This window comes from Hemicordylus capensis, chromosome 3, assembly GCF_027244095.1.
Source record: "Hemicordylus capensis ecotype Gifberg chromosome 3, rHemCap1.1.pri, whole genome shotgun sequence".
Classification (NCBI taxonomy): Eukaryota; Metazoa; Chordata; class Lepidosauria; order Squamata; family Cordylidae; genus Hemicordylus; species Hemicordylus capensis.
The window spans coordinates 86,169,685-86,234,735 of NC_069659.1; the positions used below are offsets into that span (position 1 = coordinate 86,169,685).

The window sequence follows — 65,051 nt, forward strand, 5'->3', positions numbered from 1 at the left end:
TATTTGCATGCAGAAGGTCCCAGGTTCAATTCCTGGCATCTCTAGATAGGGCTGGGAAAGACTCCTGCCTCAAGCCTTGGAGAGCCACTGCCAGTCAGTGTAGACTATACTTAGCTAGGTGGAACAAAGCTCTGACTTGGTATAAAGCAACTTTCTATGCCCCTATGTAATCCTAGAATTTTCTGAATTATAACTGGATCTTATGGTTGCACAAATGCCATACAGATTTCATGACTGTATAGCATAATGGCTGGCTAACAGCGTGCAAAGTTCCTGTTCTGGCACCTCTGTCATAAACTCACTCCATGTATTAAGACCTAAAGACAAATACAAGGCTGCCATGAAAATGGCAGGTCTGTGCTGTTACCCCTCCTCTTTATTGTAATGTGCATTGTAACATGACATTATTAATAATGTTAGGCATTTCCCTTCCCACCCCCACCAACTGCCAGAGACAATATCCTATGATATCTTAATAGTTATCGGTTATTATCTTGCTTGTATTTGAAATATTGACCCCGCGGAGTTTTTGTAGTTGAATCCAATGAGTATATTTTCCAGGATGCTCATTGGAGGGCAGGAGAAGGAATAAAGGAAATGATTGGGAAAAGAAAGGGAGGGACTACTGAAAGAAATTAAGAAAGTTTGTGTTACTGTTGCCATATGTGTCCTCCTTATCAGAAAAAAATGCTACAAAAAGGGATTCCTCAACTTCCTATGTACTGTTGGGACATTGAGCAAAATTAAACTTTCTCTGGGTTGTGAAAGAATGTTTCTCAGTCGGAGGTATTAAAAAAAGCACATGGCTGGGAAAGATAAGTAGTTTAGAGTGGAGTGGCTTATAAATACATTAGATATGCAGTGAGCTCAGACCTACCATGATATGTGCAGCTGAACAAACAAAATGACTATTTTTGTTTGATCTGAAGCATTTGGAGCTTTTCGTCTATTGACGCACTTTCCTATTTTAGGAGTACCCATTATTTAATATCAATGTGAAGCAAGCATAGTTTCAAAGAAAGTTGAAAGCCATACATTGGTCAAATTCAGACGTATCATGAAACCAGAGTTAAACATGACAGACGTTGGAACTCCATAACGTCTGAATTCATGCAACCATGCTTTGAAGCCGAAAGTGACCTGCAGTTTGCCTTGCCAAATGCCAATTTGAACCTTTGCACAAAGGTTTGCTGCCAAGACCAGAGGTTTCCACCAAAGCATTACGTCCAATTCCAGATGCTGCCATAACCGCGGTTTCATGCCAATTTCCAGACTGCAATAATAGAGACAGTGGTGTAGCCCATCAGAGGAATGCAGCCACTCCATGGCTGTGGTGTTCCTCTCTGGCCGCCTCTCTGAACAGAAGCCCCACCCCTCCTGTCACCTATCTAGCTATGCATTTGCCCAGTAACAGGGACACCACCACATCCCATCCCAAGCTTGTCAGCCTGTCAAGCGGCACAAGTGACACAGGGGCATTCCCTGTTCCTACTCATTCTTTTGTTCCCCTCACCTGGAAAGCAAGAGGGAAAGGGGACAGGACTAAGCGCTTTGCTCCCCGAGAATGGAATGAAAATGATGTAGATGTTCACAAGCACAAACATGTTCACAAGGTGGCAACATAAGCAGGGTGACCCATCACAGCAGCTGGAGGGGAACAAATAGCTGGGGTGATGGAGCCTGAGGTAGGGTTTGAAAGGCAGCCCCACCCAGGGATTCTTTAACAGGCAAGTTCTGTTTATTTCACAGAAAGGTTGGGGAAGCAGGCTCCAGCCCCTCCCCCTTTGGGGTTTGCAGTCCCTGGGCTTACTCATGAGCAGGGCCAGGCACCAGGGTCAGCACTGCTCCAGCCAGAGGAACTATTTGACCTATGTGATTATGACAGATGCTGAACAAAAGCAGACTGCGCTCACTCAAAAGAGTGCCAGGCCATGGAGACACCCCCTCACCACTCATGGAAGGAACCATAAGAGGGGAAGGGGAGGAGAAAGAGAATTGCCAGGCAAAATAGCTAATAATGCACAATGATAACACAGCCCCTTCTCCCACAGACTGGTCTCCCATGAGAGTGACAGATCATTGGGGCTCTATATTGAACCAGGTTGCTGTATAGAAGAAAGCCGTGGGGGTGGGGGCAGGTACCATGCTGACTGCTGCAAAATAGCTGTCAAAGCTTGCCCCCTACCAACCCGTCTGCCCATGTGTACCCTTGCTTGTGCCCCCAAACAGTGACCCCACTCTCCCGGGGCCACCGGTCCTGGGCCTCCCTTCTCCTGCAATTTCCCACGCTGGCAGATCTGCATACAGTGCAATGCCGGACCAAACCCAGAAATTTGGAATGGGTTTATAGATCCTCCCCACAAAAGGTAGTCTTCCCATCCACACATGCAACCAGGCTCTGACACATGGAACATAAAAATCTCCTTTGGGTGCATGCAAGGCTTCACAGGGAAGGGAGGGGGCTTGAAGTGATTCTGTTCTATCTTTTACCATGGAGAGTTGGGGCCAGTTACTGGGTTAGCTCAGCTTGTGAGTGTGCAGTCCAACGGAAGACCTAGGGCTTACAGCCTCATGGCACTTGCATGAGAAGGATAGCCCACTTGCAGCAAGCTGCCAGTGGAGAAGTCTAGTTTAGTCTGCATGGACTGCTTTAATGGGGTGATCCCTCACAACAGTATCCTAGGTCATGGCAGGACAGACTCCGCCCCGCCCAAGATCGTGTGTGTGTGTGTTTGTGTCCCCTCCTAGGAAGTTTTCCCTTCCCTCTCCTGAGTAACAAGGAAATAGTCCCCCCCCCAATATCCCCCCCACCCTGAAACTCATGTGTGTGGAGGACTATTTAGGGCTCTTAGGAGGATAGCAGTGCCATCGATGTCTGAAGAAAACATCATGGCATGGCATGGCATGGCAAGGGATTTAAATGCCCTTTCTATGCCAAGGGAGGGCAGATGGCTCTGAAAATGCATGATCGCACTCAGCAGATCCCCTTCCAGATCGTGGCCAATCATGGCTGCTCACTGATGTGCTGATGATTGGCTCACAATCTGACCATGGAGCTTGCTAGGATGGGCCTCAGTGGCCAAGCAACAAGGAACAGCTCCCCTCCCCTGGAACCTGAGGTTGGCAGTCTGTGGAAGAATGTCTGTGGTGTGATTTAAAGTTTCAAATTGAAATCATGGGTTGGCCAACTCTGATTTTGCACTACGTCTGGATTTGACCATTAATAATAAGCTGTACCCCTTCTCTAGTGTAAGAAAAAGATTCAAGTGAATATTTATTTATTTTATTAATGAATATGCCACTCTATCTATTACCAGGGCAGTTCACCAAAAAATAGTAAAATGTAATCATAAAAATGCAAACAAAAAACCATCAGTAACACAAGGTGATGTATAGGCAAATGAGAACCTGATCTATGGTCAACCATAGTGGATGGGAAACATCATATTTCTGCTTCCATAAAGTACTCTATTTGTGTGTTGTGCATGTGCAACTATGTACTTATGTGAACGGCCAAGAGATGATTTCCTGCTCTAGCACTGTTCTGCATTTTCTCATTCTTTGTGAAGCTTTCATCTCAATCTTCATAAATGCATTTGGGAGCAAATCCTATTTATTATAGTGGAACTTGCATGAAAATGAATAGTATGTTAATTGCAGGAGCCAACCAGTGCAGTTAAATTCTTTATCCTGAATGCTCTTTGGCTTCGCCAATTTATATCTTACATTTGCTTACATTAATTTTTAAACATTAGAGCTTATGTGTTGTTATTCACTGACACATTTATATACCATAACCTTAATTTTTACAAAAATCCTTTCCTAGTAATAGGACTTGCATTTTATAAAGTAGGCCATTCTTTGGAATGATCTCACCTGTCAACTTATTAGATCTTTGGAGAAGGCCTTCCTCCATATCTCACCACTGGCAGAAGTGCTGCAGATAGGTAAGTCAGACAAGACCTCATCTTTTGTGCTGGCCAAACTCTAGAATTCCATACCCCAAGAGGCAAAGGACATTCCTTCTTTGATGTTGTCTTGCCTGATTTAAAACAGTGGCTCACATCCTGACTAAATTTATCAGAGGAAGTTCTACCGAAATGTAGTGGTCCTTTACTGTAACTCCTGAGTAATACTAGTGAGAAGTTTAGTCAGGTTAGCTAATAATTTTTCAGGCCTTTAGTCTGCTTACTTGTAACTGGCAGCCATCCAGGAACTGAGGGAGAAGCATTTCTTCCCGCCTTAAATAGCAGACACATGGTCACGTGGGTTGGGACTGAAATGCCATGAGGAGCTGTGTAGAATCCTACACCAAAGGATTCCACGCAGGCACAGAACCCATTTCTAATGGATGTCAACAGATCAGATATTCCAGATCTGATTATTTTTGCTTTGTCTCTTGATATTCATTGTTTTTATGCTCCTCTGATTTTATTGGATAATTCTTGCTATTGTTGTATAGCACAGTCTTAGGCATGTTTACTCAGTACTAAGCCACTAGAAGTTCAATGAGGCCTATTTCAGAGGAAACATGCATAGAACTGTGCCTTCAGTGTATTGCTTTTATCATAATCTGACTGTTTTTTATAAAAATATATATATATTAGCTGGCTTGGAGGTTCCATTGTTGGAACAGAAAGTGTGACACAGACACACACAAATGGCTACAAAATGTGATATTTAATACGACAACATTCAAACTGCATACCTGCCAACTGCCCTGATTTACCCGGGACAGGCATGAATTCCCACCATGTTTCTTGGGTCTTGACCATGCGATCAAAATTCCCGATTTCCACTGCCTCCCCACTCCCTTTGGAAAGTTGTCTGTATCTGAGATGCAGCTTTGAGGGAAGAGGCCGTCACAGAGATATGCCATCTCTCTGAGGGGAGCCTGGCCAGGTCTCTCTCTCAGAGCATGCAGATTTCCCTGCAGAAAGAAGGGTCATTTCTTTGGTGTGCATGCTTTTGCATATTCCTGATACTGTTCCATTATTGTTCACCTGTAACGCAATTAAAATGAGAAACATTAGCCTACCCCCATCTTACCTAGGGCATTGCAAAAGACACTATAAATATTTAAGTGTGCATTAAGACAACCTATTTTTGTAACCTACTATTTTTTTAACCGTTCTTACAAGCCTCTCCGAGTTGGTTTTTAACTCAGGAAAGCGCGGAGGGCAGAAGGGGGATTCCTCTGGTGCAATCACTCCAAACGGTCAGAAGCTATCAGTTTTCTCACCACGGGCAGGCTTACACATGGTGTAAATCTTGTTACAAGTACAAGATTTTTGTACTTGCCCAAAAGCAAAATAAAGAGAGTTTTCCCTGGGATTCTATCCCAAGCTCAGGAAGGTTCAAGCTCTGTCAATAAGAGGGTTGGCAGCGGCAGCATTTTAAACCTTCTGGGAATATAGAATAGTTTTAGGAGAAACCTAGCCAGGCAGCTCAAGCAGGGATGATTCCGCATTTCTTCCCCTCGCGTGAGCTTGTTCTGAGACAAAGGCTTTAATTTGCTACAGTATGTATAGAATGCTTGCTAGACCCGGCGTTGAAAGAGCTGGCAGGGTCAAAATTTCATAGCAACTGGTCAAGCAAATTCAGTTCAGGATGATGCAATGTACTGGGTTGATTTTGGAGGGAGTTTGATTTAATTGGTTATAGTTTTAAAATGGAGGGAACTTAAGTTGTGCTGACTGGGTTGTTTATAAAATGGTTAGAGAAAATTTATGTATACAGTATAAAGGGGTTGCTTTTAGCACTGGTTAGTCAGAGTCAAGAGAAATCAGAAGAAGAGTTTGCATTGGTGCTGGAGAAGAATGCAGTTCCGTTTGGAGATCAGAGTGTTCAGTGAAGAACAAAGCCAAGTAAAGGAATTGACTGAGAGAGGCTCAGGACTGTGGCTGATGCAAGAACTGAAATCACTTACAGAGTGGAGACTCTCTGATAGGGCTGAAAATCATAGAAGAACTAGGCTGCACTGAACCCCAAATCTGTCACTGTGACCAGGACCTGCGACTGCACCAAGGACAAGCCAAATTGCTGCAAAGGCTGAGGTAACTGAAAGAGACTGACTGAAGTTCAGATAGATTAGTTGGATGTGTTTTCCCCCAACCCTTTTATTTCTTCCTTTTATACTCTAGTGGTAACTGTTTTGTTTTCTAAAGGTTCTGCTGAACAAAGAAACCAAAAAGCTAAAGTTTTTAATTGACTAATATTTTTCCAAAGTAAAATTTCTTATTGCAGTTAAAGATTAGAAGCTTGTTTGATTGCTTCCACCCCATGCCTAAAAGCCTTTCCACTCTACTGAGGTTTTTTTGTTTTGTTTTGGTATTTTTAAAGGGCTGTTTTGGTAGGCACAGCCATTTAACAAAAGAAAAGTCTACTTGGTGGCAGTGGTAAACTACAGAAATAACAGGGCTGGAAAGATAAGTAATTCCTCCACACATAGTATCATAAAGGTGGGATCAGTAATAGGTCCTCCACAGCAGGTATTAAATTGTATGCTTCCATGTTTCAAAACACAACACTTTTCTTCTGTTTCTGTTCTACAGACAGTCCAGAAGCACTACAGCTGTAATATAGTTATTCTATTGCATAACACCTGCCGTTTATTTGACCCACATAGGTGAGTTACAAAGATCAATTACTTTCTGTCCAGATGATTGTCTGTCCTTAAATTTATTTATTTAATTAATGTAATAGCTTTTACACACAAGGCCTCACATAAGACAGCTTACAGCAAAAATGCATCATCAGTGTGAAATGTGGCTGAAAGCAGTAGGCCATTAGCCATAGCAATTCTTCCAAGCTAATCTCTTGAAAACAAAAAGGATCTATTAAAAAAAAACAGATTCTTCAGTCAGCAGTTTCTTTTTTGTGCTGTCTCATTTCCTTTACAGTTGGCATCTCCAGCAATGAAGACAAGCAAATAAGTTTGGGGAGGCATTTCCAAAAATACATATGTACTTATTTGGATGATAAGTATCCAGATTCTAAAAGATCACAGATATATTTACAAATGAATTTAACAATATGAGTGCTATCTAGCCATATAGATTTGGCACATGTTCCAGCAGCAATATTTAAATGGACTTGTCTGATATGCAGTGGAACAACCTTGCTACAGAAGAGAGAAAGAATCTATAGGAATGAGTCTGTTTTCTCCTTAATTACAGATGTTTTAAACAAATACCCAGTAAACTATCTTGGACATGTCAGATGCCATAATCACAATGGTATCAAGCCCAAATTAGAGTGGGGAAGAGAGCATGGTTACAACTGGCAGTGGTTATATTATGCCAGTGCTTCATCAGCTGCACTGGCTCCCAGTCCATATCTGGACCCAATTCAAACCCAATGCTGGTTTTAACCTTTAAAGTCCTAATTGGCTTGGGACAGGGTTACCTCAAAGAGTGCCTTGCCCCATATGTCCTGACTTGGACCTTAAGATCTTCTTCGGAGGCCCTGCTCCGAGTGCCCCTGACACCCATATCTACTTCTCCATGCTGACCTCATAAGAGAATGGCATATCTTCCCTAAATGCCTGCCTGGAGGCAGTAATGGGCTGGATGAGGGATAACAAACAAAAGTTGAATCACAATAAGACAGAGGTACTGACTGGGGGGGGAGGGGCAGGACCCAAGTGATGGTTTAGATCTGCCTGTTCTGGATGGGGTTACACTCGCCCTGAAAGATCAGGTATGTAGCTTAGGAGTACTCCTGGACTCAAAGCTCTCCCTGGTTTCTCAGGTTGAGGCGGTGGCCAGGAGCGCTTTTTATCAGCTTCGGCTGATACGTCAGCTACGGCCATTTCTAGAGGTGAATGACCTTAAAACAGTGGTACATATGCTGCTAACCTCCAGGCTTGACTACTGTAATGCACTCTATGTGGGGCTGCCGTTGTACAAAGTCCGGAAACTACAGTTGGTACAGAATGCAGCAGCCAGATTGGTCTCTGGGATAACACGAAGGGACCACTTAACAAATACCATGAAACAAATACCCAGTAAACTATCTTGGACATGTCAGATGCCATAATCACAATGGTATCAAGCCCAAATTAGAGTGGGGAAGAGAGCATGGTTACAACTGGCAGAGTCATTACTTGTAGCTTGTCATTACAAACTATGGAACAGTAAAAAAGCAGCAGCCAGGAAATGAAATATAAGCCCAATCCAGGTGATATCACAGGGGAAAATGCAGTATGATCTTTATGTATGTATTTGATGTTTTGTCTTTCTATGATAAATCATACTCAAGGCAACTTGAGTACACACACACAGACACACACACACCAAACAATTACAAATTTAAAACAATTGCAACAACAAAGCAAACAGCATCAAAAAAGCCCTTACCAGATAAACAAGTTAAGAAACATATTATCACAAGTCTATAACTAAAAAAAATGCCCACCAATAGCAGTTTAGGACTTCCACTGTCTCCCCAAGATCAAACAATATAAACAAGAGAAAGAATTGTGTATCACAAGCATATTGATGACCTCTCATCCCAAATCTCTAGATAACCTAACTCAGTGTTTCAATGTATGTTAAAAATCATGGGGGACAAACACCCTGTAAACCAAAGGGCAGAGCAGCAGCACCACCTTCTGGGACCCATCATCTAGGAAGGATTGGAACACTGCAAAACAGTATACCTGACACCCAACCCAGCAAGGTGGTCCAGCAAGATACCATGGTCGTTGGTACTGAAAGCTGTTGAGGGACCCAGAAGAACCAACAGGGTCACACTCTCCCTTCTGTCTCCTGGTGCAGGTGATCTATCAGGCAGCCATGATGTAATGTCAGTAAGCAGCTTGGATGGACAGTACAAGGAGGCTGAGAAGAGGAATGGGAGAACAAGACTAGGCTAGGGCCAAGTGCAAGCAGGTCAAGAGCTGAGGAATGATAGAACCATACTATCATTCAAGGAAAGGTCTAATCTGGCAGACTTTCTTAAGACTCCATTACTCTGTCTGAAGAACCATGGGCATGGCCAGTCAGGGAGCCCAGTTTAAGGGGAAGGTCTTGGACAACTTTGGTGATCTATCCATTTTTTATCTCAAGCATTTCTCTGTACTAAAAGAGAGGGCATTCTCTTTAAAAGTAATGGGTGAAGGATTCCCACTTCTACCCCTGTTTTATGTTAGGAATTTGTGTACAAGTATATTCAGTTTGAATCCACTGGAACTCAGGCCTAACTACATGCAGAAAACATTTCAGTTCTTATAATAAGCCATCATATAGCACATTTTTGTTACCCTTTTGACTTGGGTTGTTATGACACATTGTGGTTTCACTGATAAGACACACAGCATGAGTAAGAACTTCAGTCTAGAATGATACAGCAAAGTGGGTTTGATTTTGAAAACCTTGGACTTTCATAACATAGATAAAAATCAGTAGCTGAAAGTATATAGAAGTGAGTTTCACAATGACTGTGCTATTATGATAATACAAGAAATCCATACTTTTCTTCACTGAAAACATGATAGGAAATATTTTGTTATACCTAAGATATTTGCATATAAACTAGACCAGGCATCTACAGATCCACTTGTCAGCTTGCCAATGGCAAGTACCCCCAGCCCTCTAGGGAGCAGGATATCAAGCATCAACCAGTATTCTCCCTGGAGCTCTCATTTGTACTGCCATTTTTAGCCTACTTTCCTGTAGACCTCCTGGTGGCTGGGCTGGCCCTACCAGTGCCTCCTTATCCCGGCAGCCGGGCCTGCCGCTGCCTCATCCCGGTGGGCGGCCCAGACCCACCACCACCTCCTCATCCTGGCAGCCAGGCCGACCCACCACCACCTCCTCCATCACGGTGGCCGCTTTCTCCCTGTCCCCATTGCTCGTCCGGCAGCTGCTTGCAAATTCTTGCGAGAGCTGCCACGCATGGGATTAGTGATGGGTACGCTTAGGAGAAATAAATGGATAGATGTTAATCTCTGAAACATTTAAATGTTTGAGTCCATATCTGTTATTAAGAGTAAGAAATGGAATAGTCTCATCCAACAGCCTGCATTTCAGATGAACAGATTTGCTCTACTTTGCCCAATTTGCTCTACTTTGGGGCAAGTACGAAAACTAAAGTTTGTTCTACATCTCATTTTTTGACAAGTGAAGGAAAAGAGACCTCTGTAGTATAACCTGAAAATGAAGACTTGTCTTTTAACAGAGAGCATAATAATCATTGAGTAATAGTTCCAACATCTCTTACAGTTACAACTGAATTTCATGCCTGGGAAACACTGGGGTTCTGTCCACTAGCAGATTTGTGTTGTTGTTTTTAATAAAATGGAGTTTGGAATTACTCCCTTAATTCCTTTGAGTGACTCATTAAGGCCTTATATGCACGATTAGTACATGTGGGCCTTCACAGACATTTTTTTGAATGGCATTATGTTCCATCTGTATGTAACAGATTAGGAGTGGCCATGCTGCTGCTACCCCGCTTTAAAAAGAAGAAGCAGCAGCAAAAAAATTGGCTAGAAGAGAGTTTCAGTACAGGAGAGCAGAAGTGCACAGTTTCGAAAGAATGTGATAATTATATATAAACACTAAGCAAAAAGCTGCACAAATTTTGAGGAATCGCAATAAAGAGTTGCTACTGTTTTCTACTTAAAGAAAACACAGCGGAGCAGTATTGCTGCACTGGAAGTATGATGGGTACTAGTAAGGAATTTTTTTTTAAGGAAATAAAAATTACTTAAAGAAATGTAAACCTTCTAAAAACAATTGTGCAGAAGAGGGAATTTCATCTGATGTTGAACAGCAGCACTGCAATATGACAAGCAATATCTGATGAAATATCCTCTTCAATACAATTGCTAACAGTACAGGAACCCAGTCTGACTTTGCATCTGATTATCCTATTTTGAACTAGTCTGGAATATACTGTGATATTATAATATGCTATATGGAACACTGTGCAATGTGAGAGCAAAGAAGCGACTTTAAACTCCTCTGTGAATTATAGTGTGAACAGTACTGCATACCTGAACAGTAGCTAATTTTTATTATGTACAGTCACATTCTCCTCAGGCTTTTAGTCGATCATAGTAATTGCCATCTCCCAAATAAAATATTTTACATGAGGCTTATCTTTTTTTAAAAAAAATAAAAAGCCCTATTCATGCTGCACATATTAATGGATGGATGCTCATAGAAATAGCACTGAATGTGCGCAATTAAAAATAGCTGTTCTACAGGATCTTCTTTCTCAAAGGTGTTGGAACAAGCTCTCAGACGTGGTGCCTTGAAGTTCTGTTTACTGTTACCTCAGGAGGAAATAAAAGGCTTTTATTAAGCATTTTTGTGTAAACTGAGGCTATGAAATGACTTCATAGTTTTTATTATTTCATTTTGGGGAAGACTGGATTATGTTGCTTGGTGCAAACGGATTTCTCAAGTACCCCTGCAAGACGCAGGCAGGGATACTGGGTGCGGGGGAGTGGAGAAAGAAACCCAGCAAGAAGGGTAGAAGGAAGAATGCCTCCTTGCTGTTGCTTTTTTTTTACAGCCATTATAGAGGAGGGAGTATAAGTTCCAGACACAAAAATACCCATTTAGAGTTTTATTAATATAAATGTTTAAGTTACATAGTTGGTACAGTCCATACATTTTATGATTCATGTGTTATTTTGTCACAGCATGTCTCTGCATGTGTCTATGTCCTTGTGTCTTTTTATCTCTGAACAGGTCTAAAGACTCCCTTCACCCACTATCACCAGAGTATTCCTGCACACATACCTTTTTTAGAAAAAGTGCAGCCACAATATTCTCTCTCACCAAGGGTCATCCCCACAATGAGGATTTCCCCCTTCCCTATCTTGTGTTCTTGCCCTCTTTCCCCATCTCTCCCTATATCTTGCCCCTTCCTCCTTTCAGAATAGCATTTTTTTCAGAGTGTGGCATTTTATATTTCCCAGCAATAATTTGGTGTGCTGTTTTGTGTGGCACTGTTCCTGGCTTTGGCCATACTCAAGTTGTGTAACCTTAATTGTAAAAGGTGGCACTGGCAACCTCATTTACAATAGATTGGACATTTATTCTATCATAGCCTATAATACACAACCTTTCTCCAAACATATGGCACACATTACCATAAATATAAAATCTACTTGAAAACTGAGATGGTACTCAGAAGTTGCTGTTTTAAAAAGTTGAGAAACACTGCAAAAATTTGTTTTAAAAATTTAAAAATTGTGATTTGTTTTCAATTATGTTTGGAAGTCACCTTAAAGGTTGGAGAGAGGGAGTATAATACAAATATTTTAAACAAAGATGTATAGCAAGCAGTGCAGCAGAAGTAACAACTGAGGCCAGCAGAGTGGACATCTTCCATCCTCATTCCCCCAGAGTCTTTTATCAGTCACCATGCCTAATCTTAAGGATTTTAAATATATATATTAATTTGACAGCTACATCAATTGCAGAAAAGTAGAATATACATTAGATAAATAAAATATATAGAATTATTACCAGTGTACTGCTGCTGCTACTGAGAACTTTTATTTAAAAACAGGTTTAAAATATTCTTAATAATGATAATGTTACATGATTTCATGTGTTGGGTTTTTCTCTAAAGTAATGGTAAAGCAGTTGTAAAATGCCCAGAGGCAGGACTTCCTTTTTGAAGTCCCCCCCCCCCTCAAATGAACTCCTTATCTTTCATTTCCTCTTGCAATACAAGCCAAGAATAGGTAGGTAGCACAGAAGTTTAAACAGGTGGGGAGAGGTAGAAACTAGTGCACTTGATGGATGGGAGAAAGTTTTTCTAAGATGCATGAGTGCACGTTTGTGCAATGCATAAAAGCATTACACCTTTTGCTTATCAGTTATCAAATATTTTGCAGAAGCCCAGGGTGCAGCTGTTCTCTGTTAATGTTTGTGAGGATCAATATATGGGCACATTTGTAAGAATATACTAGCATCACTGGGATACACAGTGTAACTGTGTATAAGGCAGCATCTTTGTGTTCATTATAGAAGTGCTAGATACGCTGAAGGACCAGGTTCTCAGTCTGGGGGTGCTCATAGATCCAGCACTGATGCTAGAGGCTCAAGTGGCCTCTGTGGCTTGGGGAACCTTTTATCCACTTTGGATGATATGTCAGCGGCTACCTTACCTGAACAGAGATAGCTTGGCCGCAGTTACTCATGCTCTGGTAACCTCTTGCTTAGATTACTGCAATGCATTGTACGTGGGGCTGCCATTGAAAATGGTCTGGAAACTGCAGCTGGTACAAAATACAGCTTCAAGATTAACTGAGACTGAATGTTTTGGTTATATTATGCCAGTGCCTCATCAGCTGCACTGGCTCCCAGTCCATATCTGGACCCAATTCAAACCCAATGCTGGTTTTAACCTTTAAAGTCCTAATTGGCTTGGGACAGGGTTACCTCAAAGAGTGCCTTGCCCCATATGTCCTGACTTGGACCTTAAGATCTTCTTCGGAGGCCCTGCTCCGAGTGCCCCTGACACCCATATCTACTTCTCCATGCTGACCTCATAAGAGAATGGCATATCTTCCCTAAATGCCTGCCTGGAGGCAGTAATGGGCTGGATGAGGGATAACAAACAAAAGTTGAATCACAATAAGACAGAGGTACTGACTGGGGGGGCAGGACCCAAGTGATGGTTTAGATCTGCCTGTTCTGGATGGGGTTACACTCGCCCTGAAAGATCAGGTATGTAGCTTAGGAGTACTCCTGGACTCAAAGCTCTCCCTGGTTTCTCAGGTTGAGGCGGTGGCCAGGAGCGCTTTTTATCAGCTTCGGCTGATACATCAGCTACGGCCATTTCTAGAGGTGAATGACCTTAAAACAGTGGTACATATGCTGCTAACCTCCAGGCTTGACTACTGTAATGCACTCTACGTGGGGCTGCCGTTGTACATAGTCCGGAAACTACAGTTGGTACAGAATGCAGCAGCCAGATTGGTCTCTGGGATAACACGAAGGGACCACGTAACACCAGCTTTAAAAGAACTGCACTGGCTGCTGATATGTTTCCGGGTGAAATACAAAGTGCTGGTTATTACCTATAAAGCCGTTAACGGCTTGGGTCTAGGGTATTTAAGAGAGTGCCTCCTTTGTCATAAACCCAGCCACTTATTACAATCTTCTGAAGAGGCCAGGTTATGGTTGCCACTGGCTCGTTTGGTGGTGACCCAGGACTAGGCTTTCTCTGTGGCTGCACCAGGGCTTTGGAATATGCTCTCTGCTGAAATAAGAGCATCTATTTCTCTGTTTTCAGGAAGAACCTCAAGACTCTCCTGTTTTCATAGGCTTTTCATTAGAATTAATTTTAATAATTTTAAAAACGTATTTTATTCTATTTTTATTGTGTCATGTATTTTAATCTGAGACTTTTAAATATTTTAAATTTTGTACACCGCCTAGAGATGTACATATCAGGCACTATAAAAATAGTGAGAGGAGAGGAGAGGAGAGCTGGTCTTGTGGTAGCAAGCATGACTTGTCCCCATAGCTAAGCAGGGTCTGCCCTGGTTGCATCTGAATGGGAGACTTTATGTGTGAGCACTGCAAGATATTCCCCTCAGGGGATGAAGCCGCTCTGGGAAGAGCAGAAGGTTTCAAGTTCCCTCCCTGGCTTCTCCAAGATAGGGCTGAGAGAGATTCCTGCCTGCTCAATTTTTTTATCTTCAACTATTTTGCCTTTATATAATTCTGAATAATATTTTAAAAATTCCGCTCTTATTTCCTTTCCATCATAAGAGAGCCCATTTTTTGTAAGTATTTTGGATATATAATTTTTCTTCTTCTCATATCTAATTTTCCAAGCTAACAACTTGCCTGGTTTGTTTGCGAACTCGAATGTCCTTTGCTTAACATATTTCAAATTCCGTTCAAGTTCATTTGCTATTAACATAGAAAGTTGTTGTAGCATTTTGATTGCTTGAGTGACCGTCTTCTTATCTTTAGCCCATAATAGCTCTCTTTCCTTTTTGGAGATCTGCATCAATAATATCTCTTTTTTCAATCCTCTTTGCTTTTTAAAGTATGAATTTTGCTGTATGAAAAAACCTCTCATAACCGCTTTACTTGCATCCCAGACAATTTTATTGTCCATTCCTTGGTTTAAATTCAGTTCAAAATAGTCCTTTAACTTCTTTTTAGCTTTCTCCACAACGTCTGGTTTTTTCAGGAGGTATTCATTCAATCTCCAACGAAATGAAGTCATTCCTTTCTTCTTCCATTTAAAACAAATTGGGTTATGATCTGAAAAGGTCCTAGGTAAAATATTATTATTATTATTATTATTATTATTATTATTATTATTATTAATTCGATTTCTATACTGCCCTTCCAAAAATGGCTCAGGGCGGTTTACAAAGAGAAATAAAACAAATAAGATGGCTCCCTGTCCCCAAAGGGCTCACATTCTAAAAAGAAACATAAGACACATATCAGCAACAGTCTCTGGAAGTACTGTGCTGGGGGTGGATAGGGCCAGTTACTCTCTCCCTGCTAAATAAAGAGAATCAACATGGTAAAAGGAGCCTCTTTGACCAGTTAGCAGGGGTTAGGGTGTGGTTAAAATAATATAAAAATTGGTTGGAACCTAAAACTCCGTTATGGATACTTCCGATTGAAGCCTTATCATGTAAAGAAGTAAATATGCAAATGTGTTGGGGTACCTATAGGGATTTGTTACATTTTCAGGAAAAGGATTGTAAGTTAAAAAGTTTAACTGAAATACAAAATTTGGTCAGAGATTGGTTTCAGTATCATCAGTTAAATGAGATATATAAGAAAGACTTTAAAGTTGGATTTGAGGATTTTGAGAAGGAATTATGTCAAAATTTTGAGAAGGAATTATGTCAAAATGATGAAAAATTAGTTTCTAAAATGTATAAACTGTTGCTTCTGGAGGAGACAAGAGAGGAAGTGGTTAAAACGACCATGATAAAGTGGGCTCAAGATATGGGGCGTAATATAGAAATAGCAGCCTGCGAAAAGTTATGGAAAAATGATTTAAAATTCACTGCATGTTATGCTTTAAAAGAAAACTATTATAAAATGATGTATAGATGGTACTTGACACCAAAAAAATTGGCATTAATGTACAAAAATGTTTCAAACAAATGTTGGAAGTGTGGACATTCTGAAGGTACTTTTTTTCATATGTGGTGGACCTGTGGGAAGGCTAAGTCCTATTGGAATATAATATATAATGAGTTAAAGAAAATATTTAAAATGACATTTCCTAAGAAGCCAGAATCCTTCCTGCTCGGAATAACACAAGGAGTAATCTCTACAAATAACTTAACATTCTTCATGTATGCGTCCACGGCGGCCAGAATAATATATGCACAGAAATGGAAGAGTAATGAACTGCCTTCAAAAGAAGATTGGCTGATAAAAATTTTGGAATATGCAGAGATGGCAAAACTTACAACACTGATAAGAGACCAAAACTTAGAATGTTTTAAAGAAGATTGGAAACTATTTTTGTTGTATCTAAAAAATTATTTTCCTACTATGGATCTTACAGCAGGATTTGAAATAAAAAGAAAAATGCAGGTTGGGTAGATTAATTGTGTTTGTAAGGGTTTAAAGTTATGTTTGGAATTATTACTATAGCAAGGGTAAATTTTATAGCTGATGTTTCACGAAGAGAGGTGTGTGGGAAGTCCATTTTTGTTTATTATGTTTGTTATGAGTGATAATAATATTATTGTTAAAATCAATAAAAATTGAATTTGGGGAAAAAAGAGAAAAACCTTAAAGATGAGTAAACTTCAACAAATCACCAAAATTTAGCCCTCTGCCCAAATCCTTTGAAAAAATTCTGGTAACTTCCTTGCCCCCCTTGGGCACTACCACCAACCCCACACCACTCTAGGCCACCTCTTCCCCCCCCCCCGACGTGAAGCAATATACCTCCATTATACCTCATATTCAGAGACTTCCCAGTCTCCCCATCCCACCGCCACCATATCAAAGCCCAATGGCAAGCAGATCCCTATATATCTGGTGGCGGGGGGAGGGAGTAACCACAAAAAGGAAATCACATTCTACCGGGCAAAGGCTGTACTGGCTGGCCTGGGCAGAGGCTCTGCTGCAGAGAACTGTGGTGTCCCCTCTGCCTGCCTTATTCCTTGCTTGCTTGGGGCCTGCCGGCCTACTCGAGTTCAGGCTTCAGCAAGGCCTACACAGAGGCCTCTCTGGAAGCCCCGCCCACCTGCTGATCAGCTGAGAGGCAGGGAGAGAAGTAGTTCTAGCAGTTTGTCTGCTGCTTAGTTTGCCGGCCAGGAGGACAAGCAGGAGGGAGGGCGGAAACGGCAAGTGGCTGAGGGGCCTCGGGGCTGCGCAGGAGGCAATTGGGAATCATGTGAGGTGTCTCTGGGGGGCCCCTCCAGGCCCCCAGACAACTGTCTCCCCTTGCCAAATTGTAATTCTGCCCATGTTTGTGTTGTAATAGTTAAGCCATTCATCTTCTAAGCTACGTGTTTCTTTCCAGTCGTGGTACGCAGTTTTCCAAGTCACACCTGGGCACTGGCATGGATGGGGAGCAGGAAGGGTGTGCAGAGTTTCTGGGGGTGGGTGGGTAATTAAGGTAACTTGGAGCACCCTTGCATGAGCCCTGCAGGCTTCTAGACAATTTATTTTGGGTTCTGTGTGAGGCTTTAGCTGCACCAACATGATCCCCGGTTGGGAAGAATATAAGGAGGCTGTTGGAGTGCTGCTAGATGGGGAGCGAAGGCACACGGGCACACAGTTAAGCTTGCCATCGCCCCTGGAATTCCGGGCCATAGATTTCAGTTCCGAGCCCAGATTTAAGCTCTGTCCCCAAGTCATCTCTGTATGTACCCAGATTTTAGCCGCAGCCGCTCAAACTTCTCTGCTGCTGTGACATGCAAGGCTTTAGGGGTGGGCTGATGAGCAGCCTGCTGCGAGTCCCACTGCTGCGCACAGCATGTCAAAATGTGGTTTCTCTCACTCACTTGCCCAAACTTTAGAGGGAGCACAATGAGCGAGCTGCAAGGTACGGCTGCCAGAGGTGCACTTAAGTAATTTTGAACCTAAAGGTCTTTGGAAGGGGCCCCCTTGCAGGAGCGTTAAACATCACTCCCCTATTCTTGTCCCACATATTTCTTTCCCCACTTCCCCCGTCTCTCAACATTACCCTTGCAGGAAGTTAAGCATCATCCCCCTATTCTTATCCCACATATTTCTTTCCCCACTCCCCCCTCTGTCTCTCAAGCACCCGGCACAGGTCATAATCACACTCTGCCATCTGGCACAGTGTGGGTCAGAGGCAACCACACCACTCAGGGCAGATTAAAGAGGATTTGGGGGCCCTCAGGGGATATGGAGGCCCTGGACTTGGGCCTCAAAGTCCAGGGAGAAGAGTGCCACTGATGGCTGCACATGTTTGGGAGCCTCTCAGCAGCCTGCTTGCCCACAGCCCGAACAGGAGGGCACAGAATGAGGAGGAGGAAGTGCAGGAGGGAATGCTTAGAGGCAAGACAACTTAGTATAGCTTTAAAGGTTTTTTACATTGCATCCCTCCCTTTGATTGCTGTTGGGGGTGAAGGCACAAAATGCGGCACATTCAAGTTTGTAGAGCTGGGGCAGGGGAGACATTGTGTGTGTCCGAGTTCCCCGCAGCCTGAGCTTGGGGTGGTGCAGACAGAGGAAAACATGAGGAGCATCTCTTCAACTATCTATATCTATATCTACACCCACACCCCTTGGGAATTTCAGTTCAATAAGAGGGGGAACTCCACAAATGCTTAGAGGGGAATCTGAACTACTGTAATGCAGTCATATAACACAATGTCATTGCCACCGCCCCTCCCTTCCTCTGGCTTTGTAAATTCAGTAATTGAATAGACAAGGCATCTGCGAGTATACTAAACAAGCACACGAGGGCAGAGGAGCAGGGCCCAGTTGGGCTGGCGTTCTTCTAGCTTAGGCTTGCAGGGCAAGATTCGCATTATTTCTTGAAAGCAGCAGCAGCGGCTGCTGACTGCATGGCATGCTCTCTCCACTCCCTGCTGTGCTCTGAGCCTGAGGAAGTGGCTAAGTCTGGTCATCCCTCAAAGAACCAATTTTCCTTAAAGAGGCAATAAGCTTGTGAGGCAGCGGTGCTGCCCATAGTTACCTCCTCAAACCTTCCCCTCCCCACTGATGCCGCCGTTTCAAGGCACACCTCAGCAGGAGAGGTCGCTCAACCAAAAGGCTTTTGCCAGTCCTCAGAGAAGGAAATAGATTTTCCTGTCCATCCAAGAACCTGTAGTTCTGTGAGAGGGACTTAAGATTTTCTTTTTAAAAAACAACAGCACAAGCCCCATCTCATAACCTTCCTCGAATTACAATTCCCTGCAGTGTGTGTGTGTGTGTGTGTGAGTGAAGGAGGTTGGAGAGAAGCTGGCCAATGAAAATGGTGCAAAAGCGATGTAAGTTTGCAAATGTGGAGTGTAATGCCTCTACAAGTTGCAAAGGGAGCACAGACAAACCATCATCATTACCACATGAGCATTTGAGAAAATATAGCCATATTCATGCTTTAGGTTCACATACAATCTATGTATAGCGTATGCATGTAAAGCTCCAGATACATGTTCTTCAGCATAAGCTGGGGCATCTTCACCAATAAATAGTAGGGATGTGCACAGACTGGTCCGGAGCCCATTCTAAGGGCCTCTGGACCCGTCCAGACCTGGGGCCGGTTCGGCAATTCTACGCCTGGGGGTGGGAGATGGACCTTTAAGGGCGGAGGAGGGTGTACTTACCCCTCGCACCACTTTTCCCCCTCCAGTGCTCCCGTTTTTAAAAGCATTTGGGGCGGCAGGGTACCTCCCTGCTGCCCCTTCCCCTGTTCCTCTGCAAAAGGCTTCAAAAGCCTGACTGTGCGTGCACACGTCGCACACATCATGTCCATGCGTTGCGTGCTTGCGTACGTCACACGCGCACACGTCTGACATACGCACGGGCGTCTGACATACGCATGGACGTGACGCACACGCATGACATGAGCACGCAGAGTCAGGCTTTTGAAGCCTTTTGCCAAGGAACGAAGAGGCGGCAGGGAGGTACCCTGCCACCCCAAATGCTTTAAAAAATGGGAGCGCTGGAGGGGGAAAAGCGGTGGGAGGGGTAATCCCCCCTCCCCAGCGCTGGACCGCAGAGGTGTGGTTCCGTGCACACCACTAATAAATAGCATCTGCAGGTATTGGAAAATGGGGAGGGGGAGGGGGAGGTGGCAGTCTGCAGTGAGTGAGGGAATCTGTGACAGTGCTGCACATAGCTAAGGTTAAAAACTAAACTGATGTATTAGAAAAGTGTTGGGATATTTAAGGTATCTAGGTATTAAATGCTGCCGAAAATGGTCAGGTAAAAGATAACTCCCCAACTGTTGGTGGTGGCCAGAGAGGAGACACTTCATAGTGCATCAGTCAACTTTCACACCAAGAATTAATTGCAACATATTTTGCATAATATGCAAATTAGGCTGCCTGGATTGGGGAAGCTTGCAACCCTACACACAGCACATAGGCACACATGCAGGGCGATGGACGCTTATGGTGGTGGGGGGGGTGTATGCTGGCCAGAGAGGGATCTATGGGGGCAGAAGGGAGCCATGAGAGAAGGAATATGGGAAACCCCTTTCAAGTGGAGCCTGGATGTAGGATGTGTGGCTGATAACGGCGCCAGTTAACATCTAACAGAACAGCCCTGCAGGGGAGATAGGCGGGTGGCACCAATAGTGGTAGGTGAGCCAGGGTGCTATGCCATGCCTTGCCCTGTAGGGGATGTTCAAAAGCAATGGTGCCCCCCATCCGTGAATAGAAACCCCCGACCCCCCGGAGATGTCTGTCTCTCCACCGCAGAGTTATAGCCCCCGCATGCCACGCTGGGGAAGCTTGCTTATTGAGACAGCATCGCTGGGAGCATGGAGAGGAAGGGGTTACATTGCCATCGGCACTAGGAGGCCTGGTGGCGGCTAAGTCACTGACATGGTGACGTTTGCCACCAGTCTGGACACTGAGCTGGGCGGGATCAGCCTGTGGAGCCATGGCCGGGCGGGGGCTCCCCTGTCCCTCACTCCAGTTGGGCTAGCTGTGGTTAACTATAGCCTGTGAAGCAAGTGTTCAGCCCGCCACCATGGCCCTCCTAGCCCTGTCCCCTACATCAGACATCACATGCAGGGGCAAAGGTTAGCCACGCCCCCTGAATCTGACATCAGACACAGGGGGAATAGTTTAGCTCGCAATCAGGGCTACGTGGCCCCGTTTACGAGCAAACTCGGACAGTGCTGCATTTGCAACACAGCTGGACTGGCTCCCCCTGGCAGGGAGAGTCACTCTGGTGGCGCTGACCATTTCCCCCCGCAAATGGGGCCATGCAGCTCTACTTGCGAGCTAAACTACAGCCACCCCACGTCTGGTGTCAGATGCAGTGGTGTGGCTGGGGCACAAGGTGTGGCCTCTGAGAGGTGGCAGCCTGGGTTGTTTGACCCCAGGGGTGGAGCCACCATTGGGCCAACGGGTTCAAAGAACCTGGGCCGGTGGCCAATCAGGAGCCACGAGAGTGGCCCCGACAACCCCCCCCACATCTGACGTCAGACACGGGGGCAGTAGTTTAGCTCCTGAGCGGGGGCCACGCGGCCCCTTCGGGAGCTAAACAAAGGTTGGCGCTGCGTTTGCAGTGCCAGCCTAAGTAGCTCCCGAAGGGGCTGTGTGGCCCATTCAGGAGCTAAGACTGGTGCTGCGTTCAGGAGCTAAGACTGGTGCTAAGACTGGGAAGAGCCGCTCCTGGGCTGCGCTGTGAACACAGCACCAGGTTTCGTCTAACTGCCGAAGGGGCCGTGTGGCCCCTTCGGCAGTTAGACTGCTGCAGCGATCCCGAATAGAGCCTCAAGGCTCCGTTTGGGAGCCAGACCACGCCCCCATATCTGACGTCAGACGTGGGGGCGTGGCTATCCCCTGCATCTGATGTCAGACGCAGGGAGTGGGGTTATCGGGGAGCCCGCCATGGCTGCACACGGACCACCGGCGGGCTAGCTATGCCCCTGTTTGACCCCGTTTGCACAATGGTGGCCCCACCACTGGTTATAGTGTATGTCTGAACACGACCTTAGAAGGTTTCCCTAGAATATGCCCCCCTTCTTTTTTGTTTTATAGAACACCTTCTACTCTTAGGCTGAAAATCTATGTAGGGAGGAGGGCTGGACCAGAAAAGATTAATAAAAGTGGAGATGAGGTCGAAGAAAAAATAGGTGGGTATTTGTGAGTGAGTGTGTGAGAAGGTACAAGAGCGGGAGCCTACGAACAGAAAGCACCCCATTGCCTTTTCTTTTTCTGCAAGGATTGCCCTATGGCTAGACTCTCTCTCTATTCTTTTCAGGGAGAAGGATGGTAACTGTAACTCCCCAGGCTTTTACCCTGTAGTTTATCTATTTCCCACCCCCTCTGTTAGTTACTTTAGTTTTATTTAGAATGTAATTTTAATGCTGTCTTGTTTTTTCATGTTTTTGTACAACACCCAGAGTCTTCTGAGTGGGCAGTGTATCAAATGTTTCAAACAAACAAACAAACAAACAAACTGTAGTTCTGGCCTTGGAGAGATTAGTCATCCCCTGCTGTCCCGAACTCCCACGCTTTCCCCTTTTCATTAGCCTAATCCTGTGCATGCCTACTCATAACTACACCTTATTAATTTCAACAGGGCACAATTTATGCTGTCTACTCGCAGTTAAATTAAAATTCAGGATTCCTTCAGTTTCCTAAAGGCAGCTCTCCTGCTTTGATAAACACTTGTCTGGTCTGCACTACAACTACCGTAGTCATCCTGTATGACTCTATGTATTTTTAAAAAACCTTTATCTATGGGAAGGTGAGGTGCTGGAAGCCAGAAATTCCAAGAAAGCTGCGGGAGAGGAGCCACCGAACGAAGGAAGGAATCAGCGGCGTGGTAGTGTAGCAGTCACGGGAACAAGTGAGATTGCGTTTATGTGATATCCGCGTTGCTTCTCGCGGGGATCTGCTCTTCCCAGTTCACAGGGTCCTAAAAAGCCAAATATTTACTACCGCTCCTTGAAAAGCGTAATCTAAGCCAGCCAACAGACGCATGCGTGCTTGGGGAGGAGACAGAGGGCAGGCTCTGCGCCTGCGGGAGAGGAGGAAAAAAGTAGCTGTCAGCTGGGAGCCGCGTCCAATCGGAGAGCGGCGGGTGGAGAAGTCTGTAATGTTGTCACCTGACCGTGGTCGTTCGGCTCAGCGCCTGAAGAAGCTGCGGTGAAGCTACCCCTGATTAAAGGGTGGGAGGGCAGGGGCGATGCTCCCCTGAAGAAGCAGCAGTGGCCGAGGCGGAGCCGGGTGAGTCGAAGGAGAGTCTTCCGTGCGGAGTGGGGTAATTAGGGAGGTGGAGGGTAACACAAGAGGGCAAGGAAAAGAGGTGGCGGAACGCGCATTAGCGCGCAGGCGCAAGCTCTCTGGAGGGTCTCCGGAGTCTACATGGGGTGAGGGTCGACGGTTGCCCCCCCCCCCTGGGCTGCGAGTGCTCGCCCACGAGGCGTCTGATTCTCTTTCTCGAGGACCTGAGCGGGCGTTGGCAGAGGTGGGAGGGAATGCGGAGGGGTCCGGGGAGACCGTATAGGTGTAGTTCTACACGCAGTTTTCTATCGGAGGGGTCGTGCTGTTGGCTATGGGCCATGCCTCAGGTCGGCGCCTTCCCTGGGATCGGGAACGAGTCCATGTAAACTCCTCGGGGCAGAGAATCCTCTCGTGTGAAGGGCCCTCGTGGCTTCTGGGCCTTGGGATGTGTGCGCGAGTGTGGTCTCCCTGTTTAGGAACAGGTGTATGCTGTGGACTGGCAGTAAGACCCAATGGCCACAGAGAGCCAAAAGGATTGGGCTTGGTGATGGTTGCTGCTAGATCTGGAACTAGCAGGACAAATCTGTATGCCTGTCGTATGACCAGAGGGTTTGTACAGACACATCTGTCCAAAGCCAAGAACACTTGGTAGTAAGAAATGCCATTACTCTCTGCTGGATTTCTGAGTGAACGTGCTTAGCATCTATCTATCTATCTATCTATCTATCTATCTATCTATCTATTTAATTCTCCTGGGTGTGCCTTTTGAACGTGCGTCCCGGCAGCCCAGCTGATTGGCTGGGCTGCGGGGGCTCCTGATTGGGTAAGGTGCACCCCGGAGAATTGCCTGGCTGGGCAGCTGCGGAAGCAAGGTGGCGGGCCAGGCCGCAGCAAGGCGGCGGGCCAGGCCGCGGCGGCACTCTCGGCCCGGCCATGGTGGCGGCGGCACTCTCGGCCCGACCGCCCGCCGGCGGCGGTGGCGGCACTCTCGGCCTGGCCACCCGCCCGACCGCAGCGCGGCACTCTCGGCCCGCCCGCCCACGGCGGCACTCTCGGACCGCCCGCCCGTGGCCGTGGTGGCACTCTCGGCCCGGGTGCCCACAAGTGAGATTGCATTTATGTGATATCCGCGTTGCTTCTCGCGGGGATCTGCTCTTCACAGTTCACAGGGTCCTAAAAAGCCAAATATTTACTACCGCTCCTTGAAAAGCGTAATCTAAGCCAGCCAACAGATGCATGCATGCTTGGGGGGAGGAGACAGAGGGCAGGCTCTGCGCTTGTGGGAGAGGAGGAAAAAAGTAGCTGTCACTTGGGAGCGAGCGGCAGGTGGAGAAGTCTGTAATGTTGTCACCTGACCGTGGTCATTCGACTCAGCTCCTGAAGAAGCTGCGGTGAAGCTACCCCTGATTAAATGGTGGGAGGGCAGAAGCCGCAGTGAAGCTACCCCTGATTAAAGGGTGGGAGGGCAGGGGCGATGCTCCCCTGAAGAAGCAGCAGTGGCCGAGGCGGAGCCTGGTGAGTCGAAGGAGAGTCTTCCGTGCGGAGTGGGGTAATTAGGCAGGTGGAGGGTAACGCAAGGGGGCAAGGAAAAGAGGTGGCGGAACACGTGTTAGCGCAAGCCTCTCTGGAGGGTCTCCGGAGTCTACATGGGGCGAGGGGCGACGGTTGCCCCCCCCCCCCCCCCGGGCTGTGTGTGCTCGCCCACGAGCATCTGATTCTCTTTCTTGAGGACCTGAGCGGGTGTTGGCAGAGGTGGTGGGAATGCAGAGGGGTCCGGGGAGACCGTATAGGTGTAGTTCTACATGCAGTTTTCTATCGGAGGGGTCGTACTGTTGGCTATGGGCCATGCCTCAGGTCGGCGCCTTCCCTGGGATCGGGAACGAGTGATTCCGCCTCCCCCGTCCATGTAAACTCCTCGGGGCAGAGAATCCTCTCGTGAGAAGGGCCCTCGTGGCTTCTGGGCCTTGGGATGTGTGCGCGAGTGTGGTCTCCCTGTTTGTGAACAGGTGTATGCTGTGGACTGGCAGTAAGACCCAATGGCCACAGAGAGCCAAAAGGATTGGGCTTGGTGATGGTTGCTGCTAGATCTGGAACTAGCAGGACAAATCTGTCCTATGACCAGAGGTTTGTACAGACATATCTGTCCAAAGCCAAGAACACTTGGTAGTAAGAAATGCCATTACTCTCTGCTGGATTTCTGAGTGAACGTGCTTAGCATCTATATATCTATCTATTTAATTCTCCTGGGTGTGCCTTAGAATGTGCATCCCGGTGCCTGATTGGTTGGGGTGCACCCAGGAGGATCGGTTGCCGGTGGGGCGGGCTGCGGAAGCAAGCAGCGGTAGGCCCGGCGCAGCCTGGCTGCAGAGGCAAGCGGTGGTGGGCTCAGCCTGGCCGCGGAGACAGGTGGTGGTGGGCCCGGCCAGGAAGAGAGGTGGCCGCGTGCCCGGCCGTGGAGACAAGTGGTGACTCACTCAGCCGTGCCAGCAGGCATGGCCGCGGAGTTGAGGGAGGGCAAGAGAGTAGGGCGGGAGGGAGAGAGGATAAGAGAATGGGGCAGGAGGGAGGAGAGAACAGCCAGCCCCAAAGAGCGCACAGATGCTCTGTGCGGGTCCACTCTATTATTAATTCTCCTGGGTGTGCCTTAGAATGTGCGTCCTGGAGCCCAGCTGATTGGCTGGGCAGTGGAGGCGCCTGATTAGCTGAGGCACCCACAGGAGAATTGGTTGCCGTGGTGGTGGGCCCGGTCCAACACGGCCACGGAGGCAGGCGGCGGGCCTGGCCCAACACAGCCTCAGGGGCAGGCAGTGGCGGACCCAGCCGCAGAGACAGCTGATGGTGGCAGACCCGGCCGCAGAGTTGAGGCAGGAGAAGGATGGAGGGCAAGAGAGAGGAGGGAAGGAGGACAAGAGGGTGGGAGGGAGAGAGGGCAAGGGAGTGGGGCAGAAGGGAAGGGAGAACTGCCGGCCCCCAAGAGCGCACAGATGATCTGTGCAGATTGTCTAGTTTGTTTTTAAAAGTGTTATCATAAACACAGTAGAAACTCGCAGTAACTGCTTCCAAGTAAATATTTCCCATTAATTGAGTATGTATTGGGTATAGATAAGAACTAAGGTGATTCTCAACATGCAGTGTTTGTAATAACACCAATACAGTGGGGCATATTGAATGAGTACAGTGTGGTTGAATGGAAATATGAATGCAAGTTATAGATACTGAAGAGAGTAGAGAAATAGTCAAGGACAGACCAACTGGATCAGCTAACAGATCTGATAGATTAATTCTGTAGATAATGAAGTTAGTATTTGTGCAAGATTGGGCCCTTTTGCTTGGACTAGAGGAAGATGTTGCTCTGTTCTTATTATTAATAAATGCGGAAATCTTAGACGGGCACAGTTCCTGCAAAGCACAAAGGGTAAACCAAAATTTGTGAATTTAATGAGCCTGCAATCTCATGGATGCTTTCTTGTGAGCAAGTTCCACTGAGCATAAATGTACTTACTTTTTTGAGTATAATTTGAGTTAAATAAAATCATTAAAGTATTTCCCCAAAGGTTTTTAGGGTCATTTTAAAATTGCCAAAATAAAGCAAATAATAAGTAAGGCCCTCTTGCTTCATCCTTCCTTCTGTATGGTTTTTGTTGTTGTTGTTGTTGTTTTTTGGCAGTGTGATGGAAATATCCAGCTCTGCTTCAGTACTTAAGTAGCCCAAATGCATTTTATATGTATGATCTGTCCCCGCTCCCACAATTTGTGCCAGTGGATGGAGTTGAGTCAGTCATTGTGTGCCAGGATAAATAAAGAGGTTTAGAAGCAAATATCAAATATCCTAATTCAGTAAAACTATCAAAAACATAAAATTATGAAACCTTAAGTTCGTCTTAGGCAGTGTTCCCTCTAAGGTGTGCATGCGCTCACATGTTTTTTTGATGTCTGCTCAGTTAATTTTAGATCCCACTCAAGTTTAATCAGGAAGTTTCCAGTCTGAATATACTTGTACACACACTGCCTTGATACTGCCACCCAGAACAAAATTCATTCCTCACATAGATGAGAAAAATTAGAGAGAACACTGGTTTTAGGCAGGCCTTAGGTGAGCTTCTGGGTGTAGATGAAAACTCTTCTGATCATGCAAACTTTGTAGCAGAGGTAGGCATAGGTGGATTAGGTTGCTGTTTAGTTTTTGATATATTTTGTGATATTGTCAGTTTAGTTGGGTGTTTACTTGTATCTGTCTATACATAAAGATCCTTGGGCCTTGTGCACTGACATGAAATTCCTAGAGATGTGCATCGGTCCGGACCGGCACGGGGGGGGGGTCCACCTTTAAGGGCAGGGGGGGTAGAACTTACCCCTCCAGCCGCTCTTCCCCCTCTGGCGCTGCGATTTAAATCCAAGTTTTCGGGGCGGTGGCGTTCCTCCCTGCTGCCCTGGCCCCCGTCGTTGCCCGGAAGCAGCTGTAAAGCAAACACGTATGCGTGCAGCGTGGCGCGCAGCACGCGCGCCGCAACACACGCATGCATGTTTGCTTTACAGCTGCTTCCAGGCAACGACGGGGGCCAGGGCGGCAGGGAGGAACGCTGCCGCCCCGAAAACTTGGATTTAAATCGCAGCGCCAGAGGGGGAAGAGCGGCTGGAGGGGTAAGTTCTACCCCCCCCTTAAAGGTGGACCCCCCCCGCAGTGCCGGACCGCCGGACTGGTCCGTTTCCAAACCGGTTTGGAGGCCTCCAACATGGCCTCCGAACCGTTTTGTGCACATGGCATAGAAATTCCCAGAACAGAAAACAAAATATAGAGACATTCTTTTATCACTGGTAAATTCCAGACCTCATCCAGATTACCAGAAAAATTGGAAGTCTGGGAAAAATTGATTAATTCCCCAGAAAATATGGAATAACTCTCCCATTGTAAAAGCATGGAGAACAATGCCACCCGACAAACTTTGGCAGTTTTCTCAGGTACTTTGCAAGAAAGAAAGTCTGGTGTTTCATTAAATTATGAAGCAATGAAGAAGCTATAATTTTTTCACTGCACTGCATTTCAATCCGTGTTGTATTTCCACGAAACTTGCTTAAGAAATTGAAAAATATGAAAAAACTTAAGTGCTGGAGATAAAGCTTAAATTCTGGTGTATTATTATTATTATTATTATTATTTACATTTATATCCCACTCTTCCTCCAAGGAGCCCAGAGTGGTGTACTACATACTTAGGTTTCTCCTCATAACAACCATGTGAACTGGGTTAGGCTGAGAGAGAAGTGACTGGCCCAGAGTTACCCAGCTAGTATCATGGCTAAATGGGGATTTGAACTCGAGTCTCCCTGGTCCTAGTCCAGCACTCTAACCACTACACCACACTGGCTCAAATATAAAGTTTGTGTAGGAAAGGGCATTTATAAATGAGACGCTCTTCCAAATTTAGGTTTAGGTAACTTACGTTGCAATTCTGTATTCAGTTACATGTGTGTAAATTCTATAGATTTCAGAGGGATTTAGGTGCAAACAAAAGTACAGGTTTGTAGCTCTGAGAATAGAAGCCCAGAGTGCTGGATTGCAGCCTCTCTTTCATGTAAATACATCTTTTGTGTAATGTATTTTCATGTAAAATACTTTAACGAATAAGTGCAGGATCTTGATTCTGCAAGTAGTTTTAGGTTGGTAAATTGTTTAAGAATAACTCCACAAAAGTTGAGTTGTAACTTAACAAAAAATAAAATAAAATAAGTAGTTTCAAGTGCTTCAAATGAAGAGGTTTATTATATTTATTTAGGAATTTTTTTTCTAAAGCCTTAAGTCATTGATAGTGATTAAGACTCCACAAGAACAGTCATTTGCCCTGAGTACTTTTGGAACTGCCTAATGTAAAAGTCTGACTTGCATTTTTTCACCCTGAATGAGATTATTTGATTTAGTAATGAATGTTCTTCAATTTAATTTCATCTCTGCATTGAGATGTCAAATGAACTGAATGGTTCTGTCAACACTGATTTTAAGAATGCATTGTCTCGTTTCTAAGTGACTAGAATGCACCTTCCTTTTAAAATACTATAACATGGAAAAGGTTTCTGTATGTGTGGGTTTTTGTGTGTGTGTTTTTAAGAAAGACAGCCGTTTTTACACATTCAGTTTTTCATCCACACATGGAATGAATCTCAAAATTTGGGGCAGCATCACAATGGTGATGTTTGATCCCCAGCCACCAACACACTTTCTTTCGCATATCTGCAGCATGCCTACAAGCATTCCCTTGTACATGTATAATAAGCATCTCTCCATGTGATCAGTACCTCTGCAAAGTTCCTGATGATATGGAAAGGTGTGCATGTGCATACAAACATATTTGTGTAAGCATGTTATTATATTACATTTTATATCCCGCTCTTCCTCCAAGGAGCCCAGAGTGGTGTACTACATACCTCACAGCAACCCTGTGAAGTAGGTTAGGCTGAGAGAGAAGTGACTGGCCCAGAGTCACCCAGCTAGTTTCATGGCTGAATGGGGATTTGAACACGGGTCTCCCCGGTCCTAGTCCAGCACTCTAACCACTACACCACGCTGGCTCTCTCTGTCACATGTTGCAAGCATGTGACGGAAAGCATGGATGGGTAGGCAATGGAGACTGCACCACTTCTGCCCTATGGATGATCATTAGATAACCAATAATGTGTGAAGGAGATGGCTACGTATATTCGAAGATGTGTTCAAACTAACATCTTACATGGGTTTATAAGTAGTTGCATGTATAAACTCCTTATTATGGTTTTAGACATGGCAGTGACTTAATGTAACTTATAAAGATCTTTACATTAAAAAGGCACAAGTGCAGGGGCATAGCAAGATTGGAGGGGGCCCAGAGACAAGATTTTAAAATGCCCCCCCCCCTCACTGAAGCTCAGCTCATGAAGTAAAGAAATATTAAATGAGGCTGAATAGTGGTAACAAAAAGCATAGTAAATTTATGTGTGTGTGTGTGTGTGTGTGTGTGTGTGTGTATCTCCTATGTGCCAAAATAGAACATCATCCTAAATTATTTTTTTAAAGATTTTGTAAATTGCAGACGATGCAAGTTATTTAATGGTCCTAGAGAAAGACATGCTGTTCTGGTAGCTCCAGCTCTTAACACTCACATCAATTTCGGAGGATGAATACAACTGAAGGAAGCCTGGGTGAGTGTGCAGCTGGGGGAGTCAGTCATGTGACTTGCCTTTGGCGGGGGGGCCCAATGCAGTGGGCCCCCAGACAACTGTCCCCTTGCCCTATTATAGTTACACCCCTGCACAAGTGTTTGCAGGGGCAATGACAATACTATAAAAACTTCACTTTTAACACAACTATTGATAATGGTAAATAGAGGGAATAAATGTGATATTTTGTAGTAGCATTGTAGTGTGTAGATATTTTGTGGAAGTACTTTTGGGGGGAGAATCTAGTAGTTTGCTTTCATCCAGTAACTTCTGGTATGATGCATATTGGGATGTTATCTGTCCTCATCATTCCTCAGATAATTGTTTGTAGGATCTTTTCAAAATTTGTTCATCAGTTTGTTCGTTGAGGGAAATTCTAAATGGTTAAAGAGCACAAAAAGAAAGGTGTGTTATTAATATACTACTATATCGTACTGTATTGTATAACGTTCTTTCAAGGTGCATATTTGCTTCACCTTAGATCTGTGAAGGGGCATGTATTGCCCTTTTAAATTTCATATAGTTCCATTTTGCCATTTTCAGATCTTTATGTGTGGGTTTGAATACATAAGATCAGCCCTGTGGGATCAGGCCCAAAGCCCATCTAGACCATCAACCACACATTGTTTCACACAGTGGCCCACCAGATGCCGCTGGAAGCCTACAGGCAGGAGTTAAAGGCATGCCCTCTCTCCTGCTGTTACTCCCCTGCAACTGAGGCATCCTGCCTTTGAGGCTGGAGGTGGCCTATAGCCCTCTGACTAGTAGCCGTTGATATACCTCTCTTTCATGGTTATCCAAACCCCTCTTAAAGCCATCCAGGTTGTTGACTGTCACCACAGCTTGTGGCAGAGAATTCCACAAGTTGATTATGCGTTGTGTGAAAAAAATACTTCTGTTTGCTGGTCCTAAATTTCCTGGCAATCAATTTCATGGGATGACCCCTGGTTCTAGTGTTATGTGAGCGGGAGAAGAATTTCTCTCTATCCACTTTCTCCACACCACAATTTTGATTTTCTAGACCTCTATCATGTCTCCCCGTAGTCATCTTTTTTTCTAAACTAAATAACCCCCGGTTCTGTAGCCTTGCCTCATAAGAAAGGTGCTCTAGGCCACGATCATCTTGGTTGCCCTCTTCTGCACCTTTTCCAGTTCTACAATGTCCTTCTTTAGATGTGGTGACCAGAATTGTACGCAGTACTCCAAGTGTGTCCGCACCATAGTTTTGTATGAGGGCATTATAATATTAGCAGTTTTATTTTAAATCTAATATTACTATTATTCTCTTGTTTACACAGTCAGACAGGTGTTATTGACTGGTTTGTTTTATCCAGGCATCGAGTCCTTCTCAAGGACCTAGGATGGCTGAATTTTATTGTCAATGTTTTTGTTGTTGTTGTTATAGATATCTTCGCAGTATATAGGCTGTTCCCAGTAAAGCTGCTTTTTGTAATTGGCTGATGGTGATTTCTGTGGCCCCTATGGTGTTGAGGTGCTCTTCAAGGTCTTTTGGGACTGCACCCAGGGCGCCAATTACCACTGGGATTATTTTGGTCTTTTTCTGCCACAGCCTTTCAATTTCAATTTGTAGATCTTGGTATTTTGTGACTTTTTCGATTTCTTTTTCTTCTATTCTGCTATCCCCTGGTATTGCTATGTCGATTATTTTAACTTGTTTTTCTTTCTTCTCAACTACAATGATATCTGGTGTATTGTGTGGCAGATGTTTGTCTGTTTGTATTATTATTATTATTATTATTATTATTTCCTAATCCTAATATCTCATTATAATAATAACCTAATTATTATTATTATAACATCCTTATAATCCCTAGCATGGAATTGGCCTTTTTCACAGCTGCTGCACTTTCAACAAGCTGTCCACCATGACCCCAAGATCCCTCTCCTGGTCAGTCACCAACAGCTCAGATCCCTTCAATGTATACTTGAAGTTGATGTTTTTCATCCCAGTGTGCATCACTTTACACTTGCCAACACTGAACCACATTTGCTATTTTGTCACCCACTCACCCAGTTTGGAGAGATCCTCACAATCCGTTTTGGATTTCACTACCCGAAAGAGTTTGGTATCATCTGCAAATTTGGCCACCTGGCTGCTTACCCCTACTTCTAGATCATTTATGAATAAATTAAAAAGCACTGGTCCCAGTACAGATCCCTGAGGAACCCCACTTCCTACTTTCCTCCATTGTGAAAACTCTCCATTCATCCCTACCCTCTGTTTCTTCAACCAGTTAGCAATCCACAAATGTACTTGTCCCCTTATCCCATGACTGCTAACTTTCTTCAGGAGGCTTTGATGAGGAACTTTGTCAAAAGCTTTTTGGAAGTCCAGGTATAACACATTAAGGTAACACTTCTTACTACATGGAAAGCTATTCTTAACAAACTGGATAGCATTTTAAAATACTGTGAGAAGGCACAGGTATTGACCTTAGGTTTGATATGTATCTGAATATTTTCTGTATTCCAAAATCTGTAATATATTTTCAAGCAAACAGTGGCTGTTCTGTAACAAAAATATATTTGTTAAACTGAAAACTTGCCTAACAGGTTTGTTTAATGTCTGGGAAAATAAGATAATTAACTGCAGTGCTTTTTCATTGAAGTAGCTCACCATATTAATCAAATGTTTATACATTGAATATTTGAACACACAAGCATTCTGGTTACTTTAGAGAGTGTTCAAAAGAGTAACAGAAACCAGTAAAATGCTTGAAGCTACAGCAAGCAAGTATGTTTCAATAAAGTGCTGTTTCATGCCATGTCAGCATAACATAATGAATCAGCAACTCTTTTTCTGTTGCATGCACGCATGTGAAATAGATAATTTCATCCATAAAAGGCAAGGTGGCTGGGGTGGGGTTAGATAAAGACTGCTTTCCCTACTACTATCATTTAAAAGCCAATTCTAATTTATTTATCTGGACTTCTAAGTGTGCAGTTTATTTGAATAACAAAACTGATGCTTTCCACCTATTGGGGAAAAGTGCACTATAAAATAAAGTATCATTGGGTTAGACAAAGGCAACTGTATTAAGTATTTGCCACTTGTTTTCTACAAATTTATGCAGTTGTCTTTATTTAGTAGATTAGAGAAGAGAGATACTTTCTTCTTGATGATAGATAGCAGTGTTTCATGGTAGAAGATCTCTCTTGTGTTTTTGTAGAGACTTGCAGTATGAGACAGTATTCTTTATACATGGACATTAATGTATAAAACCTTATTAACAGTAGATACCCAATTGTGCCCCTTACTTTTCTCCACTGAGAGATATAAAAGGCCAAAGAATAAACAGCTTACATTCAGCATGATAGTTATACTTTCCATTATTTGATGTTGTTTAATATACTGCCTTTTAAAAAGATTTCAAAGTGGTTTATATGGAAAAATATATTTTTAAAAAATACTTCTCTGTCCCCAAAGAGCTCATAAACTTGGTATGGCACCTAAGGGCTCAGTCTGACATACTACACATTCGGGATGTTTGGTTCTAATTTGATGTGGTCACCTTTAATAAATATGGGCCCCCTTACTACAGTTGCTGCTTCAGTCTTCATGTAGATCCTGAGGGGTAATGTCTGCTTACAAGCATTGTTTGTTCCATGGATTTATTAGTAAGGGTGTTTTGTATAGCACTAGTAATTTCAATAGGATATAACGTCGGAAGTATTCCTAAAGCTGGCAGTGAGTGGATTCTGAATGAGCAGAGATCTGTTTCTTGTTTTTCAGCCTAGTTTCCAGTAGGCTTATGAAATCATCTGGCATTTTGTGTGTCTGTGTGTGTCTCCCTCACCATCAACTTCGCAATGCCTGGACCAGTATGAATCAAATCAGTTACAGTTGTAGGGACACATAGTGACACCTTAATGGCATAGATCATGATGATGTCTTCCACCCCAGTTCAAGATGGCAGACATGTAAACATTTGAGGTGCAAGTGGGCTAACTTGTGAACTAACTAATTTGAACCAAATTTGCTACAGCTGTAGGGGCACATGAGAACACCTCAATGGTGTAGTTTGTGATTATGTCCACCCCGTTCAAGATGGCAGTCACATAAACATTTGAGGCGCAAGTGGGCTAACTTGTGGAGCGTCTAACCCATTTGAACCAAATTAGGTACAGCTGTAAGGACAAATAGGGATGCCCCACTGGCATAATTTGTGACGATGTCATCTACCCCACTCCAAGTTGGCAGATGCGTAAATGTTTGAGGAGCAAGTGTACCTCCAAAATTAGAAAAATTCTCATTTTTCATGGGATAACTTTCAATTGTTCTAGTTGAAAAATGGGTCATTTAGAAGAAATCCTGTTATTACATTCCCCCCCCCCCTTTAGATCAGGGCTGCACAACTTTGGCTCTTCAGCTGTTGCTGGACTACAACTTCCATTATCCCCAGCCATAGTGGTCAGTAGTCAGGGATAATGGGAGTACTACTCTTGATGGTTACAGGCTATCTCTGTAGACCCAAGGGGAAAAAAGAAAAAACCTCATAAGAGGTGCCGCCATGCCTCTTCCCCTGAACCACATGGTCAGGGAAAGAGGAAAAAGAACTCTTCCAAAGGGAAGAAAAAGGAAAGCGAGGCTGAGGGGAGGAATCTGGCTACTCTACCTGCTCTGCGGCAGAGTGAAAGGATTTTAGTTCAGACCGCCTGCAGCGATTCACTGCGGCGGCTGGGAGACCGGGGAACACACGTGGTTGGCGGGCTGGCTGGGGGGAGCAGGTCCCTTCTCTCCCTCACCCCCCCATGCCCATCCACACTGGGCTTGTCCTGGGGAGAGGCCTCAGCCCCCCTCCCGGTCCACTCCCCCCCAATTGCCCTCCCCTGCCAGGCAGGATGATTGGCAGAGAGGCGGCTACAGCCACCTCCATTGCACCCCCCGCCGCGTCTGCAGCGCTGATCACTGCTGCGGCTGCTGGGGAGCCTGCCGCCACTGGGGAGCCCGCCGCCCTTGCAGCCACCTCCGCCATTTTGGCTGAGGCCACCGTCGTTGCCCTCACCATGGGGACCGCCGCCTCGGCAGAGTCCGCAGCCACGGCGAACCAAGGAGGGGCCCTCACCGAGCGGACTGCCCCCTCGGGGGGTCCGCCGCCATTGCGGCCGCTCCCGTGCTTTCAGCCATTTCTTCCTTGGCGGCCGAGGCCGCTTCCAGTACGGCCATTTCTGTTTGGGCCGTCCCCCCTGCGGGGACCGCCTCCGGGGCAGCCGCAGCCGAACGGCCCCCATCGGGCCCCACGAGCGCAGCCATTCTGGCCTCCCATCCCCTATCGGAGACCATACTGCCCACTGCTGAGACTGCCGCCATTGCGTGCTCCAGCAACCTAGTGGAGGGGGTGACAATAGCACCACCTGCTCGTCAAATTGTAGAAGACGCCTTTTTCGCTCCACATGGCCATGACTACCTTATAACTGGAAACCAACAGGGGGCAGGCCCTGTAGCCATGCAAGGGCTGCATAACATTACCCAGGAGCCATCTGGCGGATCCACCTGGGTGCATCAGACTGGAATGGAGGTACCATACATATGGGCGTGGGGGCTGGCAACCCCCACCACCGACAGGGTGGAGCGGCAGGGCGAAGTCCATAGACCTCTCACCCTTGCATCTGGTGACGATAGGCGGGTGGGCGAAGTCCGTAGACCACTCACCCACGCCGCAGGTGCGAGAGCACAAAACATGTGCCAGGAGGACGTCTTTCTAAGGACAACCTGCTGCCAGAACCACCCGCACCACCTGACGAGTCCTTATGAATCCAGGTATGAGCACCCCTCGTTACCCATTCGACACCAGGTAAGTGTCGCGTTTGGGGACTCGGAGCAAATGCAGGAGAGAACGCAATGGGTGCGGGAAATGATGGCCAAAGAAATGAAGATTAATGCCAAAGCTCTTTCACACTCTGTTAAAGAAGCAGTGGCCAGGGAGATGAGAAAAGTCTTTAGTCTACCCCTGGGTGCCTCTCCGCAGCATACAGCCGGGAGAGCACGGAATAGGTCCCCTTCCTCCTTGTCCGAGGACAGCCTGGAAAGAACTCACCTCTGCAGTCGCACCTTAAGGCCCAGACGCACCTCAGAGGGCACCTATACTGGCAGACGAAGCATTAGAGCAAACCAAGCGGGGGGGGGGAGGAGACATCCCCATGCCGGCTAACAGTAGACACCCCTCAGCACCAACCCCTAATCCAAGGGACCACAGCGAGCCCGAGGAGTCTGATAAGGAAGGGGAACTTTCGGAGGAGGAGACCCCCTCAGATTCCGAGCCCCATCCTGAGATTGTTCTCCCAGAACATGTATGAGGTGATGCTATCCAAGGCCAAGAGGGTCATTAACGCTGCAGCCCCTCAGCCAGAGCCACAGGAGACATCAGTCCAGCTGGCACTGGATGTTTTTCCTGTAGCGGGGCACCAATGCCCTGTGGTACCCTTCCCGTCACTCTTCCGGAATACCATGCGGGCCGAATGGACTAATCCCGCAGCCATAAGACACACAAGTTCATTTCCCAAGAGGTTTTATGTTCTCCCCGATGAGGCTATGGCAGAGATCGCAGTGCCCAAAATATACCCACCCATAGTGGCTCTAGTGTCAGGGGCAATTGTGAATAGGGAAGGGGATGAACAACTTAAAGGCCCTGAGGATAGGAAAGCGGATGCCCTCCTACGTAAGGCCCACGAGGCGTCGGCTGGCTCCCTCAGGGCCTCGGCCGCCACCTCTATCATGGCACGTGCATCCGTTTTGTGGGTGAAAGACCTCCTTACCAAGCTTGAGCCAGGCCAGACTGTACTCAGACAAGGCCTTCATGGCAGACGCAAGCCTGGATTCTATTCAAGCCTCTTCTAGAGCAATGGCGGCTAACGTGCTGTGCAGATCACTGTGGCTCAAAAGCTGGCAGGTAGATGCGAAATCTAAATCCAACCTGGCCTCCACACTGTTCAACGGTGGCAACCTTTTTGGTGAGGCGCTAGATGAAGTCCTGGTAGTGACACAGGACAAAAAGAGGGCCATGCCCACGGGCCGCAGAGACTCACGTAGATCTTTTCGTCTTAACCGACCTTCCTTTTGTCCCTACAAGCAAGGTACCGCTTTCCGGGGCCAGTGACAGAATCGATTCCAGGGACGACCCCAGTGGGGATCCAGTAACCACTGGCACCAGAAAAAGAGGTCAGGCCAGCGACAACAGTGCTTTGCTGTCCCCCAGACGGGAGGACGGCAAAACCGTAAGCAAAATTGACTATTTACCAATAGGGGCCAGGCTGCAACACTTCACCACCAAGTGGGCAGCCTCCACAAAGGACAGGTGGGTCTTAAATACACTGGAGTCGGGCTACTGCCTGGAGTTCAACTCCTTTCCACGGGAACAGTTTCTAGTCTCCCCGAGGGTCAGGAACAAGATCAAATACCAACAGATGGAACAGGCCTTAGCCCACCTGCTACAGATTCGGGCCATAGAGCCTGTACCCTCGAATGAACTAGGGCGTGGCGTTTACTCCATTTTGTTCTTGGTACCCAAGAAGGACGGAACCTGGCGGGCAGTCCTAAACCTCAGACGGCTGAACCGCTATATTCGGAAGCGATGCTTCCGGATGGAGTCCCTGCATTCTATCAGGGAAGCAGTAGCACCTGGCGACTACCTGGCATCAATAGACCTGAAGGAGGCATACCTTCACATACCCATTGTCCCTTCACACAGGAGGTTTCTAAGGTGCTGCTACAACCGGAAACACTTCCAGTACAGGGCCCTACCATTCAGGCTCTCTTCGGCCCCACGTGTCTTCACCAAGGTGCTGGCCGCCCTGGTGGGCCACATGAGGCTGAAGGGCCTCAGGGTCCATGCTTACCTAGATGACATTTTAATTCGAGCACACTCCCTTCAGCAGGTGAACACAGACACCCTGAGGGTTCGCCAGTCACTACAATCCCACGGGTTCCTTGTGAACGAGGCCAAGAGCCAGCTCCAACCGTCCCACACCATTCAGCATTTGGGAGCCTGGTTCGACATGAGGGCGGCCACCATATCCCTCCTTGTAGACAGGAGGGAGAAACTGTGCGACCAGATCCAACCGCTCCTAAGCCGAGCGCAGGTGGAGGTCATGACACTGGCTCAGGTTCTGGGGTCCATGATTGCATGCAGCAAATGCCTGCCATGGGCAAGGTGGCATGCACGTCCATTACAGTGGATGCTACTACCCTTCCTGACGATATCACGAGCTGCACAAGGCAGCTGATTCCACTCCCATGTCAGGTCCGGCAGTCCCTTCGCTGGTGGCTGTCCCAGAACCTGGAAAGGAGGAACCCCCTAAGGGAGCCCGACAGGATCACCGTCACTACAGATGCCAGCCTGTCAGGATGGGGAGCCCTTTGCGAAGGGCAGACAGCCCAGGGACTCTGGACTTCGGAGGAGGCCCAACACAGCATCAACTGGTTGGAACTGAGGGCCATCAGACTGGCCATCCACCACTTCTCGGGAGTCTTACAGGGGCAGCATGTGTTGGTCAGGACCGACAACGTGACTGCCAAGGCTCATGTGAACCGACAGGGCGGAACCAGGTCCAGATCCCTAATAGCAATAGCAATAGCAATAGCACTTACATTTATATACCGCTCTATAGCTGGAGCTCTCTAAGCGGTTTACAATGATTTAGCATATTGCCCCCAACATTCTGGGTACTCATTTTACCGACCTCAGAAGGATGGAAGGCTGAGTCAACCTTGAGCCCCTGGTCAGGATCGAACTTGTAACCTTCTGGTTACAGGGCGGCAGTTTTACCACTGTGCCGTCAGGGCCTCCTCCTAATGGAGGAGTCATACGGTCTATTCCTGTGGGCAGAGCCCCATCTGCAGTTGATCAGGGCAGAACACCTGAGTGGCATTTCCAATGTTCAGGCAGACTGGCTCAGTCGCCAGACAGTGGACCAAGCAGAGTGGGCGCTCCACCCGAGGTCTTCAGGCAAATTCAGAACAGCCTGGGGAGTCCACAGGTGGACCTGTTCGCATCCCCAGAGAACACCAAGCTACCCCGCTTCTTCACGAGGTTCTTCCATCACCTCGCAGAAGGCACAGACACTCTGAATGCCCCTTGGCCACAATGTCTCCTGTACGCCTTCCCACCGATAGGACTGATCCCTTGGGTAGTGGCGAGGGTCCGTCAGAGGGCAGCTCAGCTCATTCTGGTGGCCCCCTTCTGGCCAAGGCGTCCATGGTTTGCCGATCTGGTGCTGCTCTCAGTGGTGGAACCGATGCCCCTTCCCCTGCGGCCAGACCTGCTGTCCCAAAGGCTGTTACGCCACCCAGACCCGGCGTGGCCCCAAATTCACGCCTGGAGTTTGAGCGCGCACTATTAGCAAACAAGGGATACTCCAAGCCAGTGCAGGACACAATTCTGGCCGCCAGGCGCCAGAGCACCAATAGAATTTATCAGACAACCTGGGCTGCCTTCCTCTGATGTTCAAGGCGTAAAAGAGTCGACCCAGCTTCGGCCAGGGTTCCCCATGTTCTGGCCTTCCTCCAGGCAGGCCTAGATCATGGTCTAAGACTCAGTACACTAAGACGGCAGGCTTCGGCCTTAGCGTCAGTACTCAAGCTTAAAGGTACAGGGGGCCTGAGTTTACACCCCTATTTGTCACATTTTTTACGCGGGGCTACCAATCTTTCTCCACCTCCAGTCCATTGTTTCCCTTCATGGAACCTCAATAAGGTCCTAAACACTCTCACGCGCACACCCTTCGAACCACTGTCGACCATTCCCTTGAAATACCTATTGTACAAAGTTCTCTTCCTAGCAGCTATCACCTTGGCATGCAGGGTGTCAGAACTGGGAGCACTCTCGGTTCGGAAGGAGCTCTGCATATTCCAGCTGGACGCGGTGGTCCTTAAGACGGATCCTACCTTCATACCTAAGATCAACTCTGTCTTCCATCAGTCCCAAGCACTGGTGCTACCGTCATTCTGTCCCAGCCCGAAGCACCCACTAGAGCGTAAATGGCACACCCTAGATGTGCACAGGGCCCTGTGCATATACATTTGAAGGACCAAGGACTTAAGAAGGTCCGAGGCTCTTTTCGTGTCCTTCCATGCCAGGTCCCTGGGGACCAAGGCTTCCAAGACTACCCTGGCTCGCTGGTTGAGGGCTTGCATTGCCACAGCCTATCAGGCCCTATCAATCCAAGTGCTGCGGGGAATTACAGTGCACTCCACCTGCAGTGCAGCTACCTCGGCGGCATTCACAGCTCAGGCACCACTGGGGGAGATTTGCCGCACAGCCACGTGGTCATCCCCCTCCCCCTTTCTAAAACACTATAAAATTGACTCTCTAGTCACAGAGCAGGCAGCCTTTGGGAGGACTATTCTGCAACAGGTGGTGCACAGCTGAGAAGTATCCACTTCTCCCCCACAGGTACCTGTACTGCTCTGGTAGGTCCCATTGTGAGCCGTGACTTCCTACTTCAAGGGAGAAAGAAACATTGGTCCTACCATGAAGGGTCTTTTCTCCTCTGAAGTAGGAGGTCACGCGGCCCACCCGTGGATCTGACACATACTTTCATCAATAGACTGCACTCATTGAGGCGTCACTAATGACTTCTATATCAGTACTAACGATTCTAAGTCTCAGGCATTCTGTCCTCTGTCCTTCACCCCTTGCATGCTAATCTCTAGTCCGTAGCACTGTGAGCTACGCAAACAAGCCAAGAAATAGCACCGTGAGCAGGGACTACCCGTCATGAGGCATGACAGTCGGAACTGGGGAAGTGCACCTGGGCATGCTGGGAGGAGGGGACGGATCATCACCTATCTAATCACCTGAGACTTCCTGTCTATCTGGAGCAAGGAGCAGAAGATTACCCATTGTGAGCCGTGACCTCCTACTTCAGAGGAGAAAGAACCCTTCACGGTACGACCAATGTTTCTTTCCCTCCCCTAGCTAGTGTCTTGCTGTACATCTTGAGTGTTGCCAAACTCTGCCAAAAGCACTCAAAAGCACTTTGCACTCTCACCCAGAGGGCTCTGTTCCTCCAGTCCTGCCCAAGTATCAGAATTTTTACTCATAGAGTCCTAGGCATTTACTGTGCCTAGTTCGGTCCCAGTAGCTCAAATTCATAGTACATGAGAGTAGGGATGAGCCCAGACCGGTCCGGAGGCCATTCTGAAAGCCTTCGGTCCGGAGCGGACATGAGGGCGGTCCGACACTGGTGTGGGGGGCTCTTTAAGGGCGGGGGAGGGTGTACTTACCCCCCCCCCCCGCCACTGCGTTTCCCCTGCCGGCACGTTCGTTTTGAAAAGCTTTTGGGGCAGCAGGATTCCTCCCTGCCACCCCTTCCCCTAGTCGTCAGCAAAAGGCTTCAAAAAGCCTTTTGCACATGCGAACGTAGCGCGCACACGTCTCTGTGTCACATGCGCGTGTGACGTGCGCACACGCAAAAGGCTTTTTGAAGCCTTTTGCCGATGACTGGGGGGAGGGGCGGCAATATAAAATTTATATTGCTTGCCCTTTTGTCTTTGGATATCATGGATCCAGCTTTTAGCATGCTGCCCCATACTCCTCTCACATACCCTGCCAAACAGATTTTCATTAAGAGTAAATAGATGGATTGGTTGGGGAGATAATATCTTTTTTGTGATGCAGTTTGGCAGTAATTCAACATACTGCTTTAGCTACTTACCGAAGTCGTTCACATGACTGGGTGGGGAGGTGGGCAGGCGGCCACCATCTGGGGGAATCCCCCAATGCATCATGCATGTTGTGCAGTGCATTATGGGATATCTAGAGCTCTGTGCTGCAGGCATGCAGCGTGGATTGTCTGTGAGTGTAGTCCATGCTCCCAGAAACAGGCAGCCATCATCTGAGGGGAAGGTGAGTTAAAGACTGGTCTCTTGAGACCTTGTCCCATGAGGCAACCCTCCTCCCCCACTCTGACCCAGCCGAACATCCCTTTCCCTACCCAATTAACATGCTGTTGATAGCAGTACCGATTCAGTGGAATGAGATATCTACCAGGTAGAGATCTCCCCACAGAATTCTCCTTCTAAGCACCGCTTCCGAGCGACGGATTTGAGGTTCTTTTGGCTAAGGCCATGAGGACAATTAATGCAATATCCAACCTAGAAGCCCCATCTAACAACCAGGAGTTGGACACAGGGATTTTATTTTTTTTTTAAAGAGCCCCCCACTATTTTTCATGGCAGAAGGGCCCGGTCAGCTCCTGCTGCTCCTGCTTGGGGCTACTGAGCCCATTGGTGTAGGCAGGCGGACGAGGGATTGGCCTGGGCTTGTCAATGGCCTGAGGGGATCAAGAGGCTACAGCGGCAGCGAGAAAGGGCCCGGCCAATTGCTGCTGCTGGGCAGAGGCAGGCAGGCAAAGGATGGACCTAGGCCTGGGCCTGTCAGCAACCTGAGGGGAGCGAGCAGCCATGTCAGCAGCAGCAGCAGCAAGCAAGGGCCCGGTCAGCTGCTGCTGCTCCTGCTTGGGGTACTGAGCCTGTTGGCAGAGGGAGGGAGGCAGGCGAGGGACGGGCCTGCCATGGCCGTGAGTGGACCAAGAGACCACAGCGGCAGTGAGGAAGGGCCCGGCCAGTCACTGCCACTGCTGCTCGGGGCTACCGAGCACATTGGCGGAGGCAGACAAGGGGTGGGCTGGGCCTGTCAGCGGCCTGAGGGGAATGAGTGGCTATGGCGGCAGCGAGGAAGGGCCCAGTCAAGGAGGAGGAGCAGGAGTGCTACTCAGGTGGGGGTGGGGGTGGGGCGGGAAGCAATGACTTAAGCAGGGATGGCTGGGAGAGGGGTGGGTGAGAGACAAGCAGTGTCATGGAGGGCACTGAGGGTGTGCGAGTGGGGAGAGACTGGGTCAGAAGCAATGATAGCAGAAGGAATGTGGCAGTGTGGGGGGCGGCTCAGGTGAGGGTGGGGAGGTCTCTGGGGTGAGGGGCTGTGATGGTGGGGCAAGGGGAGCAAACAGGTACTAGCATATATTCTCTGTGTAGGTTCAGCTAGTAAACCATTAAAATACTCTGAAACATTGTTTTAACTATATCTGTTTTAAATGCCGGCAGAGACTTTTGCCTAAGATCATGAATATGGCATAATAAATGAAGATTTGTGCATGAAGTAATATTTCTTGTGACACTAGTTTGTATCTTTGCAATATTTTGATCAATCAATTTATTTAATTCTCTTATGGCTGACTGAAGAGAGAACTATGTGGGGATGTGTGGCAATCCCCGCCCCCACTGCAGCCACGACTGATGAAAAGGGGTGGAGCTGCTGCTCAGGCCAGGACAGACAATGGGCTTAGGAGGTGACATGGCAGCAGCATGGCCACCCCAAAATGGCTGGCTGACTGGCAGGGAGGGAGAGAGGGAGCCGGGCAGCGGGCAAAGCAACGCTGCCCCGGAGGAGGCCTCTGGCAGGCTTAGGAGGAGGTGCGGTGGTGGCAGGGCGAGAAGCAGCCTGGCAGGGAGGGGGGAAAAGCCCCACCTGCCTCAGGAGGGAGGAGGTGGTGGCAGGCCTGGTGAGGAGGCAGCTGTTGCCAGGCCAGCTGGTGGCCTGAGGAGAAGCGGCTGTTGCTGGGCCACCAGCGGGCTGAAGGGGAGTGGCCACCAGCAGACCAAAGGAAAGCGGCCATCAGCAGGCCAAGAATGAGGGCCAGGTTGTGTGTGGGGGAGCGAGTGAAGTGAGTTGTGTGTGGGGGAGAGCAAGTGAAGCGAGTTGGGGGGGAGAGCATGAATGAGAGGGATATGGGGGGGAGCGGGAGCGAGAGGAGCGACCCCTTGTCAGGCCAAAGATGAGGGTCGGGTTGTGGGCGGAGAGCGGGAGGGCACGTTGGGGGCACGTTGGGGGCGGAGAGCAGGAGGATGCTCAGTGTACTACCGCACAGATGCTCTGTGCGGGTTCAGCTAATTCATGCATTATCTATACACCTCTAGCAGTTCAGACAAGTGGTCTGTTGTAATGTATGTGTAATAAATTTGTGGAATACACAGAGGAGTCCATGAACAGGATGTAATCTGAAACTAGAAATTCATGTTTATGGAAGTTGATCCATGGAATAAATTGCCGCACCCCTCCACCCCCCCACCCCCGCTTACTATTTGCTGCTCACATGAAGAGACCATTTTCTTGGCCTGTAATTTGCATCAATGAGTGGCTGAAAGTAACTTCTTGACAATCTTTGCTGATGTATGTTAATGTACACTTTTCAACAAAAAAATTCAAAGCAATTTACATTACAGAAAGTGTGGGGAATGGTTCCTTATCCCAAAAAGGCCACATAACCTAAAAGGAAATACAAGGGAGATGGTAGGAACAGCCACTAAAGAGAAGCTGTGATGGGCTAAATTGGGAGAGTTTCTCTTATGCTGCCGAATATCAAAAGCACTACTTTAAAAAGGTCTTCCTTGCCCATTCAGCAGGTTCGATAAAGTTATTTTGGTGGTATTCTCTACTACTGAGCATTTTGTGGTGATGATTCTTTTTTCATTCTCAGGTGTGAAGAACAGAAGCATGCTTTCCTCTGAGGCCATCACTAACGTTTGTGATACAGGATGTCTTTAAGCGAAAGAAACAGTGTGGTTTTTGCATATGAGTCTTCAGTGCACAGTGTCAATGTTCTTCTCAGTCTTGATGAGCAGAGAAAGCAAGATCTCTTTTGTGATGTTACCATCTTAGTGGAAGATCAGCGATTTCGGGCTCACCGGTCCGTGCTTGCAGCATGCAGTAGCTATTTCCATTCAAGAATTGTAGGTCAGTTGGAACCTGATCTTAGAGTTATTTTACCTGAAGAGGTAAGTACCACTGCAGATCATACACTTCCCATGTAGACCATCATGGGACACTTGTCTCAAGTTAAATTTTATCCCTTCTCTGGGACACAGATATTATCATCAGAGAAAACATAAAACTACTATTTAGAATTGCTAAGTGTGTGACAGGATCATGAATGGTTTGAATGGTTGTTTATTGAAAGGACTTTTAGCCCCTCTGGCGCAATACCACTCTCAGACTGCATAATTTAAGATGATAATAAAAACAATTTAAAAAAAATCAAAATATAGCAGAAGATAAATTATACCACCCATATCCTGAAGTAAAGGCACAGACACAGAAATGGGCATCAGGGCACAGGCTGGTTGGTTGGAAGTGGTGTGGTGTAGGAGCCTGGATCTCCCCCCCACACACACGTCAAAATGAGGGCATATGAAGCTTTCTTCATATTTATCTGGGTATTAGTTTTTAACCACTACTTTGCAAGATGGTTGGGCAGGCTTCGGACACAGTTTCCAGCTTCGTATGGGGGGTTTCTAGCTCAGTACAAGTTTCAGCCTTTGAGCTGAGCCATGCGATGGTTGGGAGGAAAGGAAAGGGTTAATTTGTCTTTGGGCATGTCATCATTTTCTTGGCCAGATGCCAAGAAAATATGAGTGAATTTGAGTGCTTATATGCACGACCCTTACATCATAACCAATGCTTGCTGGATGGCTGATGACATGCCCACAGTCTGGCAATGCAAGCAGCACCGCAAATGCTGGGATTGAGTCTGGGAGGACTAGGAAGAGAATGGGATGACTCTAGCCAATGGATGGATGTAATGAAACCTCAATTACTGGATCATATGTGGTGCGATTCTCAGCTTCAGCACTTAAACCTCAGGTACACCAATCTACGATTTGGTGTTATGACTGAATTGGGCCAAGATCTTCATCAGTTATCACAGAGAATAACTGTACTTTTGCTTATGGTTTGATATAGGGGCTGGTATGTCAGCACAGTTGTCATCCACTGATCCATCTGAGTGACCACCTTCTCTGATTGTTTCATCTAGCTCAGTCTGTGCTCTAATTATAAATTGCCATAATTCTATCTACCAATCAAAGAATGTAGACATTTACCTTCCATTTTATGAAGCTTGCCCAGTAACTGCTGGGCGGGTAGGGTAGTGTGGTGTGGGTTGATTGTGTATGGGGAAGGGGCAGACTGAAACAGAAAGGAACCCTGGAAAAAAAATCACTTTCTGGTGTTGATTTCAACCATCACCTCTCTATGAAAACTGTCATAGATGCAGGTTGTAAAAGGGACACTTTATGAGACTATAGGAGGCTCTTGTTATCCAGGGTTTTGGCACACACTCACTTTTCATGTATGCATGTTTGGGCAATGTATACCTGACCTTGTTATCTGCTGTATGTGTTCACGTATCTGTGGTTCTTGGTGGCTCAGTTCTACCCTTGTATGATCATGCTCTTGCTGCATGTGCTTGTGGGTTGTGAGAGGAGTTTGGAGGACGATGGTGGTGCACTTTGGTCTGGGTTTTTTTTAGAGTTTTGTGCTTCAAAAAGCCATTTTGGGTGGTATTATTTTTACATTTATATCCCGCTCTTCCTCCAAGGAGCCCAGAGCGGTGTACTAGATACTTGAGTTTATTCTCACAACAACCCTGTGAAGTTAGGGTAGGTTAGGCTGAGAGAGAAGTGACTGGCCCAGAGTCACCCAGCTAGTTTCATGGCTGAATGGGGATTTGAACTCGGGTCTCCCCGGTCCTAGTCCAGCACTCTTAACCACTACACCACACTGGCTCTCTTCTCTGGGTAGCATTTGACAGACTTAGGGAGCCATTGCGCTGGAACATTTGGAGGCTTCTTGGAGCCATTCCTGTGGAGCTTCTTGGAGCCATTTTCTGGAGCCTCTTGCAACATTGTGCAGCCCTGGTAAGATGCTAATTATCACTTTTGTAAATTACTTGAAATAGATTTGATTTCTTGCTGCCTCTTTGGCCAGCCTACCAGCCAATCAGGCCTGGAGCTTGTGCTGCTAAGTACTTGATTTAAACTGTGGGGGTGAGGAAACTTCACAATTATGCATTACTGGAGGAGCTGGGAGCCATTCCTGGAGAGCAGGAGAGCTGAGGTGGCCAAGGTACAGTGCTGTGCTCCATCCTTATTTTTGCTTCTACCCTGTCTTTTTGGTCATTTTCCTGGGCTCTGGAACCTAACCCCCCAATTCCCATTATTCACAGTTTCATCATTCACGGTTGTAGCCCAGAATGGAAATCCCACAAATAACAAAGGCTATGTGTATTTTGAATAAATCCCATCACCAGGTGAACAAAAGTAAAATATGGTAAACTTAAACAGTGTAACAAAGAAATGCAAGGCTTGGTTATCAGAATGAAGCAACATTAAATCAGTATGTGTTTAAGTTGTAGCGACCAATTAGTATGCACTTTAAAATGTATATATTTGATTTAAATCATTGATTTTAATGGACCTTTCTTGGTGACATCAATTTATATCACAATTTATTTAAATCTATTCATTTAGAATTGTTTTCAGGATGTGAGCTGATAAGAGCCATAATGAAACCTCTTGATTCCCAAATCACTATGTAATCAGTTCTCTAGAATAACCACAATTATATTAATTACGAAACTAATGAAAAGAACTTCTCTTGCTATACATTTCTTCTACCTGCACTTCCTCTAATTCCTGGTACTTAAAATTTCAATTTTAGCTGTTAAGTATAAATATTATTTCTCTTACTGCAAAAGGGGGGGAGTTTTAGTTTATAGAATTGTTGCAATAAATGAAATAGATAAGCTGTGGAGCTGAGAATCGGGTAATAACTACAGTAAATGAAATAGGTTATATGGAATCGGACTAAGGGTCCTAGTACAGTAGTTCCAACCCTTCCTGCAAGGAAGTTTCCAGAAGATGGTGCTAGGGGATGCCTGCTCAGCACACTGGCCTTCGACCTATAGCATCTCATATCTTGACCTCATGAACTTTGACATCTCCATGAAATAGTTTGGAGTGTTCATCTGGGGTATGATACCATCAGTATGCTGATGACACCCAGTTATATCTGCACCATTCCCAACTGGAGATGAATTGAATATTCTGAATTAGTGTTTGGAGGCAATGAGAAGTTGGATGTGGACTAACAAGTTCAGGTTAAATCTGAATAAGATGGAGGCTCTCCAGGTCAGGAAAACTGTAGATTCAGTAATGTTACATCAACCTTGTTTTGGATGGAGTTGCATGCCCCTTGAAGGATCAGGTTCACAGTTGGGGAGTTCTTTTGGATCTGGTTTTGAATCTGGGTGGTCATTGTTTTTGCCTGGCTTTGGTTGAGTGCCACCTGTATCAGATCAAGCCATTATTATCCATGCCCTTGCATCACATTTGGATTATTGTAATGCACTCTGTATGGGGCTGCCTTTTGAAGCCCCTTCATAAGCTTCACTGATGCAAAATGTGGCTGTAATCCTGTACCAGATTAGATAACTGGTACAGAATTCCCAGTGCATATAACACCTGTTCTAGCATTGGCAGTAATTCATCATTATGTGTGAACTAAGAAAATGTGGTTTGTTATCTGATTCTTAATTAGAACAACCAGGATACAAAACCATGGCTTGCTCCTGATTAGATCTTCTGGTTTGTTTTAAATTCAGTTTACACTGATGGTTCCCCAACTTTGTACATAATAGGAAACTACAGTTCTTAAAGTGAAAGCTTTTACTCTCTATCTCATATATGAGGGAGGTGGGGGATCACCCTTGGGCATGTGGCACTAAATCATGAGGATTTACATCTGAATTGAGCCTGTTTCTCTGTTTCTGAAAAGGTGAACAATCTCTATTTGAAAATATTTTTATAATATGCTGTAAAAAGCAGTGAGGGAGATTGAACTAAGAAAATGTGGTTTGTTATCTGATTCTTAATTAGAACAACCAGGATACAAAACCATGGCTTGCTCCTGATTAGATCTTCTGGTTTGTTTTAAATTCAGTTTACACTGATGGTTCCCCAACTTTGTACATAATAGGAAACTACAGTTCTTAAAGTGAAAGCTTTTACTCTCTATCTCATATATGAGGGAGGTGGGGGATCACCCTTGGGCATGTGGCACTAAATCATGAGGATTTACATCTGAATTGAGCCTGTTTCTCTGTTTCTGAAAAGGTGAACAATCTCTATTTGAAAATATTTTTATAATATGCTGTAAAAAGCAGTGAGGGAGATTGAATTATTGCTCCTCAGTGGCCACTCGTATATCTAGTTCGTTGACCAGAGGTTTGTGTAGCCTATTCGTACAGAGAGGGCTGCTTTTTCACAAGCATTACTTGCTGTGCTTAAGCCTAGGCCAAACAAGGCAAAACTAAGGCATTTGAAACCATGGTTTAACATTACATCAGAGTCCATCCACAAATTGTGGTTTGTTTGAAATCACAAGGTTTCTGAAACTATGATTTGAAGTTATTTGCAGACCGTTTGTACTAGCTGAGGGTTCTGTGTTATATCTGAATTTTCAGAGCCACTATTCCACTTAAAAAGGCTGCTGCACCATGGAAACAGGGAGTTACTTTCCCTTATGGAAATGGAAGTGAATTTAGGAACTTATTCAATTGAGTCCTGAGCAGATGGCAGACAAATGCACAAAAAATATGGCTTACCTGTTTTACAACTAGAAGCTCAAATGATGGCTGAGAGTTCCTAACACTGTTAGCACAAACCATGGTTTTGCATTTGTCTGCACTCAGCCTACGTCATGATTATTTGTAAGCAGTTTATCATAACTTGTTAGTCGTTCACATTGTTGAACAAGAGGAACTAATTTCTGTTTTATTTTATTTTATTGTTTATTGTATCCGTAATCTGCCCAAAGTCACATCTCTCAGTAGTTTACAACATAATGGGACTTAAAACATTAAAACATTTCTGTCCTTGTGTTCTCATGAATAATGTTTGCTAGAAATTTAATATCCATTTTTTGCTCCTTTCTTCCCATTCCCCTTCCATTTTCTTAAACAGGTTACACTAAAAGGATTTGATCCTTTGCTTCAATTTGCCTATACGTCTAAACTTATTTTAAACAAGGACAATGTGGCTGAAGTTTGCAAGTGTGCTGAATTCTTGGGGATACATGACATCGAGGAATCTTGCTTCCAGTTCCTCAAATTCAAGTTTCTGGACCATAAACCAGGCTGGCAGGAGTATCAGAAAAAGAAATGCTGTAAATCGCGTTGTCGGAAAGAGGACCATAAAATAGAAGTCGCTGACAATGAGGATCTAGAAATAAATGATGGAGATGAAAATTTGCAAAACGAATGCATTCAAAACACTCAGTTGAGGGCTTGCAAAGGTGAACAAAATTCAGAAGTATCTGTTCCACAAGACAGTGCCAGTCAAACATGTGAATCTGTATCAGAAAGGAGTCATGTGTTTGGTTCAGCATCCTTATGCCCCAAATACAGGAAGTTCCAAAAAGCTCTGGAGAGTGATAAAGTCCCTGTTATGGAGTCCAGCTCCAGTATCAAAGAAGTTCAGGTTACATCTGCTGCATCCATTCATCAGACTGAATCAATTTCTACTGGTGCTATACAGAAATCTCTTGAATGTGCAGCGGTACAGCCAATCTCAAAATGTGAAGATGCTCAGGAAGAAATGGAAGAAGATGGGAAGGAAGAGACAACTTCTGTGTTCCAAAGTATTGAAACCAAGTCTAATTCTGTGTTTGACCCCCATAATTCTTCTATTGCCACTCATGGACTTTATTCTGCTTCTCTCTTAAATGTTTATAATCAATATTGTGACTTGACTACTAGTAGTATGCCGAGCAATACAGATGCAGCTGGAAAAAATTGCATTGTTGTGGGAGCTGGAAACTGCAAACCAGTCAGTGAAAGCACTGATGGGGGGCTGTCTTTGAAGTCTCGCTTGTGTGACAGAGAAAATGTGAATAATTCTTCACCTAGCAGTCGGAGCAGCGTAGAGAGAGAGATAGCCGAACAACTAGCAAAAGGATTTTGGAGTGATGTTTATACAGATACAGAATGTCCGGTGAACTTATCTCCTTCATCAACTAAAGAATTTTCAGAGCAAATCTATTCTGAAAAGAAGGCAGAATGTCCTTGGTTAGGTATCCGGATCAGTGACAGTCCGGAGCATTATCCTCCAAGAACTTTTACAACATTGAGCTCTGTCAATTGCCCCTTCATCAATAACCTCAGTACTGAAAACAGCTCCGAGATAAACAGTGGAGACTGTGTGCCAGAACAGCAGCCAGAACAATGTCATAGTTATGTGATAAGTTTGGAAGAAGATTCTGAAACTGATACAGAAGGAGATAGTGAATCCTATTCTGCCAGGGAACAGGAATGTGAGGTGAGAATGTACAAAGTATGCCTCTTGTTTCTGTGCAGTGGCATGTCTTCTTCAAAGCCTGTTTTACTACATCTAAAGACTTTTTCTTTACATGAACAAATGTTTTATTGCAAAACAGCTAGGTAACAATTACTTGGAAATAAAGTTCTCAAGCTACACCTTGCAAGAACTGAAAAAGTGTAGTAGGAGTTTTAAAGTACAATTTGAGGGATGTGGGGAGAGAAAGCCAGTGTAATTCTAGGTTGAATTCTCCTCCATAGTTGTTTGTGTGTCCCCTCTGGCTAAAGCCACAGCCAGATAACCATTTCCCAGACTGTGTTCACCAGGCCAAAACTGCTATTGCCAAAAGCACCGTGACATAGACAGTCTATTGGATTCTGGAATAATATACCAGTGTTTCATTATTTTTATGTCCTTTGTCTCCCTCTCTGAAATTTTTGCATATTTATTAATAAAATTTTAACTTATATGTTTTCCTAACTTTCACTAATAAGCCATGTATTCACAATTTTTTCTTTCAAAGATTGAGATTCCATGCAAGTAATGCTTATCCTGCATATAAATACTTTTCACAACTTTGCAATATGCAATGCCAGCCGAGCCAAGATCTGTCTAGACAGTTGGATTTGCCTGGCTTCTTGACTACCAATACTTCTGCATGAGTGCATCCACTCTTGCTTTCCAGGTATAAATTAGGCTTGAGCCCGAAACGTTTCAGCTCTGGGGGCTTTTTCAGCATTTTGGCGCCAGCAGGGGTGGTTCTTTAAGGGCAGGGGATGGTGCACTCACCCCTCCCGCCACATTGCCCCCACCGGCGCTCCATTATTTTCAATCCCCTTGGGGCGGCAGTGTTCCTCCCTGCCACCCCGTTGCTCTCATCGGCCGGAAGTACCAATCGTGCATGCACCCGTCATGTATGCATGGCAGACGGGTGCACTCACAACAGGCGCATGCACGATCAGTACTTCCAACCGATGAGGCAACGGGGCAGCAGGGAGGAATGCTGCTGCCCTGAGGGGATTGAAAATAACAGAGTGCCGGTGGGGAAAATGTGGCGGGAGGAGTGAGTGCACCCTCCCCTGCCCTTAAAGAACCACCCCTGCTGGCACCGAAGCACTTTTGGGTACATCCCTTGTATAAATAGACTCTTCTCCCTTCCTCCCCATCAGCCTGCTCTTACCAAATTGCACAAATCTTTGTCTTCCCTTTGCTCTTGCCATTTTCTGGGGAATAGCTTCACTTAGAAGTAACATCTTGCTTCTCACAAACTTTCTCTTTATGTTCCTTTGAACTCCTCAACTCCAATTCATCACTCTTTCAGGTCAGCTAATGGCTTACCCATCAAACCTGGTGGGTGACTGTGACTTTGACTTCCTAGTATCTGTTTTCAGTGTACAATGTAGCTTTCTGAAGTAAAGCTTGGTTTTGACCTCACTGACATTATGAAGTTTTCAGGTCCCCAACTCTGAAACTCTCTTAAGTTGCTCTAGTACTTTAAAACCACAATCTCTGTTCTATTGAGTAACAAATATTCAGGTCTAATTTCAATCCAATATCTAAATTCACTTTTTGCTAAGTACTCTGGATAGCTGCTTCAAAAACTAGACAGCTGCACCAAAACTTGTTCTCATGGCAGTCTGAAGCAGAATGTCACTTTCTTTGCATATGCTACTTTAAATGTTAGCAGTATAAGCATAAATGGTGACTGCTGCTCCTTACAAAGATTTCCTGTCTGAATGTGGATCGTTTATTTGATAAAAATGTCAAATATTTGTGTATTCTCAATGTATAGATGTTGGAAAACAGGGTTTATGGGTACTGTAATCTTGTGAATGTTAATATGTCATTGTACAGGAGAACCCCATTATTCGTGGGGGTTCCATTCCACAGGGTGGGGGGGGGATAGCGAATCTGTGAATAATGGATAATGAGGGCTATGGGAATCGGGGGGAGTTTGGTTTCCATACTGCCCAAAGTTGCCAAAAATAGGTGTCCCCCACAATAACCCTCCAAAGTACCCTACCATGCTCTCCAGTAGTCTACCGTTTTGCCCCATTTTTTGTTAAAATGAACCATAAAATAGCTCCCCAAAACAAAATGGCAGCCAGAAATGACCTCCAAGCTCATATAGGGGGGTGGCAAGAAATGGAGATTTAATCCCCCTGCCCTTCTTTGCATATACCAAGGTTGGTTGCTAATTAACTGACTGCAGATACATGAAACCACAAGTGCTGGACCTGCAAATAATGAGGTCCTCCTGTACAATAAAATGGATTTTAAAATATAATGGTGTTTGTTCATTATCTGAAACTACATTTGCCTTTCAGGTAAAGCTGCCATTTAATGCACAGAAGATAATTTCACTTTCTAGAAATGACTTTCAGGCATTTCTGAAAATGCACAAATTGACGCCAGAACAGCTGGATTGTGTCCATGATATTAGAAGGCGAAGTAAAAATAGAATTGCAGCACAGCGCTGTCGTAAGCGAAAACTAGACTGCATACAAAACCTTGAATCTGAGATTGAGAAACTGGTATGTATGAGAAGTTTTCTTTAAAATTAAAGGCATGCTCTTCCCTGAACCGATTCTGGCCCCCTTGTGCTTTAGTTCTATATCTCTTTCATCAGCTGTAAATATATTTTCACAGTTACTGTCATGCTCAGCATTTCCTTCCAAGTCTTTGTAGTTGTAGCAAAATGTTGAAGGGGCAATGGCCATTTGACATGGCATAGGGATGGGAAAAGCTCTGCACCCTGTAGATGGTGATGGATATTCATAACTTTGTATTCCAAGAAGAGATGAGATAGCAACCACAACAGAAGTACCTTCATACACCAATCTAGTCAGGTGCTTGGATACATCTGGGAGCAGACTGTTCCTAAGTATTATGTTCCACTGTCTCTTCTGCTATTTTATTGTGGGCTTGGCTAGGCAAGCCCCCACAGATCTCCCAATTTCTCCTGTAGCATTGAAGTATCTCTCTTCAGCCCATTAAGTTTTGCTAGCCAATTAATTTATGGCACATTCCTAGCATTTTCAGTAATCTCCATTTTACTGAAAGCAAATTTATATTGTTTACACCTCTAAATACCTTGTGGAAAAGACTGGAAGAACCCAATCAAAATTGTATTTAGGCTGATTAATCCTCGTAGTTCACATCTTCTGTTTTGGAAATTCATGTCCCAATCCCAACAAGGTATTAAAACCGCTGCCTAAATTTAGGTAGATACTTCAAGACAACAACAGTCTTTAGTACAACAATACAACAGTCTTGTATTGTTGATCTTTAAAATTAGACTCATGAAACATCATTTTTGTATCTGTTATAGACTTGGCAGTGAAGCATCCGTGACTTTTATTCAGACCTTATTAACAGTAGTACCACACACAGACCACTTAATATCTTGTTTGGACATACTGTTCAGCCCAACCTTCCTTGGATTTTTTTTAGTACTGAGGTATATGGGTTGCCACATCTCCAGCTACTTCAACCAGACCCCCAAAAACATTAGAATACATCCTGAAAAAAGCAAGTACAAATCAGCCATAATTCTTGCTACTAAGATCAGTGGACTTGAGAAGTTATTGCCAACCTATTGATCATCTCCTGAATCCATGCATGAGGAAGACGGCACATTTCACAAGTTAACAAGTTACAGAGGTGGCACACAGCACCTCTGTAACTCTCAGTAGGAAGTTGCCAACCACCACCACACTTATTCTCTTCCTGCAGGTAGTTGGCTGAATTTATGATAGGGACAGTGATAACCTTCCTGGTGGCAAGCATGTAGATAGGAGTTTTGAAAAATGGTGTCCAAAAGTACCCTTAATCCTGTTGTTTTTCAGTTTCAGCTGCATCTGGGGTATATTTTTGCCCCTGGCTTCTGGAACGTACTTGGTTGCCAACAAAATAAACTGCTTTGCAAGGCAGTGATTCATAAGTCTGCCTAGTTCAGCAGTTGCTCAGTAATTTATAGTAATGATGCTATGTACTGTAGCAAGGGCTTTTCAGAGTACACACTTTTCCAGGAGCAAGTAAGGACTTGCTATCCACACAGGCAAATCAGCATTATATTATTCCTAATTTTTTAATACTTCTAACAAGGAAAATAGAAAACATTTTATGAACTAAGAGTAACCCCTGCTAACTTGGCAATGAGGCACCTTTTAACGTGGTTATTCTCTTTATTTAGCGGGGAGAGTAACTGGCCCTATTCAGCCCTAGCACAGTACCTCCAGTGACTGTTGCTGGTGTCTATCTTATGTTCTTTTTAGATTGTGATCCCCCACAGGGATCCATCTTATTTGTTAGTTTGTTAGTTGTTATTTCTCTGTGTAAACCACCCTGAGCCATTTTTGGAAGGGCAGTATAGAAATCGAATGAATGAATGAATGACTATAATTATGAAAGATAAACTGTTAGTGATCACAACACTCATGGAAGTGAAAAGTCACAAGTTTTCTCAGTCTTTTGATTGCTTATTTTGTACCTTCTATATTTGCATGTTGTACTTTAGAGACAGCTGTAGGCCTTTGCACACATGACTCATCTGTGCAGAGTCTACTTTCAATGAGGGATTTGGATCATGGCCTTTCAATTAGGGATGTGCAGAATGGTTTGCCATGCTGGCGGCAGCCGTCACCGGACCTGCCAAGATGATCTTAATAGGTGGTTGGGTTCATGATAAAGACGATAGTCTCTTAAGTACCCTATACCTAAGCCGTTCAGGGTTTTATAGGTAATGACCAGCACTTTGTATTTTGCTTGGAAACATAGCAGCCAGTGCATGTTTCTTTTCAGATTTTGAGCCCTTTGGGGAGCTTCTTTATTTTTATTTCTCTATGTAAACTGCTTTGGAAACTTCTGTTGGAAAGTGGTATATAAATTTTTGTAGTAGTAGTAGCTCTTTCTCCTCCTTATAGCACTTTAGACTTCATAATATAGGAGGGTTTTTTCGTTGGTGTGGAAAGTATTTGGAATGATTGCCAATGGCAATCTTAATATAGTTCATAGGTGCATTCAGCTCAAAATCAAAAGCAGACACTTTTTTTGATCTTCTTTTGATCATGGTGGAAGGGAGGAGCTGGAGTAGCGCATTACTCCATGGTTCTCTAGAGGCTCATTCATTTAGCAGGAAACATGGTTTCCCATTGATGTCTGATTTGGAACATTGAAGCATATAGTACTTGATAAAACAAATGCTTTGTATCTCAAAGTATAGTAAAGTACAAAGCTCATAATTTTGTTTTTCTGCAGCAAAATGAAAAGGATAACTTGTTGAAAGAAAAAGATCACATTTTGTCAACATTGGTTGAAACGAAGCAGAATCTGACTGGACTTTGTCAACAAGTATGCAAAGAAGCAGCACTGAGTCATGAGCAAATACAGATACTTGCAAAATATTCCACTTCCGATTGTCCACTTTCATTTTTGGTCCCAGAGAGAGAACAGCCAGCGCCTTCTGATGTCATGTCTGCAATACCATTGTGTGTAGAATTATCTGCAGGTCTTTCTCTTGCATCTGCTAATGAGCAAAGTTCCAGTTATCAGCGTGTTAAAGGAGCATGTGGTGCAGGATATGATCAAGCACAAGAATCATGTCCAGTTCCTGTAAGGATATCAGAGAAAACATTATGTCTGGAGCAGTGTGCGCAGAGTGGCAGTGGTATCACAGATTTTTGTCGACAGATGACTGACAAATGCACTACAGATGAATAATCTTTCTGTTAAACTCAGCCTTGCAGGATTGAAGCATTGATAATTAAGTAGGAAGTTAGAGAACTTTCCATAGTTTGTACTTAACTATCCACCATCCACAATGAAACCTAAATGTAATTTTGGGCTTTTCTTTTCTGACATGCAAAGGAGACACTGTCTTAGTTTGTAACATGCTTCAGTAAAAAAACAAAAGGGAATTTCTGCAGTTCAGATACTTCAGGTTGCCCATGTCATGAGATGCAAAATGATGGAACAGATCTTTCACCCAATTCCCATGCAGTTCCAGCCCAGGTTTTAAAAAAATACACACACACACACACGAAACACAACCTCAAGAATCCATATCCTTTAGAATAATGGGTTACAGCATTGGAGACATACCCAGTCCTTCAGAGTGATGTCCTTCCATACTCCCCAAGCACTTGAGGTTCTGCTTACTTTATTGCTCCATGGTAGCTTGTGCATCCTGCTTAAAATTAATGTGTTGGTCATAAGGAAAATTAAAATTTCTCAAGAGTTGTGGGAAGGATTTCAACTCTTACTATTATCAGTGGGACCAGTTCAGATATATTTTTAAAATGATTATCTTAAATGGATAGCTTTATGGGCTAAATTAATTGTAGTTATTCATATTCAGTTTTCAATGGCTTAAACTTCAGTTATAAGAGATGCTACTTGGATTCTTCAGTAGTTTATTATAGAGAAATGTTACTTTAGGCTGTTTTGCATAGTATTAATTACACAAAACCTGTATAAAATCTGCAATAGCTTAACTGCTCTTGATAACAGAAAGTTTATCTACTGAACCTCAAACCTTTTTGCTTAGTTTACAAAATATAAAAGCCAATGGAATTCTTCATTTCCTACCTCAGAACAGACATCAGTTTTTTATATCTGTTTGGAATATGATCATCTTTCTGTAACTACTATTTGCTTTGCAGGATTCTAGAATAGTAAATCTGCTATCTCCTCTAACAAGCTAAGATATTGATTAGGTTAGTGATGATTTTGCCTCTCTAGAAAAGAGTTGCATTTATAAACTGTAAACATATTTGGTGAACATTTGGCCAAATACACCATTTGAACAGTACTTCTAATAACCAGCATGTATTACAAAACAAAAAAACCTACACTACCTCATCGAGTGATTTCTAGATCATTCAAAGCTGCAGTGATATTCACAAATACTTGTCACGGATTAGCATTATAATTTACACAGCTTACAGACTTTTGACTTCATTGTGGAAGTTCCTCTGAGTTCACATGGTTTCTTTTTGCCTGTTTTGTGTTCATCTCTGTTGTGAAAATTTGGGAGCGGAGGGGTGGGGATGTAATAAGCATTTAACCAGCATCTTTGGTGGTGTGTGTGCATTTTATAAGTCACTTGTTCTAAAGGGTGCACATAATTTCTTTTCTGGGAGCTGCATGCTTCTACTTCTTATTCTGATCTGCCCTGTTCTCTTCTGACAAATCAGTTAGCAGTGCCAAATCTGTTGGGCATACAGTGCAAAATCTATACCCTTGAAGTAGCTTGATTCTCTTTTGAAAGGAAGTAATATTGACTCAGTTACTTATGACAACAAATCATAAGTGCTATATCTCTAGAGGACTGAGATTTTTCTAATTCTCTATGGGCTGGCTAGTGTTTGGTTGAGGTTGAATCAGGGGGCAGTCGGGCTCAGGCTTCCCTCTCAAAGGCTGGTTGATAATGGATTACTATAGTGAAGGGAAGCTGTGAAAAAGAGCCTCTGCTCTATTCTTGCAGTTTGCTAATAAATGTAAGGTCTGTAAATTGGAGCCCCAGGTCCATTCACTTTTTTTTTTTTTAAAGGAATAACTAAATATGCTCACTTTCTAATGTCTAATTGGGGGAAAATGAGGTGATTTAATGCCTAATCGGCTGCCTCCTAGAACTGTTTGTACAGTAATGTTTCAGGTTGCATGCAAACATAAAAAGACTAAATCATCAACTTGCAAATATTCGGAATGAATGTTAATGGCAATTTTAATATACAAAAATCTCAGGTAAACTTGTGTTCTTAAATTTCAGCTAAGAGCATTCAGTTTTAAACTTGTAAAATATTTTCATTGAGTGAGGCACGTTAAAAGTAGTTTTAAATATGTGGGGCATAATGTTAGAAAGTCTAACAATAAAACAGCATAAAGATTGTAAAAAGAAAAATTCCCTGCATTACAATTGATTTTTAAATCTTTCTTAGTCCACTGTTTTTTCTAATGCAATAAAAACCACTATCCTTTCTAAGAATGTCTTCATTTTTGTAGAATTTTGGCATTGTAAAATTGATGCTTACTGATTGATTCATTTACTACAAAAGCTGAACTCTGGAAAAACATTATTTATACAGTTTATATAATATATTAAAAAAGCAACTATTACTGAATTGGAATAAAACTCCTAAAAACTCCCTCTCAAATGCTGTGTGTATGTGTCTTCTTGACTTACATAAATAAATACCACATTGCACTCGGTAATAAAAAGCTGACACCAAACTAACACTGCACTGCTTCTATGGGAGAGTGATGATGTTTGCTGATTTCACCTTCGCTCTAAAGCTCCTTGTGTATATTTTCAGGAGACACACTTGGTTTCAGGGGGAAAGGGAGATTGGTGAAAATCACCCCTTCCCCTGTAGTGCCGGCAGCCAGTATGTTTCTTTTCAGCTAAAATAATGTGTAATTGTTGTGCTTTGGTGCATAAAACGTGAGAGAACTCAAACATCTGATTTTCATGGCATGGACAGAATTTTAAATTTTAAGTATTAAGATAATCTATACATGTTCTAGTTCTGCTGATTTTTACAAACTTAAAATATCTTCTGCATGTAATATTGACACAGTAGCTCATGCACATTTCATCTGTTTGGTTGGTATATCAGCTACATTCTTGCGTTGGAAAACATAACCTTGCCACACTTCCTGATGCCTCTTATCATGTCCAGATTAGATTAATGCAATGTATTGTATGTAGTGCTGCCTAAAAAGCATGACCATTGTGCAGCTGCTTTAGAATTTGTTACTGACTGGGATCTGCAAAACCAACTCTTATCCTGCCAGTATGCTAAAATCTTCACTGGATACAACTCAATTTGGTTCTGACCTATAGAGTCCATAAAGAACGCAAATGTGAGATTGCCAACCCTCGTGCAAAAATATATCTCTTATCCCTACAATCAGGCTCGGTACCAGAGAACTGGACCAGAAAACTAATGTAACTCCGATTTTCAAAAAGGGGTCTGAGAGAGGGGGGTCTGGGAAAATACAGGCTGATTAGATTAACTTCTGTGCCAGGTAAATTAATGGAAAACCTACGTAAGGACAAAATCGTTCAACATAGAGAAAAACACCTTGCTGAAGGAGAACCAGCATGGCTTCTGCAAGGGCAAGTCTTGCCTCACTAACCTTTCCGAATTTTCTGAGAGTGTCAACTGGCATGTGGATAAAGGTGATCTGGCTGACGTAGTATACTTGGTCTTCCAAAACGATTTTGACAGTTTCCTATCAAAGACTCTTGAGTAAACTTAGCAGTCATGGGATAAGGGGACAGGTTCATGTTTGGATTGGTAACTGGTTGAAGGACAGGAAAGAGAGGATAGGAATAAATTGACAGTTTTCACAATGGAGGGTAGTAAGAAGTGGAGTCTCCCAGTGATTGTTACTGGGACCAGTGCTCTTTAACTTGTTCATAAATGATCTAAAAATTGGGGTAAGCAGTGAAGTGGTCAAATTTGCAGATGACACTAAACTATTTAGGGTAGTGAAATCCAAAACATTGTGATGTGCTCCAAAAGAATCTCTTCAAACTAGGGGAGTGGGTGACAAAATGGCAAATGCAGTTCAGTGTAAGCAAGTGTAAAGTGATGCATATTGGGGCAAAAAAAAAAAAAAAAAAAAACCCCACTTCACAAATACACTGATAAGCCTGAGCTGTCTGACCAGGAAAAAGATCTTGGGACTGTGGTGGACAGCTCATTGAAAGTGTCGACAGCTGTTTTTAACAGCACGGCAGCTGTTAAAAGCAAATGCCATGCTAGGGATCATTAGGAGGGGATTGAAAACTAAAATGTTAATATTATAATGCTCTTATACAAAACTATGGTGGGGCCACATTTGGGGTACTACCTGTAGTTCTGGTCACCGTATCTTAAAAGGACATTGTAGAACTTGAAAAGGTACAGAAGAGGGCAACCCAGATGACCAGGGAACTGGAGCACTTTCCTTATGAGGCTAGGCTACAGCATCTTGAACTTTTTAGCTTGGAAAAGAGGCAACTATGGGGAGACATGATACAAGTGTATAAAATTATGCATGGAACAGAGTGGACAGATAACTTTTTCTCCCTGTCATAATACTAGAACCAGGGATCATCCCATGAAATTTAAGGCCAGGAATCTTCTGACCAACAAAAGAAAGTAATTTTTCATACAGTATGTAATCTATGGAATTCTCTGCCACAGGATGTGATGATGGCCATTAGTTTGGAAGGATTTAAAAGGGGCTTAGACAAATTCATAGAGGACAGGTCTATCAATGGCTGCTAGTCTGGTGGCTGTAGGCTCTCTCCAGCCTCAGAGGCAAGATGTCTCTAAATTCCAGTTGCAGGTGAGCAACAGCAAGAGAGAGGGCATGCCCTCACTTCTTGTCTGTGGGCTTCTCAGAAGCATCTGGTAGGCCTCTGTGTGTGAAACAGGATGCTAAACTGGATGGGCCTTGGGCCTGATCCAGCAGGGCTGTTCTCATGTAGATAAATTTTGAGTTACAATTGAGGTTTATGTGGACATACACATGGTATTATTAACTATTCAGTGTAACCTTTCCTGATAGGCTGTATACAAGCTCTGTCATGCCTAATTTAATGCAGCTAGAATCTGATAAGCCAAGGAACTAGGAGTTAAAAGAGTTTTTCTTCCGATTTTGGCTTTGAAGTAGCAGACCTAAAATGATTGGGTTGGGTGCAGTATGGGTATAGATCAGGTCTGCTCAATAGGGATGTGCACGTTATTGGCAGGGGCAGGACAACTTTAAAGGTGGGAAAGGGTGCACTCTCCCCGTCCCCCCCTCACTCACTTGAAAACCAGTCCAGCAGGGTGGCAGCATACCTCCCTGCCACCCCGTCTATTCTTCAGACCAGAAGTAGCTCGTGTGCATGGGGTAGGGGTGCACCGATGTACACATGCACATGAGCTACTTCCACCTACTTCCCGCCCAAAGAGTGGGTGGTATGGCAGGGAGGTAGCTGCTGCCCTGCTGGACTGGTTTTCAAGCAAGCGCTGGTGGGGGGGAAGCAGAGGAAGGGATAAGTCCACTCTCCCCTGCCGTCGAACCTCTTGAACCACTGGTGCTTGAACCTGTTCTGAGGACTGTAAAAGGGCCTCTGAACAGGTTCGTGCACATCCATACTGCTCAACTTAGCCCCCCCCCCTTTTTTGGACTGATTGATTAAGTGCCGTCAAGTCGGTGTCGACTCTTAGCAACCACATAGATTCTTTCCAGGATGATCTTTTTTTCTAATTCATCTTTAAGGTCTCTCAGTGGTGCATTCATTTCTGTCGTAATCGAGTGCTGCTGGTTGTCCTCTTCTTCTCTTTCCTTCAGCTTTCCCCAGCATTATAGGCTTCTCAAGGGAGCTGGGTTTTCGAATAATGTGTCCCAAGTATGATAGTTTTAGCCTGTTCATTTGTGCCTCGAGTGCAAATTCTGGATTGATTTGTTCTATGATCCATTTGTTTGTTTTCCTGGCTGTCCATAGTATCCTCAAAAGTCTTCAGCACCCAAGTTCAACAGCGTCAATGCTTTTTTCTATCATGCTTGTTCAAAGTCCATCTTTCACATCCATAGAGTGTCATGGGGAAAGCCATTGTCTGAATGATTCTAATCTTTGTAGTTGTAGACATGTCACAGCACCTAAATATCCTTTCCAAGGCCTTCATTGCTACCCTACCAAGTGCTAGTTTGCAACATATTTCTTGACTGCTGGATCCTTGACTGTTGATGGTCGATCCTAAAAGGCAGAAGCTATCCACCACTTCAATGTCTTCACTGTCAGTTCTGAGGCTGGTTGCTATACCTGTTCTCATTAGTTTAGTCTTCAATACATTTAATTGTAGTCCCATTTTTTCACTATGTTCCTTGACTTTCTTTACTAGAGCTTGCAGATCATCCACATTCTCAGCTATCAGAGTGGTGTCATCAGCGTAGCACAGGTTATGGATGCTTCTTCCTCCAGCTTTAAAACAACGCTCATCTTCTTCCAAACCAGCTTCTCTCCATATATGTTCAGCATATAAATTGAATACATATGGAGAAAGTATACAGCCTTGTCTTACTCCTTTGCCAATCTGGAACCAGTCTGTTTCACTATGTTCTATCTGGACTGTGGCTTCCTGCCCCGTGTATAGGTTTCTCATGAGAACAATGAGATGTTCTGGGACGCCCATTTTCCTAAGGATATTCCACAACTTGACATGGTTGACGCAATCAAAAGCTTTTCTGTAGTCAATAAAGCACATATTGACTTCTTTCTGGTATTCTTTGGCTTTCTCAATTATCCAGCGTGCATCAGCAATGATGTATCTTGTTCCTCAGCCTCTTCTGAAACCAGCTTGAACATCCAGCATTTCTCTTTCCACATAGAGCTCTAAACTGCGTTGGATGATCCTAAGCATTATTTTGCTAGCATGTGAAATTAAGGATATTGTGCAACGGTTTGTGCAATCTGTTAAGTCTTCTTTCTTTGGTATGGGTATGTAGACTGACCTCTTCTAATCTGTTGGCCACTGTGTTGTTCTCCAAATTTGCTGGCATAGTTTGGTTAGAGCCTTGAGTGATTCTTCTGTTGCCTGCCATATTTCTGTAGCTGTTTCATCAATTCCTGTAGCCTTCCGACTTGGTAATGACCGGAGTGCTGATCTAATGTCATCTTCCTGTACTAGAGGTTCTTGCAAGTAGGGAATATCTTCTAGAGAGTATCTTAGATGTTGACATCCATGCTGTACAGATTTCCAGTATACTCCTTCCATCTCTGTTTGATCTTCTCTGAATCAGTTACTGTCTGTCCTTTGACATCCCTTAACATACCAATTTGAGATTTGAACCTCCCTCTGAGTTCAGAGATCTTTTGGAAAGCTTTCCTTGTTTTTCGGTGTCTATTTCCATCCTCAAGGTCTTTACAGATGTTGTTGTAGTATTGCTCCTTGTCTCTAACAACTTTCTGAAACTCTCTATTAAGTTCTTTCCTGAGGTCTTTATCTTTCTTGACTTTGGCTTCTCTCCTCTTCTGGGCAATTTCCACTGTCTTGTTCTGACATCAGTAGCCAATAGTCAGGGATTATGGGAGTTGTAGGCCAACATCTGCAAGAGGGCCGAAGTTGAGCAGGCCTGATATAGACCAAGGCAGAGTCTTTTGTTCAAGGAAGTATTGGATGGTAGAGTGCATTGTTTAGAGTTCTCATGTTTATAAACAGCTATGTAAGAGGCACAAACCCAGATGCCACTATATTTTGGCATCCACACAGACACATTGTCACATGACCTAACTGCAGCAGTCTTTGCATCCAAGATCTAGTAACTTCAGCATCTCCTGGTCCATGAGTGTGTG

General features: G+C 44.8%; 1 protein-coding gene across 9 annotated transcripts; it reads left to right on the forward strand.

The window, feature by feature from the left end:
* Window positions 1–22,237: 22,237 nt before the first annotated feature.
* BACH1 (BTB domain and CNC homolog 1) lies at window positions 22,238–59,871 on the forward strand. 9 transcript variants are annotated; one of them, XM_053309339.1, is made up of 5 exons: window positions 22,238–22,260; window positions 45,040–45,337; window positions 50,363–51,715; window positions 54,043–54,249; window positions 56,975–59,871. In XM_053309339.1, exons 2-5 carry the CDS (start codon window positions 45,098–45,100, stop codon window positions 57,434–57,436), a joined length of 2,262 nt encoding a protein of 753 aa, XP_053165314.1. In that variant the 5' UTR covers window positions 22,238–22,260; window positions 45,040–45,097; the 3' UTR covers window positions 57,437–59,871. The 9 variants fall into 9 exon arrangements, with proteins under 9 accessions (XP_053165314.1, XP_053165311.1, XP_053165306.1 ...); XM_053309336.1 differs by lacking the exon at window positions 22,238–22,260 and adding an exon at window positions 22,886–22,979; XM_053309331.1 differs by lacking the exon at window positions 22,238–22,260 and adding an exon at window positions 23,141–23,359.
* Window positions 59,872–65,051: the final 5,180 nt, after the last annotated feature.

Excerpts from the sequence above, each read along its gene's own strand:
- BACH1 (XM_053309339.1), top strand. The coding sequence starts at position 45,098 with ATGTCTTTAAGCGAAAGAAACAGTGTGGTTTTTGCATATGAGTCTTCA. Across the intron at positions 51,716-54,042 it reads CCAGGGAACAGGAATGTGAG|GTAAAGCTGCCATTTAATGC; the intron begins GTGAGAATGTAC and ends TTTGCCTTTCAG. Across the intron at positions 54,250-56,974 it reads AATCTGAGATTGAGAAACTG|CAAAATGAAAAGGATAACTT; the intron begins GTATGTATGAGA and ends GTTTTTCTGCAG.